This window comes from Paramormyrops kingsleyae, chromosome 4, assembly GCF_048594095.1.
Source record: "Paramormyrops kingsleyae isolate MSU_618 chromosome 4, PKINGS_0.4, whole genome shotgun sequence".
NCBI classification, from domain to species: Eukaryota; Metazoa; Chordata; class Actinopteri; order Osteoglossiformes; family Mormyridae; genus Paramormyrops; species Paramormyrops kingsleyae.
This window is the reverse complement of record NC_132800.1, coordinates 3502478-3574566: the sequence shown is the minus strand read 5'-3', so window position 1 is coordinate 3574566 and position 72089 is coordinate 3502478. Positions and strand designations below refer to the sequence as shown.

At 43.5% G+C, this 72089-nt stretch overlaps 1 protein-coding gene across 2 annotated transcripts; it reads left to right on the top strand.

Annotated features, from left to right (window-relative positions):
• Window positions 1-26316: 26316 nt before the first annotated feature.
• On the top strand, window positions 26317-66923 carry LOC111838736 (cadherin-10-like). 2 transcript variants are annotated; one of them, XM_023802000.2, is made up of 13 exons: window positions 26317-26504; window positions 36376-36496; window positions 36589-36945; window positions 46891-47185; window positions 54412-54531; window positions 56315-56482; window positions 57958-58145; window positions 59382-59635; window positions 62223-62359; window positions 62628-62749; window positions 63045-63153; window positions 63660-63911; window positions 65823-66923. In XM_023802000.2, the coding sequence occupies exons 3-13, from the start codon at window positions 36724-36726 to the stop codon at window positions 66311-66313; spliced, it is 2358 nt and encodes a 785-aa protein (XP_023657768.1). In that variant the 5' UTR covers window positions 26317-26504; window positions 36376-36496; window positions 36589-36723; the 3' UTR covers window positions 66314-66923. The 2 variants fall into 2 exon arrangements, with proteins under 2 accessions (XP_023657768.1, XP_023657767.1); XM_023801999.2 differs by lacking the exon at window positions 36376-36496.
• Window positions 66924-72089: the final 5166 nt, after the last annotated feature.

The window sequence follows — 72089 nt, the reverse complement described above, 5'->3', positions numbered from 1 at the left end:
GCACCGTGGCTGTCCGGGTCCCATCTGGAGAGTCCCGATGACAAACCTCAAATCAAATCATGTGAGTCTAACAGCAGGGATGATGCATGATCCCCAATCTCTGTCAGTCCATGGGTAACAGTCTCGCGTCTGGCAGGTACTACCTGGCCACAGCTGAATAGCAAAAATTGGGCAAACAGCAATAAAAAGAGCGTGCGTTCGAAGGAACAGAAAAAACAGACGCCCAGGAGTCAGAGGGTGCTTTTCTGATCGGATGCTAATCTGATCAGGCAGAAGTGAGGTCACCTTGCCTGAGGACCCCTTTTCTGCCTTGTTGTTCATTGGCTGTGGTGCTTACCCTCCAAACCCCTTCCTGTCAAACACAAACATACTCAAACACACGTATTCCTCAAGAGTTAAATTAAAAGGTCATTACTTACTCTTATTGCCCTGACAGGCGGTACTTGCTAGTCACAGCATGTCTTGCCTCTTCGGAGATCTTACTGTTGGACTCATCACGAGATCTGGCCTTTTATTTTTTTCCATAATTCAGACCCTGCCTCTTCAAAGGAGCATAAAAAGTGTTTCTGTTGCATTGAGGAGGCAAGAATTAGGTCATATAATTAAACCGTGTGAGGCATTAAGATTCAAGTGGCTTCAAAGCGCGTTACTGTAATCGCAATATAAGTGCTTCTCATCTCATTAATACAATTGCAGATGGGCCCTATGATAGAGTGGGTCAAGGATAATATAGGCTATTGGCATAACCTGTGTGTGTGTGTGTGTGTCTGCGTGATTATGCATGTGTGTGTATATATATATATATTAGTGCTGTCAAACGATTACAATTTTTAATCAGATTAATCACATGGTTTCTGTGGATTAATTTAGATTAATCACGATTAAATATCATTCATTTTTAATCTATATTAATCGCATTTCATTTTGCATGAGCAAACAGACTCAAGAAAAAAGGGAATATATGTGCACTTAATATGTTTATTGAACATCTTGAACACGAGTCGGATGCATTTCATCTGCCACAGAAGCACAATACCATGGACCCATACTGTATCAAAAAGCAAGATTTTTTGCTTAGCTGGACAACTTGTCGGATTTAAAGTACCTCAGTTTAAATGGTCTTTATCTTCATTCACTTACAATTAGCCTGAACTACCGTAAATCCGACAAATAATCCAACTAATCATGAAATCCAATTCTAGCCCGGTTAATTGCCATTGTTAGCAATATCAGTTAACACATTACGTGCAGTGCTTTATGTATAAAACTCCGTAGCAACACGTCCACAGAAAGGTTGGATGGTATAGTGTGTGTGACCGATTTAATGAGCCACAAATGAGAAGTAGTGCTTAAACAGTATAAAACTACTACTTTCCCTTCTGTTGATAAAGGGTGCAGCCATCTTGGATTCTGAACTCGGGATCCTCTCGGATCTCCGAGAAACGGGAGCGGACATGTCGTCACTTTCGGCCTCAAAACTCCGGAATCCGACTTGGAATACGAGTTCCGAGGGCAAATGGAACGCACCAAAACTGCCCGAAATGGGTTGATGATGGATTAATCCGTGTTAACCCGTTAATTTTGACAGCCCTAATATATACAAATTTCAATTTTGTACAGTATAGCATCTCCAACATCAGTCTGAAGGACAAAAACAGAACTCCTTAGGCACCACGAAGCTTCATTTACATTTCCATTCATGGAGTTTGTTATTCCCGAACCATACGCATGGAAAAGGACCCTGTCAGAGGAATTAGCTGTACAAACACCCACTGACGTGGCAGTGGGCCGAGACTGTGTGAGCAGAGAGGCCTGTTTTCATATTGTTAATACTCACTTTTTTGTTTTTTAGTAGATTTAATGAGGGGTTGCTTACCGCTGGTATTAACAGGCACACAGCCTAAGGACGGCAGGAAAGAGTCTAGGAGGAATTTATGAGGAATCCATCTCTTTATTAAAGTCATGTGGCTCGAATATAGCCAGCGATAGGAGCCGAAAATCACGTATCTATAATCAGTTGGGTTGAAAACGCCACGTCAGAGACATAGACTCCATTATCTCATGTTATTCTTTGAAGTCATTCCTTTTTTAAGAAGATCTCAAGCACCTGCTCCATGGGAATGATCACACAACGGCCCGTTCTTCAAGACAGTGGAGCCCATCCAGGTGATTAAGATGCTGGTGTTCTGCAGCTGAGCAGTAGTGACGGCACCTTCAGGGAAGCGTGGCTCCGCTTTTGTTTACCCGCTTGTCCAGGTCGTGGTGAACGTGGTCATTTTGCTCATAGCAAGGGACACAGTCATGCTCTTTCTGGGGCCAAAGTTGCCCCATTGTAAATATCACATTCAGGAATGTTCCGTGCCATGATCATCACCAAGATATGTGCTGATCACCTTCAAACCTGGGCCTCACAGCCACCCCCCTCCTTGCATGAGATAGTGGTGTTACCAGGATGCCATCTTGTGGCAGGGTATTTAGGTATGTTGGGCGTGCACCAGGGTTCAAATTGTGTCAGTGGTCTTGGGGGAGTGTGGGGGGTGGTGATGTTGGGTGGGCACTGCCCACCCTGCGTCCACCCATAGCCACGCCCGCGGTTTGAGATTGGATTGTCATGTTATTAATGCTAAAAAAATACCAGAGAGAACATTCCGGAACTCAGAATGGGGGCAGGGGTGCATCCTGATTGGCCCGTGGTAACACAGGTACCCCTCTTCAGTTCAGCTTTCTTTCTCATATGTGAGCTTTGCAGCTAGATACCCTATCTTTGCTTTAATCTACATTTTGTCAAATAGCTGAATGGTCTGAACACAGGCGCTGCTGTTCAGCTGATCATTACAGCTGACATTGACTCGACAGTCATTCTCCCACTTCAGTGTGACTCCACGTGCCACTTATGCCTCTCAAAGTCATTTTTATCCGCAGTTACTGAAAGCAAGAGACAAAAATAGGAAACTGCCGACAAAGTGTGTGTTCTTGTGTTGCCACGGCGAAAGTGAATTACTCTCTTTATATAATTATACATCTCATGTGGGCTGATCGTAACCTCGCTTTTATTAAATGCAGTTCCCTTTCATTTCAAAGGCGCATTTAAGGATGCCATTGAGAAGGACTAAACACAGAGAGAGAATTAACTGTGTATATTTTATCTCCATACACAAGGCTGATCAGGGAAGGTAACAGTGCCTCGTTTATATATGAAATATAAATGTGTCAGTCACTTAAAGCAAGAGCAGGACAAAGATGAAACTAAATGCTTATTGCTCAGCATCTGTCACTTACCTGGTTTGAAATCAATTGAATTGTATTAATTGAATGTCGTTTTCTTCCACAATTCACTCTGACTGTGAAAACCTCACGAGAAAAATACATCTTGCTTCCCCTACGTGTTAATGCACATATCAGATGCGCATATGAGCTATTATTTTGTCTGCCTATAGGGTACCATAGGGTACCAGCATAGAATACAACGGTAACCTCACAACAAAATGAATTTACTGGACCCTGACGGTAAAAAACTGCATTAAAAAAACTAAGCAAAACAAACAACTGCTAAATCTCTACATTCATATTCTTAACTACATACAGAACACATTTCACTCACTTCAGTCACACGCAGTAAGACGCTGGCACATGTCTTCTGCACCAGGATTATACCCATGGCAAGGAGGAATATAACACATTATTTTAAGAAACACCGTATCACTGGTCCTTAGCAAATTATACACTGCATATAACCCTTACCATTTCACAAAATGAGCAAATATTACATTTAAACAACTAAATAACATCTATACCTAATGCAAGACTTCCAGGCTAGCATATTACTCATCATTCCGACATGCATTATTCACTAATCAGTGAATCACTAGTCGGGAAGCACGATGGGAAGAGTAGGAATAAGGGGTTTATTAGAAGGATGACATGATCGGGAGCACGGAGAAACATCAGCGATCACAAGACTTTAATGACAAGACTGGGGAAAGACTAACTGGGAAGCACTAAAATACTTGATTGGACAAAACTAGAAACAGCTGATCGCACAAGGATTCCACACGAGGTTAACGAGGGGGCGTGGCACACAGCAGGAGCTGCACGATCGGGACGTAACACTAATATCTTAATAAACAAACTCATATGATTCCACCTGTATTTGTAAAAGATTCTTAAACTAATATTATACAGTTTTTTTAATGAAAAATACATACAGCTTACAAAGAAAATCCAAGAAGATTCAGCCGATTTCTATAAAACAGTGGCATCAGCTCTTTTGTGGTTCCACTGTTTACCTCATACATCCTGGATGTACTGCATTTTATGATTTCCTACTACAAAATGACATCACTGTATTTTTTGGGTTCTAAAAGGGGACATCAACTGCTATGGCCAGAGCACACAAATGCAACTACTAAAGGAGTTCAATACACGACTCGGTTACACATGCATAATACCTTCTGTTAGCTAGTCAGGTAAAACACTTAAAACGCAATTTACCTATTGCAGGAGAAGACGTCTCTTTGTCAGATTGGCATAGACTAAAAAGCCATGCCCCCTGCTGTCCATAGTAAAAACACCCAGTCAGGGGCATTTCTGTGGGCAAAAACAGCTAGCTAATGAGAGAGGTCACAGGAGGATCGTCAGTCTCGTTATGCCTGATGGGAATGCCACAAATGTAGTAGTAAGAAAAGGACTTCTCTGAACTCAACAAGTCTTGAAGTAATTCTGTGGTCAAAGGGGGTTCCTGCCTGGTACTACACAGAGATACCTAATAAATGTGCACAGAGTGTGAATAACTGTGTCTCTAATGAGGTGTTACGCTGAGCCGAGTCTCCGTCTCAGGAAGCACAGGGTTCGAGACAGAGATGCCCAGACAAGACGCCCGTCCATCAATGGGGTCTGCATTCATTCATACAGAGAGTAAAATCCACTCAAAGCAAGGATCAACAACGCTGACAGTAATGAAACTATATAAATTATATTTATTTACAACACATAATACAAACAAGTTCATGAGGAGAACTGGAAGTGACCTTCTGTTTGCATTTAACATATTACTGCTCTAAAACAGTGGTGAGATGACAGACATTAAATGCAGTGAGAATGATGCACTGGTCTTGCTTGGCACCGAGGAAGATCTGTTGTTTAAGAGCAGTACAGTATGGGACCCAGGCTGCAGCAAAACATGAGGTGTACAGGTGAGCTGTAAAGGAAAATGCAGCTGATTTACTGGTAATGTCATGTTCCTATTAACTGGAACAGACTTCTTGGCTCCCACGTTTAGTGAGTGAATCGGACCAAACTTATAGACAAGGCTAAAGCTGAATGATTGCTATCTGGATTTCCACCTGTGGGGAACAGGTCTCTTCTATTACCTATGGAAGCACAAGAAACTGTTTCCCCAAAGCTTCTTTCCTCCAGAAGCTCAGAAAGCTGCAACACTTGCCCTCTCATTTTTCCTGGTTGTCTTTTTCTCCTGCTTCCCTTTCCAAATTTCCCAACTGCCCCAGAGGACAGACGTCCCTGAACATGTGACAGGAAACAGGAAGCTGTAGGACAGGATATCAGGATGACAGGCTGTTCCCCAATGGGGTCCAGCATGGCCACTTTTTGGTGCCGTTCCTTTACACTCGACATCCTTCACGAGGGGCCAGCAGGATTCATGACAGGAGCTTGGCAGTCCCAGTCCGCTCCGGTGACTTCTGCTCCAGCTTGGCCTACACCATTCAGCTCAGCCGTGCCATTTCTAAGTGAGCTCTTGCCACCCTGCAGTGAAGCAGTTTCCGATGCTTCTGGAACATTCTGCATACCATCAAGCACGCTGTACCTGGGTACTGCCCGCAGCATGGTCGCCAGCCAAATATGACCAGGTGTAATATAAACGGATGACACTTCCGCCAAAAATTAAAGTCTTATTAAAAAGCTATTACCTCCAGCAGACAGGCACCTTCCCTCAGCATGCCTCCCCCCCCCCCCCCCGCCCCTGCCAGGGTGCAGCATCTCTTGATTTACCCAAAAGCCCTCCGAGGCCCCTGCTTCCAGACTGTGCTGCATCCAATGGAGCATCTGGTGGGCACACGGTACCAAATTCCCCTGCAGGCTGCCACGGAGACCAGGGAAGAGGGTTCCGATAGTGGGGGAGTTGGGGGCTGGGTCTTACCTCAATGCCAGCACCTATCTGCTTTTTCGGGGACCAGTTACGATCGAGCTCGAGAGGAGCAGAATCTTCACAGCATGAAGGCATGAGAAATGGTTAATATTTAACAATAACTGCAGACTGCCTCCCAAACCCATGCCACTTACCAAGGCGTCTGCCTCAGAGCTCCTGTGCTGATTATGTTCACCATCACCTCCACCTTCAGCCGTGCCCACGTGCCATGGGAGGTCTATCACCAGCCAGGAGAGGACGGCTGCAATCCCACGGGACCCCAAGCCAGAGATCCATAGCAGAGTCTGTACAGGAGTTCACCAGCTGGGAAAACTAATGACACATAGTGCAAAGTAAATCTCCTTCATAGTGAGCATTGTGCTTTTATGATATGCTGTGCTTGTGAATCGGAAGGTTGCCGGATCAAATCCCAGGGTTGGCACAGTGATATCACCATGGTCCTTATTCCCCAATGGCTCAATGGACTGACTGTCCCTGCTTTCTCCATTGTACGCTGCTTTGGATAAAAGCAACTGCCAAATAAATAATGCCATTCTTATCTTTAAATATTCATTTATTTATGCATTATCCCAATATTCTGTTTTTCAGAATTTTATATTTGTGTTCTGTGTACTTCTTTAATTTGTTTGCACTATATTTCCTTGCTTGCATCATGTGTACTGTCTTTGCACTTTGTTTGTTTAGGTATGTTTGTCTGTGGTCTACTTTCCCTCTGCTGTCTGCAGCAGAATTTCCTCCTGCGACCAATATAGTGCATCTTAGTTTTAAATGTAAATGTACAATGAGCGTACAAATGTAGATGGTTGCAATCTGTCCATTCATGACAGGGTGCTTAAGGTCTGACTAACCGTGGCTCAAGGTTGAGAGAAAATGTCGATGTGAATGAGGACATGGCTCTTACTAAAGTGAAAGACTTCTAAGAGAAAACCGGCAACATACACAGAGGCTAATGACTGAAAAATAATTTGGAAGAAGAAGTGTGACATCATGTTGGACCCCAGCCAGAAAAGTCGTCCAGGAACTCGCACTAGCCTCACAGTCTGTCTCCCGAGTCAACAGAGCAGCCGGGATGAAAACGAAGGTGCGCTGTTGTTCGACAGTCCATGACACGTCACGCGGAAAATAAGGCAACAAACACTGACAGCCCATGGCGACATGTGCAGGCCGCCCAGAGCAGGCAATACCCAAGACAGGCTCTCCGGTGTCACTGGTCCTCGAGGAGGTGGGCGGACTGCAGAACTTTACTTCTGGGCTCTACTACATATGCTTTGAATTTCTGTCATTTTCCCCCCTGAAAACGAGACTGAAGAAGACACCATAACAAGACATGGAAAGTTCAAGAATGGATGCAAAGCCTGCTTATGTAAAGCCTGGCTGTTGGTGGAACATCATACCACAGAGAGGCGATTGGATGACAGAAGGATGCCGCTACACACAGCTACTGTACAAGCATACATATACCTGCACACACGCGCACACACACACCCGGACTATGACATGTAGGACTATGACCCAGTAGGATATTAATATATCACTCCTGCACATTTTATTTAAAAACAGTATTTTTTCATGCATTTGAAATGCATGTCCCACTGGCACCTATTTTTTGAATATAGCTCACAGATAAATCTATGCAATTCTCAATTAAATTGCTGCTTTTTTCCCCACCACTGCCGATTAGACAGAAATTTATTATCTCAGAGATGAGTTGGTATTCTTGCTTTTGCAAAATCTCGTTGTTTTTATGTAAAATGACCTGATGTTCCTGGAAGATGGGGCCCGGAATTCATAAGTGATTCATTTCGGCTCGATTCACTGTGTTATTTTGACCGAGACGCCGTTTGTACACTGTTGACCGTCATGAAAATGACACGCAGATTACGGGCGTGACTCGGCACGAAAGAGGCGGCCCAGGCCACATGGCACGCTGGCAGATGGGATGCAAACCTCCCTCTTGCATTAGCCTCAGTCAGGCCTGACCGGTTGTGGGAATGTTAGTATGACGGTCTAAAGGCATCGGGACCTTCAGCATAAGTGTATCTAGGTGAGGGCAGAGCTTTGGAACTTAACGTCTCCGTTTTTTACACCTTTTTCACTTCCCAGAGAGAGGTGGACGCCATAAAAAACAGGGATGGATGTGTTTGTCAGCTGACATTGCTGGACGATGCCCAGACCAGAGCTTGATTGGGCTGTCATGATCATGAAATTTTAGTTGACGATTAATCGTCATACAAATAATTGCGATTCCCAATTTTATTGTTGTTTTCTGTTCATTTTATAACATTATTATAGAATTATCCTAATCATAGTTTAATAATATTCATACCTTATGAAGAGCTATTAATTAACATTGAAATTAGGAAAATATAAATAAAGACTGCATTTCTGTTTGCCTTTATAGCTTTGTTAACAAAAATTCTTTAGGGCAGATATGACATAAATAACAAATAGGAAGATAAATGCCTCGAGATAAACACCTGGTGTTGTGACTACCTGATCTGTACCACCTACCTGATCTGTACCACCTACCTGATCTGTACCTCCTACCTGATCTGTACCACCTACCTGATCTGTACCACCTACCTGATCTGTACCTCCTACCTGATCTGTACCTCCTACCTGATCTGTACCACCTACCTGATCTGTACCACCTACCTGATCTGTACCTCCTACCTGATCTGTACCACCTACCTGATCTGTACCTCCCATGTCTGTGTATTTTTGAGCATACGTACACTGCATCACATTATATGGGACTGTCCAGTCCGTTTACAACAAACCATATGGTCTACCTTTACAACAAACTAAGCCGGATAACTTGTCAGGTTTAAGGAAGTCTGGGCTTATTATGAGTGAACGAAGATGAAGTCCATTTAAACTCGAGTACCTTAAATCCTACGAGTTATCCGCCTAAGAAAGAAATCCAAATTCGTGAATGATTCCACTGACTTAAAAACAATCTTCACTCTGGTCGTCAATTTACAGTTTTTGGATCAACACTATTACCTACATATCCCATATCTAAAATGTTTATATTTCCATCAGTTATAACTGCTGCTATCCAGTGACATGGTATTTTGCTAAATTTATAGCTTTGGTTCACTCTGAACTGAAATATGAAGTTTGGTGTATTTTGTGTTTGTTTCAGCCATATTTATGTCACTGCAAATCAGTGGGATCAGAAAAAAATGGACAAAACAGCTTGCATTTCTGTCTGTCCCACTGGAATATTCCACTGACTTTGCTGCAGAATTAACAGTGGCAGTTGTCAGGGACACATACGATCACCCCACCATGACTGGGGAACCTAACGAGACCCATAAACACACACTAAGACACAAGTGCCAGTGTAATACATTAGTTTTATCACAAGCAGTCCTTAAAATGAAGCTGATGTCACGAAAAAAAATATGAATAGGATCAGACTGGTTCAGGAAAATGTGAAAAAGTGCTACAAATTTGGCACCGTCATTAAATATTCCGTGAAGCGCGATGCTGTACACGTGCAAATGTGTGAGGTAGAAATAGGGCAGGTGGGATGGATGGGGTCAGCAGAGAGCTATCGCCTGGTATAGTGAGATAATGAGATAATGCCTGGTAGAGGGACGTCTGAGCAGACACACAGACCAGAGCTCAGCGTGCGGGCTTAGAAACCACCCTGTATAGCGGCACAAGGATGCCTAAGCAGACACTCAAACCTGAGCTTGACATACCAGCTTAAAGACCTCCCCGATTTAGCAATCCAGGGACGTCCAAGTGGACGCACAGACTGGAACTGGGAGTTAGAGCTTAGAGACCTCCCAGTATAGCCGTCCATGCAGGGATGGCCGAGTGGATGCTCAGATCGGAGCTCAGCGTGCAACCTTAGAGAGCATACAGCTGAGCAGACAAACAGGCAGTGTGATTATACCTCCCTCTCTGGAGGAGTGCATTCTCACACCATCTCTCGCCTCCCCTTCTGTGCTCTCGCCCGCTCTGCCCCCTGGGGGCCATGCTGTACAGTGCGGCTAGCAGATACGCATACACACACTTTCTTCACATGTGTATCCATCTATCTCCTCTCGACTTTATTGTCCATCATAGATAGATTTATAACCCCTTTGCGCAAAAAAAAAAACAAAAAAAACGCCGTATTAACTCAAATAGTGGTCAGGACCTTTATTTACCATGTTGGCCTGAATTTTTTTTTTCTTGTTGGAAAAAGTGGTGTCATCTATTATTCTGGATCTAGTCTAAAAAGGTAACAGATGGCACCAAATACGATATTTTGTTTTCACTTACCGTAATTTAGATTTGCCGTAAGATTTCTTGTGTGAGCATCAGAGTGTGAAAGACTGATTGTCACGCTAGATGCGTGACAGTTAGCAGCCCTGGCAATGACTACATTTATGGTATGTTTTGCCTGTAGTTAATTTTTAAGGTGTGGTTTCTGGTTAACTTGTTATATATTCTCGTCAAATGATTTTTGTCTTTAAATAGGTAAAATTTGGTATTCCAAAAACCTTTTCTCTAAAAACAGTGGGCAAAAAGTGGAAGGGTTGTCTTATATTCATGCCAATACGGTACTGCAGAAATAACAGACCTTTATCTGAGGCAAGCTGTCTTAGAGGCAGACCTTTATTTCTAATTACCTCTGTTTCTGCATTACGCTGTTAATAAACATTCTATATATGAATGGATCATACACCACCAATGTGAGTTTGAACCCTGTAAAACATATTTGGTACAGTTATTGGAAATGTTTAAAATAAACGGTATAACAGTAGATCACAATGTTGCAAGGCCATCAGAATCATGATGAGGATGAGGGTGATGATAACGATGAAGAGGTATGTATATTATGTGACTAACTTGGTCTTGGATCTTGTTGCAATCCTGATCAGCCCACAGAACCTTTCAGTCTGTGGCTATGTGTGATATCCGGCAGGTTCCTTGTATTTTTTTACGGTTGTTTATAAGGGAGAACATTTTTCTGAATGTACAGCCCTCGGGGTACAATGACACAGTCATTCACAACCTGGGCTCAGAGCTGAGCGCAGCAACCTCTCTGAGCATGCCGGAGCTGTTACGTAGCTGGGCTGCAGGCTGTCGCGAGGACAGCTGCGTATCCATGAGCCTACGGTGACCTTGAGCTTCTCAAACCTCCGTTCCTTCAGTTAACGTCCAACGACATAAATAATCTGAAGTGTAAATCTCAAGATCGTACTGGGTAAAAGCCTCTATCAGGCAAAAATTTATGTAAATGATCTGAAAAACATCCCTAGGCATCAGACAGCATCTTCAGAGCAAATGAACTTGCCAACAAAGCTACCTTCTAATGGCTCCAGCATGGCAGGAGATCTTGGAAGAAAATGGATGGATGGATGGACAGAAATTCCAGTCATTTAGACAGTAAAATACATTTACATATTAACAGATATTTACAATAAAACAACAACAATTGTAATACACACTTTAAAATAACTATATACTTTATAAGAACGATGGGCCAATCCACATTTGTTATTCCGATTCGATTTCGATATACAACCGTCGATACCAATACAGATTCTGATACAAGAGCTCTTTTTACTTTAATATTTTAATCTATTAAATACATATAACATACAAATATTTATACTTTATATATTAACACAAATGAAAAAATGTACGCCAAAAAATCTTTAATAAGGGTACTAGAAACATACATAAGGTACTGCCACACCTTGTTTGTACGTCTTGTTTTAAGCGTTTCTGAGGTATTTAAAGTTCAATATAAATCTCTTCCAAGCAAAGATTCGCAAATGGTGAATGCTTAAAATGCCCCACCATTTTTCTCCCACTGGCAACAACGTCTCGTGTATCACAAGCTGTAGTGAGTGTGCAAAACAGCCCAAGCTAGCGACTCCCAAATCATCCATTGCTTTTGCATATTACTTGTGCTGCCTCACAGAATCGTGTGAACTTTGTTTAGTGGGATTTTCCACTACATGCTACTTCTTCTCCACAAGTTGTTGTTTCTAGCGTAATATACTTCCTGATTGCACAGATGTTTGTTAGTTTGCTTTGCAAGCATGTAAGTCACATTTATTATCGTCACACTCTTATCTTATGTTCTTACTCTCTTAGTATTGCAAAGGGTATACACATGACATCACAGCAGGCGGAAGTTACTGCACTAGCGCCCAATGAGTGGCAAAAAACTGAGTGGCAGGGCTAGTAGGCCTATTCAGCTTCAATGCCGCAAAAACGCATCTAAATGGGAGAGAGCTGTTGTGCAGTTGAGTGCACAAATCAAATTAACAAGAAATAGGAGCTCTCTGTTTACAAAATGCCAAAAACGAAATAAGTAAGTATCGGATGTGGATCGGTCACATATGGCTGATATACCATCTGTCTAATAGATGCGGATCTGTGCTGATACCGATCAAAATATGGAAGGGTCACCAACCTTTTTGAAACTGAGAGCTACTTCTGGGGTACTGAGCCATACGAAGGGCTACCAGTTTGAAATGCCCTCCTGAACTTATCTAAACTTCATACTGTATATAATAGACATGTTTTAAATGTTTTTTATAAATATATAGATATTGTCATTTTCAAATCTATACAGTGGTACCTCAGTTCTTGAACTCATTTTAACTCGAATTTCTTAAAAGTTGAACCAACCAGTACGGAAAAAAAAAGACCTAGTACTCGATCTGAATCTCAGAAGTCAAACCGTTAACGCAGACCTAACATAACTTGTACGCACCGGGAAATGAGTCACGCGGCACGTCTCTAAGCGGAAACAAAGGGTAACGCTTCAGTCTCAGCCTCGCATTCGTGCATGTTTACACTAGCTGAATACATATATTTAGACAGTAAAAACACATTTAGACAATGATAGACAGTAACAGTAATTATTATTATTATATAATAAAATACATTTTAAAATAAAGATTTCTTATTGATTATTTTAATATTAATAATAAACCATTAATACATTTAATTATAATAATATTGTTGTGCCCAGTGGGGATGGAGACAAAGGCGCAGACGTCAGGGTATCGGGGAATACGGGGTTTAATTACAGGTAAGGCAGGCAAAAGGCAGACGGACAATACAATGACTGGACTGGGGAAACAAACTGAAACGCGGACTAAATACAGAGGACTAATGATAACAACCAGAAACAGCTAATCACACGGGGATTCCACACAGGGTTAATGAGGGGGCGTGGCACACGGAAGGAGCGGACGATCGGGGCAGGACACATTGTTGGGATACATTTATTTTCTTACTTTAAAAATTACTGTTTTGATTAATGTGTTTAGATAGATGTGTTTAGTACAGTATATGCTCTTCTTGTTTTACCCGGTTCATTTTGTGTTTAAATGCTAAAAAAAAAATTTTTTGGTTCCGGGAACCAATTTATTGGTTTTCCATTATTTCTTATGGGGAAAATTCGATCATAACTCGAACTTTTTAGGATTCAATCCAGAGATCTGAACGGATTAAGTTCAAGTTATGAGGTACCACTGTATAAATGCAAATGTGACTAAAGAAGAATAGCAACAGGAAAATTACATTTTAGATGCTGCTCACTGGTGAGTTGTACTATTTTCAGAAAAGGTCCGCGGGCGACTCGTGGTCCTTGGGGGCATCCTGGTGCCCACGGCGCCATGCTGATGACCCCTGAAATATATGGGATCTGTGCGCCTCTACTTTGAAATTAATATAATTTCATTGTGTCACTGTATAGGATGGGGAAAGTGTTTTTAAACTGTTATCTTGTAATCTTGTAGTCAAGAACAACTTGTGTGTACCTAAGTGAATTTGCAGAGCCTAGGGATGTCAAAAGAACCTATACTTTGGTACCAAGTCAATGCCAAAATTCTGAAAACATGATGGTGCTCATTTCCCTACCGTGTCGTAGGTACCAGCACCGGACCAGACGCACGCCGCACATGCACTTACAAGTGTGCTGGTCTGCCGTTAAATGCCAAAAGAAGAAGAAAAACACCTAACAGCATGGAAACACACGTGCAGCTGCCGCACCAGCTCCGCCTCCACTTGTTGAAAAGAAGAAGTTCTTTGTATAGTGCCTTCATGCGTTCGATCATGAGGGAGTAATAATAGAGTCACAACAGATTTGCCAATCTGCAAATGCTGCCATCATATATTTCAGACCGAAGGAGGAAACATTCACAATTTAGCAAAACACCTCAAAGTTAGGCATCCATACCTATACAAAGAATTTAAGGTCAGTGCCAATTTATTTTAACATTATAATAAAACGTATCCAAAGTGTTATGCTTATTATTCTTATCCTGAAATACGTGTTACCAATATTTTTCTTTAAGACAGCGGTACAGCCAACTGTGTTCCGTATGACGTTTGCTAAACGTTAAGGCTACCATGTTCAGGCTAAGGTAATGTCACCATAGCTTTTAGTAATAGGTTTCCACCCTAACTGCTCAGTCTGTGTCATTTGTCATGCAAATATAAGGCTAGCAGTTTACATAAATATTGTCCGACTTATTGTCCGTTACCATGTCAGTACATTTAAACTGCTGCTTGCATTCTAAATATATAGGTGTGTATGTTTCTTACTGCACTGTGTGGGAGCCTCTGCTGTTTTCTTACAGTCACTGAGCTATACCTGATAACTGAAATACCATTTTTTCCTTCACAATATCTGCCAGAGGAGGATGTCAACCAGGACAAGAAGGAGTGCAGTCAGCTAATACATATACAACCAACCATATCAGAAACACAGAAAATGTAAGGTCTTTGTAACGTTCAAGTATATCGAATTGGGTAAGTGAGAATCATGGAATTTCACTGGTATTGGTACTGACTACTACATTTCTGGTATCATGACATCCTTACCAGTAACTACTAGGCAACATGTCATAGGCTCTGACATATGCAGTTAAAATAAATGTCATAAATCAACAAATTCATTCTCCTGTGTCCTTTGGTTGTATTTTAAAAAATTGTCAACCCCCCCTCCCCTGAACCCAGACAGCACCTACGCCCTCTATAAACCGAGGGAAAGCCTAATCTTTCCATAACTATCAACTTTATGGTTAGTAAACTTCAACACAAAAGGGGTAGGTCAGCAGTTTTGGATCACTGTTCGGTGCAATGTTGGTACAGCAGGAAAAAACTTAGATATGCAAACAACCACAATTAAGAGCAGCGGTAAACTAAAGGCAATGCATTTGTCGACACGTCTGAATAAAAAAACAGATGCTTACTTCCAAACTGCAGACAAATATGTAAATCAAATTAAATAAAACATAACATCATAAAAATCACAATGAACTAAATCCCATCTAAATCTCATATTCTGTACTAGATGGTATGATTACATATTGATACCTATAATCACCTCTGTTGCCATACAGTAATTCTGTTTTTAGTTCAATCTGAATTTCGTGGCAAAAAAATGCCCTGGGAAGACTAACTTGGAGAGATGGTTTCTGACTTGCTCTGGATCATTTAAAATGGGTTTGCAGATGTGTTACAAGTAACATAGCAAAGTTTGGTGTAAAACAGCCGACAGACAGTCTTGGTCTTATCAACTCCGAACCCGCCGATTATGACTGTTACCAGCCTTAGCCACAACCAGGGCTGTTGTAGACATAAAGCTCTACCGGGGTACAGGCCCCCAGTTACTCAAATCACACACTTATTTTTTTCTGAATGCCAGATGTATGAAATGTTCTACACAATGTGCTATTGAACTTCCATTGATTAGCCCACTATTCCTGCAGCTGCCATACCGATGTCAAAATACAAGAGTCAAATCAAAATCAAAATAATATCATTGGGATTAGTTACAAATTTACTTTAGTCGTGTTATAATCCCTCATTCCTGATTCTTGTTTCGCACGCCGATACGCGGATCACTGCATGCACGCTGCCATGCACAGACAGTATTGCGCGCTGCAGAATACAGACCCGGACCGCAAGTGTTAAGCTCACACAGGGACACTCGGGGAAGTTCACCAGAATCCGTTAATTTGGGAAAGCCAAATCGTGGTCCAAAGAACAAGCGGGGTCAAAACCGGGGATCAGTCCATGCTGTGTGTGTAAGCTAGAATCGGGATCCAAGAGGGCAGTCGGTAAGCCGAGAGCAGGTAGGTCAGGAGGCCAGGAAGTCAGTCCAGGGATGCAGATGGGAGACACGGCTGGGGAGAAACCACAAGGAAGGATCAGGAGTGGGTTGGACGGGAGTGGGACGGTTCTGGAGGTGCAGGAAGAGGAGGCAAGGAGAGTCGGGCAGTACGGAGCTGAAACGGGGACAGAGGATTAATTAGAACGCTTGGAAATTGCATACTTAATTGCTCGCAGCTGCTTTGCTTGCAGGTGTGACAACAAGTTGTGCACCTCACCTTGTGATCTGTGAGATTAAACTGCGTTTCTTTGACATTGTGGATTAGAAAAATATCAATTCTTTCTCCATTATTATTGTTGTATATTGACTGCTTAAATTTGTCCCTTGTGGGATGCTATACGCCTCTTCCTGTTGTTGGTTGCGTGCATTTTGCTAATGTGCTGTTTCCGGTGTTCCGAAATTTTTGATACATTAAAGAATAGCAACGATCCCCCATGTCACTCCATGTCTCCAGTCCGGTTCTTTATTAGTTGTAACCCCAGTGTGATAAACTGAGCGTATACAACAATTATCATTCTGAATTAACACACTGTCAAATATAAGGGCTTGTTAAAACTCAAAAGTGAGATTTTGCTGGGGCACATGCCCCACTAAAAGGGGTCTAGCAACCTCCATGTTCACAACCAACTCATGGCAACAATTAGGATGTTTTCCGTGTTATACATTTACTTGACAATTTGGGTTCAGTGCATGTCAATAAAGGTATTAATTCATTTCATTGTGCGTGCCCCAGCCCTAAGGGAACGGTATGCAGTAGACATTAACAGACTTTACTGTAGCATTACTTCTTATATTAGCTACACAGCAAAGTGGCCTGTTTCACCATTTTTATTACAAGCAAAAACATAACTTAGGAACAAGAATTTGTAACATACAGTATGCAGGCAATATGTATAGGTAATATTCGATAAATATTCTTGTGTGTTGGGAGTTTTCTGTGAAAACCGCAACCTTTCTTTATGCTTCCTTTCTAAGTCTGGATAAAAGTTTAACGTGGTCCCAACCGTCTAATTAAGAATTGCATTGCAGAATTCACATACTATTGTGTGGGTTTTAGGTGTGTGTGTTTTTAGGGCTTCATTTTGCAGATGAACACTTTGTGGTTTAGTTAGCCAAATTATATTACAGAACATCTGGCAGACCACTCCCAGACAGGCACTGCTGGTGCTGAAGTTGGGAACCAGCGAGAACCGGCCCGCATTTCCACTGACTTCAGAGCTCAGTACCAATTTTTATTGAGTGGAAAAATGTGACACTGGCTCCAAATTGGGGATTGGCACTGGAATGGCAGCAGTACCTTTGCAGTGGAAAAGAGGCCTGTGTGTGGGGAAGAGCAGAGTATGCAAGGTGGGAGTGTGGGTGGAATGGCGGAGCTGTTACTGTGGCCGGTTGGTCTAATAAACCAGTCCTCAATCCTACAACAGGTCGGTGAGGTGGTTGTTGAACTTTCACATACTCCGCACCCAGGTGACGAGCCTCTGGAAGTCAGGAGTGTGATAAATCTCCCCTGACCACCCCGAAGATAATCGTCATAATTTGAAGCAGGAATTTCAGTCGCATTAATGATGCAAATAAATAAATCAGACAATGAACAGGCATTTAGGTAATATAGTGATATCCCAGCTATCTGTTTTTTGTTCTAGCAATATTTACCGGAAAAAAATAAGGTATAAAAACGTTTAGTGTTCAGTTTTCCTGAAGTTCCCAGAACTTTATCCCACTGCTACAGCCACTACTGCACTTATAATATAAAATAACATTAACACTAATAATACAAAAACAAATGAATTTCATGGCAGAGAAGTGGATAGCACAGTTGGTTTACTTTTCTGCAGTCATGGGTCCAAGGCTGGATGGTGTGCTTGCAGTATACCCATATACAGTATAGCAGTTTTATAAAAATAGTAGTTTGATTATTGAACAATATTTTTCATCATTTGTTATATTAAAAGAAGATGTTCAGGTAATAATGCTACCATGCTAACATTAACAGAACCTTTGTTAAAATATGAAAATAAAATTCCATTAACATTATAGTAAGAACGTTCTCTGCCAACTTTTAGAAGATTAGAAGATTTAGAAGTTGTTGCTTTACGCCTGTAATGCTTCATATGAAAGGACAGGCACTCATAAAAGAAACATGGTACTACAACAAATTTCTCTATCCTGGGCCAAATGCAGATGTTGCTCAGCAAATTATTCCACTATTAAGATGCTCCCCCCCAATACATTAATGCATTAATGATAATCAGTTTAAAGCTAAATGCTGTTTCATCTCTTCAGGCACAGCCGCCGGTTGTAAATGACAGGCCCTCACGGGGGTGGTAAGTCTTCCTTTTTGCGAGAAGCCGGAATGTGTCTGCATGTGTTTTTTCCTCACCATTGAAGGCATTCCAGAACATTCCGGTATGATGAAAGGTGACATCTGAGATGATTGGCGCTGGGATTCACGGCGATAGAGAAGGGGCAGGAAGTGCTGACAGCTCATGGGGGGGTGTACCAGACGACTGTCCAGTATCATTATCTGCTTAGCAGGGTACCCTGTGAGCACACCCCCTCCCCCCATGACCCTACGGGATTCTTTCATCAAGGGGCCCCAGGGCCATTTGGCCGCAAGTCAGAGAGGGCCTGTCCACTGAGGGGGTGCTCTCTGGGGTTGTGAGGACACCTTGCTGCCAATAATAGGTTAAGAAATGTCATGACTCCCATCCCTACGGACACTCTCTGACCAGAAAGCCAGAATTCCCAATCAACATTTGCACTGGGTTCAGGGATTTTGTAAGGTGGGGGGGGGGGCATAAAAGGGGCCATAATTCATACAGAGGGGCAGACTTTATCATCAGTCAATGATATGTTTTGAATCGATGAGAAGCACTCCAGGACAATGATGGATCTGGGAGAGGGATGTCTTCCAGTATCCACTGAATTATGAGGACGACCATATTGATAATTGTTATGATTATTCACAGCTGGGGCTTTGACAGGGGCGGGGGGCAGCTATAAAGGAGGTCAGTGAGGCATGACATCCCATGTGGCACCTGGTGCAGTCCAAATGGAGTGGTACTTGTAATAGCTGTACTGTGAATAAACACACACACACACACACACACCAGTGATTGTACTCAGGTACAGTTTGGAATATATTAACATACAATAGACGGATGGATAGATAGAATTAATGGCTGGTGAACCCCAGAAGAGAGATTTGGGAACTGAAGGAGTGTTCATCTGACCATACAAGAAGATGTCAGTGACCTTTCGGAGACCAGGAGAAATTCTTGCTTGTTTTCATTGTGTTATTGTTAATTTGCATATGTTGAAATGTTCTAGGGTTAAATTGTGTTTTTTTTGTCTTGAGCACACATACATGTATATATGTGGAGTTTGGGTGATGTAGTTTCCCTGTGTGACTTTCAAGGTGAGTGTTGCTCATTGCCTTGTGAGAATCATGCTTCCCTTAAGGATCCCTGTGCTCCATGATCACGCTGCCTTCCTGGATGCTTTTGTTTTTGGGTGACTGCAATCTCTATTAGCATCGTAGCACATTGCTGGTGTGACTCATGCCACCTCGCACTTTCTCAGCTTCCTGTTGGCTGCAGCAAATGTAAATAGTTCTCCACAGATCATAATCACGGTGCCAGGTGAGCGATTATGTCAAGAACAGTTTGGAATGATGCCAGAGGACGTTAATTTTAATGTGGCCTTCCGGATCATTTTAACCATCAAGTAAGCATCCATAACACTAGGGCCAGTGACCACATGTATAAATCTGTCCCAACACGATCCAGTCAGCTTACTTTAACAATATATTTGCTCTACTTTTTTAACAAAAGTTTAGAAAAGTTACTCTACAGACTTATGATGCCTTTCGATGTGAATTTACTTTCCCTCTGTAATATTCTTAATGATCGACCACAGTCACACAAAGCTACCGTAAAGCCACTTTTTTCAGTTTCTCAACATATTCAACATATTTTTAAATGCCACGCATTTCAATCCCAGGGTTTTAGAGACACATCACCAATCAGAGCTGTAAGTGTGAGACAGAGCTGTTTCAGGCTTTTATGACCGAAATAATGCAAAAAGAAAAATAGCGTCTGTACAGTACCTATGCCAAAAAAGATTAACTAAAGTAGTGTCATACCTCCTCCAGTCCTACAGGGGGAGCCATAATTGCAGTCATCATGGCATCCTGGGTGACACACAACTGACCTGGAAGTTCAGTTGGCTAACGAGCTCCACTGGCTTTATATATAGCCCGGCTGCAGAGCTTGGGGCTTTTTTGGGGTTTTTCATACCTGTTGTCAAACCTTGTCTCTCTGGTTCATGGTTTTGACACTCAAACCTGAATGATTTTTCTGCTGTTACCCTTTGGGTCCCACGTATTATATTTCTTGGTACCTACAGCACTGCTCTGGGTGCCTTGTCCCAGTCCAGCGAAGCAAATCGAAAGCCTCCAGGCCATATTCTAATGCTGGGAAATAGATCACACCCCTTACAGTTTTGTCATAGGACTGCTTCTCATATCAGAATGTATGCAAATTCAGTATGTACTAAAAATTCTGTATTATAAGAAAAATCAGTGAAAGGCTAGGCAGGCCTAGAAAGAGTTTGGCTGGCTCTGACACATCCACTATGTGTCGGGAAGGTTTGTACTCTGGTCAAGGCAAACACAGAAACTCTCTGTCTACGTTGTGCCTATAACTTTAACATGCCAGGAACTCTCAGGCTGTAATTTTTAAGGGTTTCTTTTTCTTTTTTGAGGAGGAGGATGTGTTAATCAGGTCTACAGCTCTTGGGTACACGAGAATCTAAATTTTTATTGATTGACATTTTTTTTCCCCACCCACGAATATCAGAATACACCTACAGTACTTCAAAAGGGCCAGAAACACAGGGAGATATTTTTCTTTGGGAGATATTTAAACAACTGAACAGGGATCAAATGTAAAGGAAATGTTTTTCACGTTTAAATTTTTAATTTTTCATGAACGTGGACTGGAAAAAATTTCCAGAGGCAGGGGTGGAGCGATCTACGCTCTTTTCCAAGGTAATAGTGGAGCCCAAAGTTTAACATCATCAATTTAATTTTTAATGACGTCTGTAAAGTCTCCTGGGCTAATATTAATCAGCATGCAGAACATCAAACTCAAGCACATGTATGTTAACAATGTTTAAACATGTGGACTTTTCACCTGGAGGTTGTTGGTTCAAGTACTGGAATAGCAGTTTCTGTTGTGCTTTTTTGGAAGGCAATGAAGCACAAATGCCTCTAGTGAACTGTTCTGGTGGGCATTTTTTGGCACCTGGAGGACCTTCACACTAAAATGGATTTTTGTAGTGTTATAAACATCCAGAGTAACTAAAGTGGTATCATGTCTTCTCCAAGGGGAGCTGACATTGATGACATTGCAGATTCATATGCCCTGTTTCCATCATACCATGTTAATCTTTGACTTACAAGAATGTTTCCCCCTTGCGTGAAATGCATATCAACAAATATTTTCTGAAAGCACAAAATCACATAAGATGGACACACGTGACACATGAAAACAATTACAAAAAAAAACTCCATCCAGCCATATGAACTGTAAAACTAAATTGTGTCACAATGGATGAAAATGACACCATTATAAAGGTTGCTTGGCTGACAAGCTCAGAATCCTTGTTTTTTCTATAAAAAGGGAGAAATGAAACAATATTTACATACTTCTTGCTGCAAATGTTTCCTCTATTGTGATTTATGATACACCTGACAAAAGCTAATTACACAGCAGGCCAACACCAGCTTAACAGAGGGGCAAACATGCAGCAACGATGATGGTCACAGAAGCTCATTCCGAATGCAACGAGAGGAACCACAAATGGAGGCTGGAATGGGCCGGGCAGACTGTTTGATTTCACTAAGGATAATTGAATTTAAGATGTAGCGGACCACGGTCCAGGTCCACTAAGTGGTGGAGACAATGGACCGCAGGACCTGTGCAGAATAATGACAGATGGGTACAGCCACCGCACTTGTATAATGCCCATATGTTTGCTTATTATGGTTTCCATCAAGGTGTAATTCGCTCACTCATGCTAATGCGGCACCCCCCCAGACAGAACAAAATAGTATGTTCCGATTCATTAATCTCCCCCTGCACCATGGCATTGTGCAGCCTCGGGCTCTACTATCCTCCTGTATCTGCCACCATGAATGTACTCTCACCGCACCCTTGAATTTCACTTCTGTTTGTCTGGTGAGATAGGCCCCGCCCCCTCCCCCAAACCCATGAATTTCTATTATAAATCAACTGATTTTTCACCCAGATTCCACACCCCTGCCAGTCTGCTAAAACTGTGGATAAAACAACCCGTTAGCAGGCTACACAGGAAATGTGGAGCCTTTGAGGAGGGAGCTCAAAGCCCCCAGATGTAGGGCACAAGCAGCGGAGGCAGGGGGGGGGGGTTTCCTTCAGCGTGACACCCAGCCAGTCATGTGACATGGCGTCGGCAAACACTGGCTCTCCACAAGCATGCTGGCATCACACTAGACCCTGTGAGGGGACTGAGGTACAAATCTGGGGGGTTTTGGTATGTGGACAGCTCTGTCAGATCTCTGGGCTCTATGACGTACAACAACAGTAACGTCATCCAAGTGGTCAGAAATATAATGAGCATAAAACATGAAATAACCACTGTGGACTTTTGCTGGGTTAACATGACCATAGACATAGCAGTTGTTATAGAAAATGGATGGATGATCCATCAGATTCCTCTGATCTAATCAGAACCGAAACAAGGATGGTCTCCACTGTCCTGTACATGTGGTGTATTTGAATGTCACTAACAGTTAAAAAAAAATTAAATGTAATACATTCTGTTTGGTGGATGAAACTTCGAGACAGACTCAAGTGAGAGCAGTGTTTCCTTCAAGAACTTAAAAGTGATCTTCCTCCGGCTGGTTTGAAAGCAGGGCTGTCATCCTAGAGAGTTTAGTGACGTTTTTATACTGGAAAAAAGGAAACGGGCTCGTCACTCAGAACACACCTCCGCTCCTCGTGTGAGCGGGGAATCATACAGACACTTCTGGAATGTGTCCGGGAATCATGGAAGGTGTCCTGGGGTTTTCAGCCAGTCTCCCACCTGCCGATAAAAAAATCCTCATGACTTAAAACAAAGGCCTCAGATCTGGCAGCAATAGAATGTCAGTCCTACTGCTTGACAAGATGTGAGGATAAATTAATCATCAATATCCGATCAGATTTCATCTAAATCTGGAAATCTAGCAAGCCAGATTTTCCTGAAGAATTTTACTGCATGTTTTAGGGTGAGAGTCAAAATAAACAGAAACAACACTGTGGGCGAATATGATTTGGACTTGTGGAATGCTGATGCAACGAATTCAGTAAATCGTTCCTCTTATACTGTGGAAGAAAGACTTTTACATGTTACTCTCTCAAGGGCACATTGGTTTGGTTTCAGCATTGGTAGGGACCAAATCAGCCTCGAATCTCCCTCAACACACCCAGTACTCCTGCCATCCGTATCCAAATCTACGCCCTTGTTCGTGGTAAAACCATGCTGGTATCCTTAGTGTCCAACGCAAAATGTAAACAGGCCCTTCCATCGACTCATGGAAAAAATAACACGCCATGCAGATGAGCTCCACCACGGGGCAGCGTAACCAGAAACAGCACGACAAAATATACAGTACTGACATTTATAACGGAAGCCTGAAGAAGGTCACTGTTATCTTTTGGGAACTGAAGGTCAACCAAGACGTATTTCATTAGGCGAATGAATAAGTAAATATTAGCGCTAACGATTTGATTAGCATAGTGTCATTTATGCGTGATTTTTTTAATACTATTTGCTTAAATTTGTTTTTATTTAATTTAAACTTTATTCCACTCTGGAAACTCACGTGATACGTGTGGCAATGTCCCGGGAACATAAGGGAACATAAAATACAGTTCTTGCCCTGCCACCTCTTTCACTTCCTGTGAAGAATTATGGGTAATATTTTGGACTTCCTCTAAGGAAAACTTGAAGTGACAGAGAGAATTTTCAGGCAGAGGAAGCTTGCTCTTTTCAAATCGGAGCTCTTTTCCCAAAACGGCTTCCTTAAAAGAATGCAAGAATAAAAGTGTTTCATAAAAGCATGTAATAAAGTACGATGATTCACAGTGTTGTGACCAGCTGCTTCTCTTGACAGAAACTATACGACTAGATATACATACACAAATCACACATACTTAAATATATACAAACAGACACACACAAAAACATTGCTTAAAATGAATACCAAAGTAGGCGAATAAAACAAATATGGCCTTTTTTTACAGGATCCGTGTGAAACAGGGTGAAAAGCCCCTTGTCATACAATATTCATTGGGATCCATAATGCATTTGGTGAGAGATATTCCCTGCTGGTTATGGCTAATGGAGTCGGATGGGATCGAATCAAAGCGGGTCAGCGAATGCTTAAACAAAGTTCTGCGTGTGTGTGAGTGTCATGACGTGGGAAGGAACACACTCCCAAAGGTGTTCTGAAGACGATCCGTGCTCCCGGGCATGACGCCGGTGGCTGGGAGAGCGTCGGTGGTGAGCGCTAGCATTAATTAGCAATTAGTGTGGCATTTAGCGCACATACTGTTACTTGGCGGGGGTTTAACCAGCCAGGGCTCTCTTGTGCGTATTCTACTCACAATCCCTCATTCACCGGCTCTACCCGGAGGTCTCAGATCACCAGGGAGTGGCTGTATGGATGGTGACTATCACCCCGCTGATCCGTGCCAGACGCTACCATAGAAGGATGAGGGATGCCTCATCTGCTCCTGATCTGGAAACCTGTCTGCCCCACAAACCGGGAATGACCCGGGCCATATCTGTAACTACGGCGAGGCGTACCTACAGTATCCTCCAGGGAACACAGTAGCTGGGAGGAAAAACAGCGCGGAAATTAATAGTAGTTGGCGCAGTATTAGGACATGGTATCCTGGGCTGTCCCAGCAAGGTCATTAGCGTGTGAAAATCAGCTGCGGGCCCGGTGTAAGTCATGGAGGATGTGCAGCTAGGCTGCACAAACATATTGGGGATGTATTGACGCCCGAACGTGCAATAATTACTAGCTGTGGCAGCGTGGGTCTCCGTGTCTTGTTGTGTTGTTGCTCTTCTGTGGCTTAATTACTGATTTTCACTGGTATACTGAGGCGGACCCTCAGTGGCGGAAAGTTCAACTGACGAAAGCTGCCGGCGTGGTTAAATTATTCATGGCGTTAGCGCCCCAACGGTGCCCCCTAGCTGCCACACCGGGCCACTGCGCCGCTCCTGTAATCTGACTCTGCTTCTCCCACCTCTCCTCGGTGTACCTAAAAAGACTGGATTAACATGTTCAGTCCGCAGAGGGCCTCGCTACACACATGTGCCGCCCCCCCTCCCTCCCCCACTACCCTGCCTGGCCCTACACAGTGCAGTTTCTCCAGCCTCATACAACAGTCAATCTTTTGCTCTCTTTTTCTGTTTATCTCATCCTTTAACCATGACCCGGTGGCTGTTTTCTCTTTCAAGGCTTCATCCCTCCATTCTCATGGAAATTCCCTTCCTTTGCTCAGCTCATCCATCTCTCTCTCTTTTCCTTGTCGTCTGGGAGACCTGACATCCACAAAACCTCCATCGCCCCACAAATCCGACAACGGTAGCTTTTGGAGCCAGGGAGAGAGGGAGGGCTCCCCTCCTTTCTTCTCTTCTCTATTTCTCCCTGGTCCCTTCTTACTCTCTCTCTCCTTTTCTTTCCTTTCTTCCTCCTTCCTCCCCCTTCAATCGGGAACTTGTGAATGGTGGCCAATCAGGAGCTGCATACCCTTGGCTTCTGCCTCCCTGTCATCCTGAGCAAGGAGTGGGGAGAGAGGGTGGGGGGAGAGAGAGGGAGGGGAGAGAGAAGAGGAGAAAGAGAAGGAGCGAGGAAGAGAGAGAGAAAGCGAAATAGAGGGAGGGAATAAGAGAGCGAGAGGGAGGGAGAAACACCAATAAGGGGAGGGAGTGAGAGAGAGCGAGGGAGAGGAACAGCTGCAGTCTCACACAGCAGCACAGTCAGTCCCGGAGTGTGACCACAGACGGGAGGCATAGCGGAGCGTGCCGTGCAGGAGGACACGGGGCCAGCGCAGTAGCTGCCATGTTTCCAAACGGAGCATAGACTACAGGGGCACGGTAAGCTGACCGCCTTCTTCACTGCCATCCCTTCCCTCGTCTCCGTATATCCCAGAGGCAGAGGGTCCATCAGCAGCCTTGTGCTTATCACCATGCCGTGGGGGGAACGGGAACGCAACTTAGTTCCCGCAGTGGACTCAAGTTGCTTGCAAGGGGTACCGCAGACAGGGACTGGCGAACACCCCCCGCCCTGCTGGTTTGAAAAGGAAATGGATTACAGGATTTTTTTTTTTCTTGTTTTGGAGTTGTACTTTTGGCCGTGTTTAATGCAGCAGGGGGTGGGGGGAGCAGTCGGGAGGGGGTCCAGCTGCGGCTGGCAGCCGGGAGTAGCGGCTCGTGTTTTGGCTCGTGGCGCGCGCTGGGACTTTATTGTCGGAGGATGTACAGATTGTCGGGGGGGGGGGGGGGCAGATACCACAGGTGCAAGACTTGTCTGAGAGTTTGGGTTTTGTGGTGTGCGCATGTGGCTGGGTGAGCTGCCCCCCTTTGGCGTCCCCCCCCCCGCCTCCCAGGAGAGGGGTTGATCAAACAGGCGCATCACGCTCTCCAGAAATCCCCCCCACCCCCGGCCCCTCTGATAGGCCGGGAAAAGAATGTGAGTTAATCCTCATTTGCCCCATTCTGGCAGCTGGTTCTGCGGCAAATCTGTGGACCGTACCAGCTGGCTAACGATATGGTGATGACTAGGCACAGGGCCAGGGAGTTTGCACAGGCAGTTGCCATACTTCAAAAGTTTAATCTGACCTGGGAGTGTGGCCATGTATCTGTGAGGGACCACCGGGGGGGCACCGTGTGGTGTTAGGGTGGATTCTCGCGCCTTTTTTTTTGGAACATCCAAACGGATACCGGCGCTTGGGGGTGGGGGGTTGGATTGGGATGTGCCAGCGCTGGGGGGGTGCAGTCTGGAAACTCGTCTCGGGAAAATGCTGGTGGATGTCCTGCTTTTCTGGTTCTGAGCTTTGATGCTGCTCCCCGAACAGACTCTCCATCAAAATCCAAGGTCTGTGCTCGTTCTGACCCTTAGTGACACTTTTACAGCAAGCTCAGTACCCATAAATCCAGCTGAATCGCTTGGCAAAGTCGGGGAAACACACACACACACAGGGGTGTAATTATATCTTTGAGGGGACTCGCCACTCATTTCTATGAGGAAAACTTTTTATCCCAACATGACAACCTTAACCGCGACCCAGCTGTAACCTTAAACATAAGTAACCAAACAAAATACTAGACTTCTGGCATTTTTACTTTTTCGATTGCATTTCACAGATCTTTGTAGGATCCTGAAAAATGGCCCTCACAATGTCAAGAAACAGGTTTTTATCACACACACACACACAGAAAAAGAGAGAGAGAGAGAGAGAGAGGTTCTACTGTACCAGGCAAATTCACAGCTTGTACCTGGATGTAAAGTCTCCTCACTGACATTTAAGTAAAAAGTAAAACATGTATATTCCAAATCAGGGTCATAGCCAGGATTTTTAAAACACCGAGGGCAAACGTGTTAACCCCTCCTAGGTGTGCCCCGAAATGGATTGTAGTTAATGGAGTTGCAGAAAAAATACTGAGGACTTGACTTCGGTGTTACCAATGGTATGTGCATGTACAGTAGGCATGACCTGCATTATTCCTGTTATGACCTTGAAATTCCAAAAAACTGTTTTAATTCCTTATGTTTGCAGGAACACCGGGAATAATTGCACGGTGCCCAGAAGTCAGCCTATGTGTGATCGTGACTCTAAGCCGGTCTGTGAATGATTACGTTGATATGTTTTATTCAGTGACTCCCGAACCTGTGCCTTGCCCATGCACAGCTTCGCTGGGGACACACCTCTGCGTCTAAAGGTGGGGGCGATGACAACAGGCTTGTGATCCGTGTCGACGTCCCTGCATTACCCAGGCACCACATCAACACTGCCGACGCCGCGGGACGTGGCGTGCGCGGCGGCGTGCTGAGTGGAAAGCGACTTGTGCCGTTCGGAAGGTCTTGGGCTCCTCCTAGTGGCAGATCGTGGCTCCGCGTGCGCTCGCTCTGCAGCTGAGAACACAGCTGGGGACACCTCCTCTTCATAGAACTTCGAATTTAGCGATTGAACTTTTCTTTCAGTTAATCAGCCGCTTAATTAACGAGTCACCGTGGTTACAGCTTCACCTATAGGGTCCCGTCGGACGAACGAGGCACGCACGCACACGTTGTACACCCCCGTTCAGAATCGCCATCCCGTTCTGCACAACAAGTAATTAGCAGCTCCGCGGGTCTTCACTTTCGGGGTGTGGAGAATTAATGCCTATTCATGCTGGACGTCCCAGAGGGGGGTTCTTTTTCCAGAGCACCCTCTCGCTTACCTCTGACACCGTTTCATCGACCTGCTTGGCACGGACGCAGGGCTGACTCAGATCTTGTCACGTCGAGGTGCTAAATGGCCCGTGCGGGTGTTGATTCCCAGCACGCGACCCATCAGAGTATCTTCTAAATATAAAACTCATACCCTATATTATCACGTTTAATTTTTCATTCGAAACGCCCCTGAACGTCGACGTTGCAGCGCAGAAGAAATGTGTCAAATTCCCTCAGGCACTGAATTGAAATTAGCGGCGTTTAGCAGGTTTCAGATTTTGCTTATTATGTTTTGTTACCATGCCGGAAGATGACAGCTGTCACTGTGTTTTGATGGCAGGTCTCTCTTTCCAAATGGCTAGCTGTGTTGGCTGCCTCATTATGCCGTAACTACAGGTAATGGGGTTTATGGTAACGATCCCTAAGCATTTCGTCTTGTTTCCGTATGCAGTGTGAGCGGTTCCTAACAGTATATGTATATCGACTGGCAGCAGATTAATCATCTCAGGAATGTCATGGCTCTTGGCATTTATATCAAGTTTGACAAATGTTACCGGCAATCCATGTTACAGCAAGTTATTTAAAAAAAAAACACACGTTTATAGTGTGTCAGACCCATGTCCTGGAGTGGGGGAGGTGAGTTTTGGAGCAGCATTTATAATGTGGTAATGAAAAATCATGGAAAAAAATACCTAATAATAATTTAATGCAAACCAACAAAACTTCATTAATAAATGCATGAAATACATCTTTTTTTGTTTTAAATATCTGAGACACACACCACCATCGCCACCACTGCCTTCCTGTCAGATGCACTCTGCAGTTCATGGTCAGGTGACATACCTGTAGAGAGAACATACTTGATTAGTTGGAAATGTGAGCAGGTGAAGATATCCGGTGTTCAGTATCCTTAATAAGCCTTTTATCTTCTCCTGTGAAGCCCAGTGGCCCTGATTTAAAAATCTCAGGGAAGTAGGCTGTAGGCTGCAGGCAGGCAGATGGGAATCGCGCAGCATGGCGTTTGAACACCAGGGCGGCGCTCCGGGCCTCTCCCATGGTGTAGCTGACAGGATAGGGCAGGACTGCTACTGTATGTGCTAATAGTGAGGTACTGGCGAACTGGACCCACGTTTGTAACCTCCTGTAAGGCATGGGTGGATCTCTAACGGGGAGACAGGCTGGTCCCCCCCCCCCCCCCCATGGGCGTGGCCAGGTTTTGCAAGCTCTGATACCCCCAAAACGAACAAGAGTGCGCAAATATAGCTTAAAGAAATCAGTAATTTGGGAAATAGACAACGGTGAATCTGGACTGTTTCTTTTTCTGTTTTTTTCTTTCTTTCTTCTGAGTGTTTGTAGGAATTAAAGAAAGTCCCCGTGGACTAACACGCATCAGGGAACTCACATCACCAGTTAATAAGCAGCACATTATTTACATTAAAAAAAAAACCTGGGATTTGAACCGCTGACCTTTCGATCACAGACACAGTTTCATAACCTGCTGAGCATTATCGTAATTTGGGCTGTGAATTCTAAGTGCGGAATCGGATCATAATATTCAGATAGGGGTAATCGCTACAGACGGATCTTGATATCCCAGTGTGAGGCGATCAAAGAGGGCACCCGGCACCATTTCTGCGCTTCTGCTGCAAGTGGCTTTTTAAACATGACCCCTGCCCCACGTAGCCGTCCTTCTGACACTGATGTGACACAAAATTTTCACTGGAGTGGAAGGTTCCGGCATCCTACGGGGAGAAAATTAGGGCCGCGTCCGTGGCGAATGTGAAGATGCTAGGTTTCCCTCTCAACTACTGACCGGTGTATCGATGGATCCTGCAGGGGGCAGGGGTCAGTGGGGGGGCAATCAGAACTCAATTTTCACATAGGTTTTGCTTTGCCAGTGACACTCACAGTGACCTCGCGGGGCAGGTCTGGACTTCCCTGTGTGTCAGTCTAAGAAAATACAGGAGGCTGTCCTGTAAACGCGCAGATTAAATAAATAAACCCCTACATCCCACTGGTGGAACTGCCCTTAGAATAATTTGTTAGCCCGGTGACTCTGACCCATTTCTATTCTGACACGGGGCGGGAATCACCTATTGGTCCTAAACGATGATATTTCTCTTCTACAGAAGCCCTGTAACCCGGCTGCATCTTAAATTTTATTTCATGAACCCATTTCGGAAATAAAACAGAATAAACACTTTTGTCAGCCTAGCTGCTGATTTATTTAAAAGCAGTTTATTGATTTGATCCTTTTTCTGTTATTTAGGCATATATTTTATTGGCCTGTGTAACGATGTGGAATCCCACCCAGGGTGTCTCACCGCCTTTGGCCCTTTAGCACCTGAGATAGGCAGCAGACCCCTCCCATGACCCTCTACTGGATAAGCAGTTTGAAGACTCACAGAATATGTAATATACCAGAGCGATCCATTTTTGGTCTTAGGGCATGACAACAACGCTTCTCCGGGGGTTAAACCAGTAAACTTGGGATACAAAACCCACCCAATTTGCCCTTTTCAGAACTTCTCTTGGCTTATACCTGCTGTATATTAATCACTGTGCTCACAAAGTCACCTGACATTTCAGTTTAGCTGAACCCTTGAACTATCTGGTTACTGTTCCTTAAACACTGTGTTGCCGCTCTGGCCGTGAGTCCCGGATTAAAGAAGCTGGCTTGGATTTGTGGTTATCTTGTCCCTCTACCCTACGCCATGACGAAATCTGCAAGATGATCAGCATCCTTTGTGTCTCTCATACTCTTCCTTTCTTTATTTATTTAGGGTTAATCAATCTGCAGGGTTTTTGCCAGGCCCTGCATGACTGGGACTGTACAGGCCTGCTTCATTACATTAATATAATAATAATAATAATAATAATAATAATAATAATAATAATAATAATAATAATAATAATAATAAAGAACAGAGGCCAGTGATACAATGGATATGAGACAGGAGTTGGGGGGGCGGAGTGGTGCTCAGTGGATTAGGACGCCATGCCGGTTCAAATCCCAGGGCCACCAGAGTGATGTTACCATTGGGCACTTCAGCAAGGACCTTAACCCCCAATTATTACAGGGACTGTTTTACTTTCTCAGTTGTGTGTTGCTTTGGATAAAAGCATCTGCTTTGGTTCTCAGGGTTGTTCAGGGTATGTATGGAGATGGCTTGGGTATGGCATGATTCTCGATGATATTTGCAGTCAGGTTTCCATGAGCATGAGGTGGCAATGATTTCGTACTTGTCATTTCTGTACATGTTGAGGAGCCGTTTAACCATGGGCACAGCTGGATGCTTGTTTGTCAGCCAGGGTGCTTCTAGAAACCTCTCTTGGGAATGTGGCCACAGTTGCTTAGCACCTAACTCTTTGCATGGAGTTACGGCAAGGTGGACGGTCCAATTATTTCGCAATGGCCCTTCTGTGACCTTAAGGAGTTTGTTTGTGGTGTCGACAAAGCAGGCAGAGCTATTTATGAGTACTGCCTCAATTAAGGCACATTATACAACAGCCGGTGATAATGGTTCTGATAATTGGTCCGGGTAGCATTGAGAGAACTGTCTTTTTGGACAGTCTAGGGAATTGCGCACAAAACGATTGTATCATATGGAGTGTGTTTTTGCAGGGGATTGTTAAGGATCTGCCTGAAATTCTGTGTTTATGTGTAGGAATTGAACACAGATTTGGAGCAAGATGTGTGTGGGGTCTCAAAAATTTACCTGAATATAGGGGTTGGTGCAATTTGGTGGTTAGATTTATAGGTACTCTTCCAAGGTCACTCTTGGGACGTCAGTGGTGCTCTAACTCCTGGTGCAGAGATCTTTGGAAACATCTCTGGCTCCCCTTCTGTGCTGTACAAAGTTGGAATATTCAGTGTGTTATAAATTGCTAAAAACATCATCAATAGAACCGTTTTCAGTCATCGCACTTTTTTTTTTTTTTAAACCTGTTGTGCAGGGTTAAAGATGTCATAATTCATGTATTTTAAATAACTGTAAATTTATCATGTACTAATATGTGCTAATTTGTGTAAATATAATGGCACTAATGTGCGTCAATATAAAAATCAAATTTTAACATTTTAATGACACAAAAAAATGTATTTCATAATGTAATAGCTACTAAAGTAGCAGAATGGACAGCACTGTCGCCTCACACCTCGGGGTCGGTACGGAGCTTGCATTCTCTCCCCGAATCACAAAGTCTTCCTGACACAGTCCAAGAGCATGCGGTTAGGGTAATAGGTATGTGCAGATTACCCATAGAGGGAGGCTGTGTGCAAATGTAGCCTGTAACGGACTGGCATCCCATCCAGGATGATGCCTGGGATAAGCTCCAGGTTTACTGACACCCTGACTAGGATAATCAGTGGCAGGATGTATGTATTAAACTCCATTAAAGTTATCTACAGTATATCAGTGTTTCCCAATGCCGTCCTCGGGGACCCGCAGGCCGTCCGTGTTTTTGTTCCTGGGAGCTCGGAGGGAGCAAAAACACGGATCGGCCGTGAGTCCCCAAAGTTCAGATTGGGAAATACAGACGCTCCTCTACGAACTTTCAACTTACGAAGTTTCAGACATACGAACGAAGAGCACTGTAAGTCCAAATTATGTTCATTGGGCTCCCGTCTCCTGTCCGCCGCATAAATTTTTTCTCTCTGCACGCCAATTCCGGCTAGTACGACTTCTGCCCGCTACTCCCGCCGCGCAGCAGCGTAGCGTGCGTACTCCCAGCATACTAGTTCTATGTACTTGTGTATACCCTTAGAATGATGTTGAATAACGACTTACAAACATTTCAAATTACAAACAGCCGTTCGGAAACGTATCTCATTCGTAAATAGAGGAGTGTCTGTACTGATTTATATTATTAGCTAGTTGCCCAAAAGTTATTTTACTTCATGTCTGTTTTAAAAATAGAGCACAATGCCTGATGTAGCTGATTATTTCTCCTGGAGCAGCGTTGAATACCTTGAACCCTTTACACTCCTGCTGCCCCAAAACAGTATAAACATCAAACAAAGAGAGAAAAAAAAAGACCATCCATCAATAAATAGCGTCTGGATCCTGCTTCTTCAGAGCTCAAAGCCCTGTCACTCCTACCATTCGATGAAGGAACTGCTGTTGTGTTGGATATTCAGTCCAATTCGACAGAACTCAGCTACTTAAAGTTTCAATTACTTGACTGTTTTTATTTTTACGCTTGTTACGCACGAGCAGCATCACAGTCTTACCGTGTGCGGCCTGTTCCCGTGGTAACCCGAGCGTTATCCCCTGCTCTTTGATGTTAATTGATGCTCCCATCTGCAGGGTGACTGTCGGCTACCCCGCGGTATTCACTACACTAAGACGCTTAGCTGCCGACTCCAAAAACTGCAAGTGTTTTTTTTTTTTTTAACCTCAGAGCTTTATCTTAAACCCCCAGTGCACGATTCTGCTTCTATGGCACATTTTCGGTAGCTATACGGCTGCGGAAGGGCAACTGCCGTTTGTCTCGGGGTGAAAGAGAATAAAGCGGCGGGAAACGCATTTATCTGTCAGCCTGCGGATGCCGTGTTCAGCGAGGGAGGCTGTGTCTGCTGTTAAAGCCTCTGCAATGGAAACACTAGTGACACCATGGCTCGTTAGAGCCCTTTAATTATGAAAACAGCTGAAACAAGTGAAGGAATGAACGCCGTGGGTCAGAAACTCTGAGAGTCACGTGACTCTCCTGTCACACCTAGTTAGAATACCTTAGCTGTGGGCCCCGAGGTGACCAGAGGGACCAGTTGTATTCACTTCACCACCAGGTTTGAGCGTCAGGCTGGCATGTGATGAAACAGGCGGGTAAATGAGCTGTCATGGGTGACCACTACCCAGCTAGAAGCACAGGGATCAAAATGACACCCCAGGTTAACTCTGGGACTTCAATATTTTCCACCGATTCACCTCAGTGTCTAAATGTCATGAACGTAATTCTTGTAATGGTAGATATATTATTATATTACATAATATTCTGTTTTTCGAGGTTCTGAGTGTGTGTACTGTGTAGTTTTTGGTTTGCATTATGTGATTTGTGATTTGCAAAAGAGGACATTGTTACAGGCTCTGCGTTGAGGCAAAGGAAACCATGTATTTGGGGGAGAACTGAATTGGACCTTTGAATTCCACATTCCCGCTGTCGTGGTACCCTCAGGATGGAATCCACATCAGGTGGATGTGGGGGCTTTCGGTCCTCTTCCCGCAGTTCTCACCAATGCAATTTGAATTCTTTTTTTATTTTAATCTCCCCCAAATTCGCTGAGTGAATAATTCATGTTTTTTCTTTTTTGTATCTCGTTAAGCAAATTGGTTGATTAGCATTTATAGCGCGATGCTAATTTGCACCTCACCTCTCCAGATTCATCAGCCGAACTGTAATACTAATTTGTCCGAAGACACAAGTTGTTCCCATTGTCCATTCAAAGGAAAAGGACCCACGCTGACAGTGTAATTCCCCTATAACCCCCTTAGTCCCCCCCTTTGCAAATCTCATGCTCGTCTGCCTGGTCTCCCCAGAGATGCGTAATGAATGGCTGTCAGAACAGCACTGGCACTTTGGCCTTTAGACAAACCTTTCAGAAGACATGGCCCTTCGGAAAAAGGAGTAGAAAATTTATTGGGATTCACTTTGGAGGGCCCATAAATTATGCATACACTGCTGAATGACCTATTAAGAGGGGTCTTCCAGGATACAGGGGGCTTCAGCTGGGCACTGAGAAGACTCTTGTCAGTTTTGTCTGACTGGGGGTGGACCTACCGCCATCCCCATTGTTGTCATGGTCTGCTACTTTTCATTTTTTTTTAATTGTATATATATATTCTTTACTTTTACTTTCTGGTACATTTTGAACTGATGGGCACGCCATTGGTGAGGTGTGGATCGTTTGGTCTGGTACCTGCACAGACACACCATTCACTGTGCTCTCACTTCCCATGAAGCTCCAGGGCCTGATTGGTGCTAATCTAGCTCTCACAAGTGGAACAGCCAATGAGGTGAATTGCAGGCAAATCTATAGGTTCCACCTATAGATGTGCTCTGTGATCTAAATGTTTAACATGTATAACTGAATCAGCCATGCCAATCACCACACATTAACCAAATGATGTCCAATGCAAAGATGGGACAACAAATAGCAGAGATGAGGTGAACCATCAAAGATGGCCTGGGAAGTAGGTGTCTGGATTGTTTTGTGAGGGTGAGGGTAAGGCATCCATTGGAAGCTCAGCCTAGCCTACTCCTTGACAGCCATATGTGAGTAACGTGCTATTTGCCTCACTTGGATGTTGCTTTGGACAAAAGCATGTGATAAATATGTAAATGTATATATAAGTTTATATGATGGGGTGGTCATCTTGAACAGCAGTTTGTTTTTTTCTTCCAATTTAGCGATTTTGTCGTTGAATGATTTTTACCACCCGCTGTCTGCCTAAGTTGCATTCATCCTCAGGGACTTTGATGTATATGCATAACTAATATCCCATGCCTCATTATTCTTTACACATCTATTTTCAGTTGGTGGTCATAGAAATGCAAGAGCTACCTATAAAACAGCAGAAATCTGCAGACACTAGCAGCACACCAATACCACAAATAGGCAGAAAAGCAAACAAGATACGAGATACTTGATGACCACGTGAGTGTTAAGCACACAAGTGCCCCTGGACGTGCTAAGTGTTTGAGCCTGAAGAAGTGTCTCTTTCCAAAGCTGTGGCTTGATCTTCACAGGGGTCAAAGCGACGGTCAGACGGAGGAATAAAATGCAAGATCTCGCAACGCGGAACTTCAGCACAAATTCCACACAGAGACAACGTCCGCAGTAGCTCACTTACTAAGAAACTCTCGAAGAGCCGACCGAATACCATGGTGATTAATCACTTTCTGGTGATCCTGCTACTCTCCTTCCCCCACCTGATCTCCACGGTGCCTCTATCGAGTGGGAGTAACAGAAATGTGTTCAACAAGTTGGCCTCACCAGCGGAGAAAGAGGGGAAGGTGTTGCAACGCACCAAGAGAGGCTGGATGTGGAATCATTTCTTTCTCTTGGAGGAGTATGCAGGCTCAGACTTCCAATATGTCGGCAAGGTAAGACCATCAAGGGTTATAATTATTTTCCTGCGTTCACGTCTAACGGTATACTCACATTTCATTTACTTCTTAAATTTTGTATTTCTGTAAATTCCTATAAGGTCTTGTGTTTTTCATTGTTCCTGTAACTGTTTTACGCTGTGACTTTGTTGTTGTAAACTTATTGATGCTGCTGTTAGGTGTGAGCCAAACAGTTTTTGTGGTACCACTTTACAATAAGGCTCCCTTTTGCCGCTTGTAAATGGTAGCAACTCATTAATAAAAAGAAAACAGTGTTATAACTTGTTTAAAATGATCTATTAATAATTGATGAATTGTTATAACCTAATTAATAACCAGATTATAAGCCATTCATAAACTCCTTATATGGGTAGTCTTATTGTAAAGTGGCACCGTTTTTGCAATCATGCTATGACAATAACATATTCTGATTAATAAGCAAGGGGACAAATGAAGGGATAAACATTTCTTAGGGATGTCTGCAACTCTCCTTCAAATGGTGCCCTGAGCTGGCACCCCTGGCCCATTATTGATAGTTAAATCCCAGCGTTACAGATGGAAGCATAGCAATTCTTTTTTCCAAAACCTTCATCTGTTAGATCTTATGTGTAGATAAGAGTAAAGGATATTGAACGTTTCCCACTAGATGTCCCTGCGGCTGTTTCTGGGAATCCCACAGCTCTTATAAGCATTACCACAGTGAATCTTCTGTGTTGTGGCCTATTGATGTCAAAGTGAATGTAGCTAGAAAATAGGCGAGGAATTGTAGTGTAGGTGCTTATGAGTCAGACATGTGAACGGGTTGATCAAAACCAAAGGCAAAGCACAGTGACGTTTACCTTGGGTCTTGCTTTAGCCTGTTTGTTGGAGGAAGTATAGGATTGTCACAGAAAAGAGTTTCACAAGAATCTGTCCATATAGTACAGATCACTGGCAAACTGAAATGTCAGATGCAGTTATAAAAAAATATCTAGTGAAGCATCATGTTTCGCATCTTTTTCAAAAAGTCTGTAAATTAACTACATGACTGGAAGGCAGGAGCACAGTGGTGAGGTGGTTAGCACTGTTGCATCACACCTCTGGGACCCGGGTTCAAGTCTGTGCCATGGCTTCATGTTTACATTTTCTCCCTGTGTCATCATGGGGTTTCCTCTGGGTGCTCCAGTTTCCTCACACAGTCCAAAGACCTGCGAAGGTGAATTGGAGTTACCAAAGTGTCCGTTGGTGAGAATGGTGTGTGTGTGTCCCATCCTGGGTTATTACCTGCCGTGCGCCCATAGTTTTCAGGATGAGCTCTAGACCCTGCACAGGACCAGCAGGTATAGAAGATCGATGGATGGAATGCAGTTGTGAGTCTGTTGTGAGTCTGTCCCAGGACATACAGTATGAGACCCTCTTAAGTGAAAGGACAATAGAGGTCTTCGTGCTATATATGCATGGACAGAGGTAGAATTTATGACTAGATTGTGTCTTTAAAAGTGCAAAGACCCAGGCAGGAACACAGCAAAGGGACAGATCTCCTCCTGGGGTGGGGGTGGGGGGGGGTATTGAAATGACAGTGACAGCTGACAGCCAGTTTTCAGCGAGGAAGTTGACTTTCATCATAAGCTTCCAATTCGCGAGTAAACAAGTGAGTTATGCATGGGAAAATGCGCCTGGCTGCAGAGAATTGCAGTAAAAAGAAATATGTTTAACTAATATTAAGTTTAGATTTTAGAGAACAACAGCCTGTCTTGGAATCATAGAGCTTGAGGTAGGGCATGCATTGGACTGGGTGCCAGGTCGTATTTGTCTGTTTGTGTTTTGTTGCTGGATTATAAACTGAAATTAAGTTATGACTCCATGAGCTGTTGACCGTTAACCACCACGGCCATTGACAGCCATTCAGTTTAATCCACCCACTGTGAAAAATGAAACATGCTGAGTGCGTGTCTCCTCTGTGGGCCCGTGTTCAATCTCAGCCCAAATGAACCTGCCGAGATAGCATAGGGGGTCTTTGTGTTGCGCAAGGAAGGAGAGTATCGGTGCTGGACATCATCACATCTTGAGATTCCTCTTTGCTGTGTATCAAGACAGCCAGTCAAGGGTCATCTCCAGGAAAATTCAAAAGCTTGGGAAGAGACTTTGGAGACAGCGGGATAGGTTCTTAGCTTTCTCTGTGGAGGGATGAAATGGCAGAATTGGAGGTCTGACTATTGAACATTTTCTTCATGATGTAAAATAGCAAAGAACTAGAAGAGGTTCATTCCAATCTTCTGACCACTTATTCAGTTTAAGGTCATTCACCGAAGCCTGTTCTTAGGAGTAGAGCAGCAGACAGGGGTCTGTCTGAAATATGACCAATGAATTTAAAGCTTATTTTGTATCAAGTTATAACTGCTTTGACAATTTAAAATTTGAAACTAATTTACTTATATTCTCAATCATCTTAGCAATTATTTCTCATAATTAAAGATATAATAAACACTGAAATCTTGATATTTCTGCAAAAGATACGGATGTGGAAATACATATCTTAAATCTTTGACATAATCAAAAAAGCATAGCTTAGTGTGACAGACATTTTTCACCCCTGCTAATATGTACTAATCTAATCAAGAGTGAGTACGCATCTTGAAGATGTAACAAAATCAGACAAATTCAGATGCAAAGTTTAGCATAAAGTTCAGGAGTAACTGTCTATTGATGACAGACGTAAGCTTTATCTTTTTCTGATGTAAGGGAGGAATGAAGTGGGCCATTGCAAGTAGCAGTAAGTGGGATAGAGTTCAAGGTTCAGAGTCAAGTGAAGGTAGAAACAGGTTCTGCCCTTACTGAGAAGACAAGGCTGGTCCACAACTTTTACCAATAGCATCAGAAGAACGATGCAAAGTAATTACAGGATCTCTACATTTGGTCAAGACTAGAGTAATGGAAGGAAGCAGGCAGAGAGTCGGGGAGGTCATTTTAGTGCAGGGGACATAAAACTGTAGGGGGAGCTAGAGTGTTCATTGATAAATGAAGGGCTGACGTTCGACTGTGGTTCCCCAGGCCGCACGATGTTGCCGCATTGTGTCAAATTGTGGCACGAAAAATTAGCTGTGATGTAGGGCGGGCAGAGAAACTCAAGCAGGCCGACCAACTTACAGACCACTTGTATAATCCTGGCTCTGTATGGGATTACTTAAATAAAACATCTTGTTCAATAATTTGACAGAAGGTGTGGGACAGCTTTGCTCTGGATAAAAAGGGTCTGTCAGATAACTTAATTAACAGAATCTTAATATCTGAAATGGTCCAAAGATGGCTCTTATGAGATGAACATTTTAATATCCGTTTGTTTATACCCATCTTCCTCCAGGCGGGCGATATCTCACTGCAGTGCCATCTACTGAGATTCGCGCTTAACCGTGGCCGGAGGTGATTACCAAAAGGAGGGGAGAAGAGACTGATAACTCACCTGTCTAGTCCATTATAGTCCGTCAGCACCGATGTCTGCCTCCTACTGGGCAGATGGCAGATGATCGTTTTGACACTAGCTGCAAATCAGGCCAAGGTGAAAATGCACGCCCCGTCAGTTTCAGCTCCATGACCGGCAGGGAGTGCGGGCATCTCTGCCGTCTCGCTTACAGTGTGACAGACAGCGGGGAACCAGGGTGTGTCAACGGTCCCTCCCGGCCACAGAGGATGATAACGAATCACCCGAGTAAATGCTTTCTTAGCCAGTATCGGTGACTGCAGACTTCTGCAAAGCGTGATCTGCTTTTCTTTTCAATCCTAGCCCTGGAGGTGGCACAGGAAGAGAACAATACGGAAGTCAAGGCAGAGTAAAAAAAAAAAAAATGCAGTAGCGTTTTTGAGAGAAACCTTCAAAATAGCTACTCCACTCAGCCCTGATTTTTGTGCAAAAAAAGAAACAAAAAAAACCCAAATAATTGCTTTTCATCAGGGATTCACTGAGTTTTTATCCCCCAGCTGATTTTCCTTCATCTTTTATTTTATTTCTGCCTAGTGCAAAAAGACTGAAAATGGCATCATTGTGTTTGTATTAGTTTCAAATTCGGACAGATGGGGTTATTTTGTGCGAGGCCAGTTTTCTTTCTCGGAATCAACTAACTGCAGGGATGGAGAGCGAGGGACTGGCTGTCCAATCGGCATGCCGCTGCTACCCAGAGGGTGGTCCAGGCTCCAGGCGGTAGTTTACCTCTCCAAAAGACATTTATCAGCACGGAGTACCTTAGGTTCCAAGCTGGGCTCCTCAGGGTAGGATGGCGGAGGTATAGCCTGCATTGCAGTTTGTGATTCAGTAAGGTGTAGTATATACCATGGGGGAGGTTTGAAGAATTGTGACAGCACGACTTGAGTCTTCATCGTAAACAAGTAAAATTGCCCACTTAGATGGTGACATTATGGAAATGCTGCTGTTGACCCAAACCATTAGAAGTAAACAAGCCTCTTAATAAATGTGTCCAAGCAGCGTGGAACTGAGAGACTTTCAGCCATCTGTTTTTGAATAAGGAAGGAAGCGCGACGTGTACAGTACCGTCGGCTGGGCGCTGGGCAGCATGTCGGTGGGTGAACATGAACGTGCATGTGCTCTCGACGGCAAGGATGAAGCCAGGTACCCGTGAACCGCTTACCAATTAGGTTAACGGGAGGGAACCGTTAAAGCTCCTTCCCTACTGGGATGAAGCATTGCTGCTCACAAGTCAAGCCAAGTCGAGCTTTACTGTCATCCCAGCCATATACAAATACAAAAAAATCATAAAAACGTTCCTCCTGAATCCACAGTGCAACATTCATGACAGGAAAGACATGACAGTTATGGAATAATTGACATAAGGGGGAAAAAACCTGTACAATTATGTATAATTTAAGTGGCGGGGACCCAGAATGAAGACTACTACATAACATAACCTAACATAACGTAATGTAACATGACGTAACATAACGTAGCATAGCATGACGACGTGACATGACACGACACAATAAGACACGACATGACAACATAATATAACATTAGACAAAAACAGACACACTAGATAACACTGGGAAATTAGCTCATAGAAGTACTATCTCTGCTAGGAGGTGCAGCAAATGTAAACAGTATTCACCTCATTCTAAAGTTTCCAGACTATCTCTGCATTCAGTCCTACGATGCTTGTTCATTGGTTGGTTCTCCAGCATCACAGGTATGTAGGGTGATGCAAAGGAACCACATATATGTCCGTTCACAGAAATCAAACTGTAGTTATGCTCCAGAATGAAAAAGGCAGGAAGGGTTGTCATAATCACAGCCGTCTGATGTATGTATTTATCTGTCCATTTTTTAAAATTTATAAATCCCTGTAACATTTGTTGGCACTGGATGAATAGCACCCAAGTAAAATAGTTGTAGCTGTGCAGGCCAGAAGATTCTGGAAGCGGGTAGCAGGTGAGCACACAGGGTCTGAAGCTGCAGATAATAAATATTTTAAGAGCCGCACATTAAAACGTATAAAGGCTTCGACTGCGGTGCCGGCATGTAAATAGAGCATCTCGATGGAGAATTAAATCAATGGAAGGGGCGAGGCGGAAACATGGACATGGAGGAGAGGGCTGGACGAGACAGGGGGTGAGGGGGACGATAATTATTCCACTGGCGTCTTGGGCTCGATCTCTGTTTTGCTATCGCCGCTGTGCAGTGCCGAGCTGTACTCGCTAAAGACCTGACTGGAATTGCCAATGACACTGGCGCTCCTCTGCCTCTGTGAGTCTGCTCCGATGTCAGAGGCCATTTTTAAAACACAAATTCAAATGGTAACAAGCAGCAATTGCCGAATAAACATCAGTCCATTTTTTCCACCTCTGTAAAAAAACGCATCATTAATATGAATTTACATTCTTCTCACAAATAGTCCCCAATCCAGCTTCACCAAACCAATGTCATTCTTCATTTTTATGTACTTTCATTATCGAAAATAAAATAATTTAATGCATTTTTTTAATGAAATGTCATAAGTGTGTGATGACATTTTTACAAAGTAGGAGTCTGCCAGTACCTTTTCTGAAATCACACCCATAAATTTGTTATTGCATGAGTGGTAGAGAGTGCTTAGCCCAATCAGCAGGACAGATTATAATGTGTTATGACCAGATCTGTCACACACGTGTAGGGTGCTTTGGACCTCACACGGATCTTTCTGAGATATACCCGCTCAGAGGCATGGCCCAGACTTGTCGTGCGTGGCTCCGTTTTCTAAATGGAGGTACTGGAGAACATGCAGCAGTGAATATCGTTTTTCTGCTCGGGGTCATTGCTGTCAAGCTGAGCCATTGTTACCCTTCCTGATAACACTTAGCTACGGGAACCCGTTGAGAATGCATTGGCGGCTGATGCATTGCACACACTTCATTCTTGTAACGATTTTGCAGGGAGACTTGACATCAACAATAATAAGCCTACATTAGTGCCTCGCTTGATGTTCCCCTAGATAGGCGAGCAAGGCGGCTAATATATTAATTTCCTCAATTCCCAAAGAGGCGCCGAGAGTTGATCTGAATGACCACAGACGTTCATTTTGCATGAGTCACCGGTAATGATTGTAATTCTGCACCGGATTATTACGCTTTGAAATGTGTTTAAATGTGCTGCCAACACCCATGGGGTAGTCGGGTCAGTAATTAGGCCATGCATGCTTGCCAGAGGGCATCTCCTGAGCAGCAGGAATGGGGACGTGGGATGCTGTCGTCTAAACAGACGCTGCCTGGGAATAAAAAATGGGAGGAGAAGTCTCCGGAAGTGATCTGGACTGTTATATGTGCATCTGCTTTGTGGACTGAAATGCCACAAGAAAGCGCATCCAGTTCAGCAAATTTCAGGTTTTTGGTCTCAGCTGTTTTCTACAGTTTGGGGAAAACTGCTGTCTATAATGTTGACGATGCCACCGCTCACAAACGATAAATGAAAGATGGAGAGAAGAAGGATGGTGCTTGTCATTTCAAAGTCTACTGCATTTCTCTGGCTGAGGGTCTGGTGTTAAACGTTCCATCAGTCAATCGTTAAATTCATTCATCCGTTAAGGTCCTGATGCTCAGATGCAGTGATCCAAGTTTCAATGGGTCCATGGCTTTTCATGAACCATGAAAGTCACAAGGAGAGGGAAAGCATCCTTCTCTTTTCCATCTCCACCCACCTTTTTATTCATCTCCGCGGAGAGCTTTGGCGGAACTGCAGGTGTGACAACCTGATGTCTGAGGTGTCTTTGATAATCAGTAGGTCTCCTGGACCACATCACCTGTCTGCCAGCTAGCACACAGCGCCACCGAGTGAAGCGCAAGAACTCGGAGAAGAAAGGGAGAAGCATCACAATGAAAATCAATGAAAAAAGACAAAATGATCTCAGTGCTACCTAAACAGAAAATTATGGAAGATTATTCAGTTTATTTCTTGCCTATTTTAACAATTTCTTTTTTTAGCGGTTTTTGGAAAGAACTTCCTGGCCTTTAAGCTCAGATATGATTTAGCCTTATAGTTAATGCCACCGTCAGAACTCCTATACTGCTCTCTTTCATATCGTGTGCAACAGCTGCATATAAGCTTGTTAGCATAACGGATACTTTGAATCCTCAACAGAATACTGTAGCAGGAATAAACTAATTTGTTGTCTTAGTTGTTATGTCCTCTGTTCTCTGGGCAGGTATCCAGTGCTGCACTTTTGGATTTTTTAAAGGATACTGTTCTTACAATTTCAATTTTAGAAATTATCGCTGTTGTGATGATTAAGCGAAACAAAGATTCCGTTTTAAGTTAAAAGGAGCATTTTAAGCAGCATCACACTAGTTTTCATGCAAACATGGTAGCATGCTAACATGTAACATGCTAAAGTGCTAGTTAGCTCTACTACATGGAGAGGACTGTTTGCACACTGGCCATCTGGTTTTGCTAGAAAACCAACGTTGCGTCTACTGTCTACCTGAAGCACAACTAATCTTTCTGGTGATGTAAATTACTTTTTGTTCACTGCTCCTATCTAGGGACATTGCTGTAGGGAGGATATCAGCGTGAAATATACTGAACTTGATTAGCTCCAAATCTGGGTTGCCAGAGTTCTGGATCTGGGGGATGGGGCAGTCCTTTCTTGAGGAATTACATTCCTGGTAATCTCACGTGGAACCAGGGCACATTTTTTAACATGAAAAGATAAGCTGCACATCTAAATTGTGGGGGGAAATAAATAAATAACAAGACAGGAACACTTCTCACCCACGTATTCCTAAAGCCTATTAATCAGCAGCAGACAGGCCTTCGGGTTTTGAGGGATAAGCCAGGGAGGAATTCTGAAACAAAAGCATGAAAAGGTCACAGAGTGAGACACTACCCGTCCTATCCCCCTACTGGCATGGACATCCATGTCTCTTCTTTTCAGACCTGGTTTTTATTCGTGGATCTGACCGGTCGCTCCACTGTAGGTCACAAGAAGCATCCCGAATTATTTTCTGCACCAAAATGAATCTCAAACTTGAGACTGTAATGTAATGTTTTGCCGCAATATTATCAGCAGGAGGGTCAATGCTAAGATAAACACTCGGGATTCAAACGTGTAACACATTAGTGGAAATTTAACTAAGGTCAGCGAGTGTATTTTTACTCATACCTTTTACTTTTATCTAAAGAACCTGTCTCTTGTTAAGTTAATTTATTTTATTGGAACAATGCCATTTAAGCACCTTGCTCCAGGATACAACAAAAACCCTTTTCTGGGACTTAATGCAGCAAACTCTGGGTCATGACCCTTATTTTTAACCTGCAAGAGTGAATATATCCATCTGACTATCACATTTTCTTCAACGATAAGGTGACATCTGCTCACAATGGAACGCCGCCATCATAGCTATGGCAGAATGTATCAACGCCCCCTGTACTTTCTTCACCCTCGGCTTAACTGTGACCATGGTAGAGATGTTGCACCTGTGACACAATGTGATTGCAGCCCTCTGTGATGTGCAGGTATTTTCAAATTAAGCCCCCTTATCAAAAATGACCTGCTTACATCTGCCTTTATATGCCATCAAAGTCACCCCAAGGCGCTTCCCACAAAAGGCACCGAAGTACGGTTTGGCCTTGAAAGCGCAAATAATATTTTATGGACCATTTTTAGATGAGCTTTGATCCCTCACTCAATGCCCTAGACATTGAGTCACAAAGTTCACACACGATATAAAGTTTTAATCATAGCAGCCAGGGGTGATACTTTAGAAATATCTACGCAAGCGTAAAAATTTAGATTTGCACTCACCTCCACATGACTGAACGTGGACTGGCTGATCGGGGACTGGGGAGGGTCTGATTTCACACTGTGTGTCCGTCCATGTTGTGAGCTGTGTCGTCTTGTTTCAGCAACGACTTTCCCTAGACGACTCAATCAGTGTAAGAATTGGTGCAATCATTTTGAGTGCAAGACCGCCGGGTACACGCTCATGTTGCTAAGGAACAGGTGGAAAGTATTTTTCACAGAATATAATAATATACTTTTTTTTTTTTAGATGATCTCTCACATCGATTAAAGAATAGAGCATTTCTGTTAAGACTATGACATGGCAAAACAAACAGTGCTTTTCTTTAATTATGCACTTTCTTCTTTTTTTATCCAAAATAAGGTTATTTGCATTTTGTTAATGCAAGCTAGCAGAACGTGCATAATAAGCTTGTGGTGTTAATTAATTGATTCATTTTAATTATATTCTGTGTCAGACATAGCCGGTTAAACATGAGGTTTATGATTTTACACTGTAGCTAAAGAAACAGGTTAAGTACCGTATTAAAAAGACATGTCATATTATTTGAATCTATTCCACGCTTGTTTGTGCCTAATTCTCATTACATCTGGAAGAAAACTTTCAGTGTTTGCAGTCTGTTTTCTAATGTAACATTGGGCTGGAGTAAAAAGGACCGACCCTTAAAGTTTCTGGAATGTTCCGCAGCTTCACTCAGACCAGGACCGAGGCGACGGCACGGTGAAGTACGTCCTGAATGGCGATGGGGCCGGCTCCCTGTTCCTGATCGACGAGAACTCAGGGGACATCCATGCCACCAAGAGGCTGGACCGCGAGGAGAAGGCCTTCTACACGCTCCGTGCCCAGGCCGTGAGCAAGCGCACGGGCCGGCCGCTCGAACCCGAGTCTGAGTTCATCATCAAGATCCACGACATCAACGACAATGAGCCCAAGTTCGCCAAGGAGACGTACTTGGCCAGCGTCCCCGAGATGTCCGATGTCGGTGAGTGAGCTTGGTTCTGCCGGTCAATCATGCTGGTGGATTCTGACGCTTCTTGCATCCATCTGTTTGTAGGATAACCCTCTCAGGAATCGCATCTGCGTGTGGAGGCTGTATCTGAGGCTAAGCTCATATCTATGACTGTCATGTTTTATTGAAGGTGATGTTTGCCGGTTGGTGATGCAGATTAATTTCTCTGGGGGGGCCTTAAGCTGACTTGGCAAGGAGGCTACCCTAACCCAACATTTGAGCTATATTATCATGATTTGAAAGAGAAATGAGAGAATTTAAAATGAGGTAACATCAATAATCCACTAATTTGCACATGTGGTGGCGGCAGTGAAACTTACCGAGGGGCTGGTCCAGGAACCCTACCGATAGGTCCTTGTTGGAAGATTTTTTCTACTAGAGGGCTAATTTTGGTTGAGATTCAAACCTATAATTTTAGTACGTGGCTACATGTCTGGTAATGATATAAAAATTTAGTGAGCAGATTCTGGTGGTAAAATTTGTCGGGGTGGGTGATTTTGCCAAGGCCCCAGGCTAGCTTACGCATTATTTTGCCCCTAGTGGTGAGGTGGGTGAGCAGACATTGGCTCCACACAGACTCCATGTACCAGTCCGGTTGGTGGATTTAGGGCTGCTCTGTTTCGCCTCCGATTTTAATTCTACGAAACATAAAAAAGGAACTTCCCCATGCAGAGATTATGGCATTCAAAGGGCCTTCCCTTTGTAAAGCTTTCCAATTTGCAAAACGTATAGAGGGTCCAGCTCTGGCTGAGGGGGGGGGATTTAATTAATGGGCCCGTTGGTGTAATGGACGTTTTGTCTTATCTGGCAGAGCAGGGCTTCAGACACGAACACAATCACTCACATGCCACGCATCAAGCTGTCCGCGACGGTTTTTTTTCTCCCCTGAAACCTTGCGTCTTGCGCTTACAGCACGCAGGCTTCACGCATCCGCTTCCTTTAAAGCCGCGCCATTCGCAATCTGCTGCCAGAAAGCGCGGCAAACCTAGGGGCACAGAGCAGGAATGTACGAGACGATTTATAATGAGGACTGGCTTTTGGGATTACCTGGACTGATGGTATTATTGCTAATTGACAAACCACAAGTAAGACATGTTTGCATCACATACAGGAGTGAAGGTGGGGGAGGGGGGGCATAATTCATACAGAAGAGTCAGTCTTATTATTAGCCAATGGCATGTTCAGAATTGGTGAGGGATACGACCCTGTCACCATTCATGTGTGTCATATACAGTTATGTCTCTAAATTACTGTGCAATAGTATGTGGTTTTATTTCCAGGGTGTCCTTACAGTTTGTGATGGGCTCCTGACCCCCCCATGATGGATAAGTAGCAGGATGGATTTTTATTTAAAGTTCTTGTTTCACGTTTCGATATTTTCCTCCCTTAGAGAGCTTGCACGGTTAGATGTATGCTACAATAGGCTAACACGTTGCTCTTGTTTCTGTGGATGTGATGGGGGTCAGCAACTGACAGTTCCGTGACGGAGGGGAAGTTCGGTGTGTAGATTTCCCGGCCCGTCAGGAAGGCGCCGTGCATCCAAAACGACGGCCGGCGAGCCTGGATGCAGAATGTGCTCTTCAAAGTGCCGATCTGTAGCTTTTCCCACCCAGTTACGACCATGCGGGAATCTCACTCTGGCCGACAGATGTTTCGGATGTTCATTAGCGCGGCGTGGCAAAGCGCGGCGGCTGCCAGCACGGGTCTGCCGAGTGACAGGGATGGCGCTGGGCTCTGGCACACAAAATAAAAGTAAAAAACAAAACCCTCCCAGCCATCATCTGCTTTTAAAGACCACAAATCCAAGGGAAACAAAAATGATACTGTAAGCCAGTGCATTCACAGCTCACCTGCTGTACCAAGTACACCTCCGGCTTAAAAATAACTACTGTAGTCATTTAACTAGTACATCTACATAAATTTTCCCAGAGAGGAGGGAACGTGCTCTAACCTTCCAGTGTTGAGTGTTTGCCTGTGAGTGTGTGTTTAAATGGCTTTTGCTAAAGGAGAGAGATGAAGTGCACAAGTAGCACAACAGAAGCTAATGTAATTCTCTGTGAATGGGCAAATATAATAAATTACGAATATCACGTATAATCACCGTTTACCACAGACGCGAGGAGCTGGCCTGGTCGGTTCCGATATCAGATCTGACGCGATTGAATGTGTCGATAATCAGTTATACACCTATGCATCTTCACTTTCCTGTCCGTTTCTACCGGCTTGTGGTGAAATTTAATCAGACCCCGGGTTATGTAACTCTAAATTTATTCTGATTACTTTGCCTCCCTTACTTTACCAAGAAATATGTCTGTGGTTTAAAATTTAAATAATGAATCTAAGTGCACTAAAAAGGTCTTGTGCCCTCAGGGTTGTGGGTTCGATTCCCGCCGTGGCTCAGCATTAGTGTGTGTATCTGTGTGGGTGGAGCAAGCAATTATTGACTTGTTATAGGTTTTATTCTTTGTGCTCTGGTTCCCTCTCACCGTTACAAACTCACAGCTTGGGTGCCATTACATTGGGTGTGTCCGTATCGCTTCCAGAATATTCCCCATCTCATGTTCTGTACTTCCTGAAAAAAATTCTGAACCCAGTATCAGATGTAGTGCTTATGATTGTAAGCCTGTAATCAGGGGTGGGTTTGTGGCCCCACGCAAAAAGTCACTTGTGTCCCCTCCCTGCATTGATGGTCTGTGGCCAACAGGGGGCTCCCAAACCTAAGGGGCCTGCACAAATTTCTGTGGTTTAAGTGCTGGTATACATTTCTTCTACAAGTAATATATCATGATATAAGATCCCCCCAATCTCTTAGGGAATGTGTCCAATTAGAACCATTCTGCAAGAAATTTTAAACATCAGAAACAGAAAACAGCTGCTTATGTACTGACAAAAATAGACACAATCACGTAGCGGCCTCAGAAATTCCAGTTAGAACTGACAAACAATGAGTGTCTATATAAAGATAATTTAATCAGTGTGACTGGATTGATGTCAAATGGCAGATCATGTTATAATAGTTATGAATTCCCACAGGATACGTTCCAAGAAAACCATCTAGGAATCTGTTTGTGTTAGTGTGTGGACCTGTTATTTTGACATTGCCAGGGGCCATTTTTCAGGTCCCTACAATCCCCCCCCTCCCCCCCCATGATCAGTGAATGCAATCAAAAGCTAAATTTGCCCAAAGTCTCATATTGTGTGTGGTTACTTTTGGTCAAGGTTAGGGCTGGGTAGGGGTTAAGGTCATTATGTTGGGATTAGAGGTTTTTTTTCCCAGAATGGGGCTAAGGACCTGCAATTTGCAAGCGCTTCTACACATCTAAGGAATTCTAGGAAGCTGATGACTGAATCTAATCTTTACATACATATTGCGGAGTGTCAGAATTACATTAACAATGCAAACACGTCGGCATAAACCAGGCAGGATTAGAGGTGTCTACATGATCAAATACAGTACAAATTGCAAAACAATTATCCTGCATTCATGTCACCGATTTAAAAGTTTTGCCATTGTGGCCAAAGAAGATTAAGTTTCCGTTGAACATAATTAAGTTCCAGTGCTCCACCTTGCCTTTTTATTCTCCAGAAACTTCGGTAATTAATCTGTAGTTATCTCTGAATCTTCTGGTAAATTTATTCAAAAATAAGCACAAGGGTACCCTCTGGCTCACTGTATGTACATATTTAGGTGTACTTTCGTTTGTGCCTGAACTATGTTTTTATTTCGTGATTTTCTTTTTCGCCCTATTATATTATAAAATAAATAAATAAAGCGGCACAAAAGAATCAATCTTGCGCACGTATATGCGATTTCGCGGTTCAGGGGGTTTATTGTGCGCCGGAAAAACAGATATAGTGGCAGTCACGGCGCTTGCCTTGCTTGATGATGCCTGACGGGTGATCTATTGTGCGGGAATTCGGCGGATGCAGTGCTCTCTAGCGCTGTGTAAGTGTGTGACAATCTACATAATGTCCCTGCTCTGAAAAAACCCTTGTTTGTCAGTCTAAGCTTGTCATGTTTTCCCCTTTTTGCTTTTACTTATTTAATTTACATCGATTTTTTTTTTCTGTCACGCCAGCGTTTCATTTCCGAACCTCCTCTCGATTCCCAGGTACCGCGGCTTCCGAGATCCCGTCGGCCCGGAAACCGCCTCCTGTCCGTGGTGCGTAATTTCGCGTCAATCTCTTTTACTTCAGGCAGAATATAGGATGCCGACAGGCTCCCATCATATCTCGCATGAGCGAAATGGGAAGAAAGAAACGGGACTGCTTGCATTCTCGGTGGATTAAAGCTATTGCGCGTGACCTACGGCTGTCGTCAGTCCAATTTCAGGCCAGTATGGACTTGGGAAATCGGCGAGAGGGGCTCGGCGTAGAGAGTGGCTCGCGCGCGAGTGACACGTGAATTGCGCCAGGTGGCGTGTGTAGGTGGAGTCACTCCATCACGTCGCAAATCAGCAGCATATGGTAATTAGTTTGTTTGTGCCCGCACTGAATATTCAATTACGCATTCTGTTTTGTGGGGAATGCACGCCGGCTGTAATTTTGACCGCTTCTGATTTGCATTAGTTATTGCCGAGACGGAAACCTTGAGCTGTTGTCCTCAGCGTCAATGACATCCCCCCACCACACACACACACACACCCATCCGCCCCCACTCTGACACCCCACCCACCCTGGCTCCGCATCCTGATTAGCTGGCATCCCGTCCAGAAGGCCTCGACGTGAAAAGGAAGCAAATCATTATCAGGGGAGCCAGGTGTTTGACGCGTTGGAACGCATTAAAGGTTTCGTAGTGGGGCGAAGGTCTCACCCACATGCTTCATATGTACGCAACCTTAGGAAGGTGTTTCTTTTTAAATACGCAGCTTAATAATTCCAGTCTAATTTAAGCACTGAACCATACTGGCACACTAATGTATCCTGTAACCTGGAGTGAACTTTGCAACAGTTCGGTCATTTACTGTGGAAAGAAACAAGTGTTCCTATGCACTTCTTGTTGCGTGATGCTGTAAATAGCTTTGCTTTTTAGCAAGAAAAAAAAAATAGGCAATCATAATACATAAGCGTACCTGGCAGTGTTTCTTTTAGCTACTGATGGATTCAAACCGTTCCCTGCTAATATGCAAGTCCGGTGCAAAAATCCACATAAGGATAAAAATAGTGTTTGTAGCATCTGTTTAATCTGGATTGAAGACAAACACACACACCCCCATGGAGGAGGTGAAGAGGGGGGTGTCTGGAGGAGGCCCATTCCCAGGCTATTAGGGGAATATTCCGGGGCAAATAAGTGACAAAAAAAAAAAGCCAGAAGTGAGAGACCGTTGTGGATGGTGATAAGACGTGAGGCGATGCAGTTTGTTCCAGGGCCTGTCAGTGGAAAGCAATAGCTGGGGATTATAACGCGAAACACGGAGAGCTGCTGTTGGAACAGGTGACGCAGCGCTGCCGGACATGTCAGCGTGAGTCAAGGGTTTCCAGAAAGCCCTTAAACGTGGCGCTCCTTCACCTCCCACCGGCTACTGAAAAAGCTTAATATTTACCACTAGCAGAGGCAGCACACAGACGACTTAATGGTTTTGAGGCACACAAGTTTTTTTAATTAATAATAATAATAACAATAATAATAATAATAATAATAATAACAATAATAATAATAATAATAATAACAATAATAATAATAATAACAAGCTTTATTTATATATCACCTTTCATACACTCAAGGACACTTTACAATTCAACAAAAAGAACATATAACAAGTTACATACAAGAAGATGAGAAGAGATGAGTGACAGGAGCCTGAAATGGATAATAGATTTTTCCTCACGAAGACTAAGAGGAAGAGCCTTCCAAATTTTAGCTGCTATTACACTAAAAGCTCTGTCACCCATAGTTGATAAGCCGTGTTTAGGTACAGTGAGTAAGAAAGCGTGCGATGGCCTTAGGACGTGGGCTGGAGAGTGAGGAGGCAGAAGCTGACACAGATAATGAGGGGCTACAGCATGCAGGGCTTTAAAGGTGATGAGTGATTTATATATGATTCTTGAAGAAACTGGCAGTAGATCATAGCGGACGGGAGTGACGCGAGCAGATTTTTTAGCGTGTGTACGTAAGTAAACGAGCAGCAGAGTTCTGAACAAACTGCAGTCTATTTATATATTTAGTAGGGAGGCTATGAAATAATGCAATGCGATAATTCAGATGGGTGGTCTTCTTCTCAGAACATGCTGTCCACTGGTGTAGAGAGGATGACAGGCAGGTGGCCAGACTCGATAAGGGGAAACAGAAAACCGGTAGCACATTTAACCCTGATTCTCCGAGACGGTGTTTCTTTATACCTGTTTGAGGGGTCTTAGGGTCTCCTTCTATTTTATTGACTACAGGTACATATTAGAAGAAGAATATTTGCAACATTTCAGCTGTCTAATAATCCATTTTGTTATAATGGAAATAATTCATATTTATTATTATTTTCAAAATCTATTTCCATGTGACAGCCGTGACTTTACAGACATTTCACGATCAGCAGTTTTTTTGCAGGGAGCCAGTGATTTTATTTTCGCATAGCGCTGAGCAGGATTTTTAAAACCTTGATACTCCCTCATAACAAATTCTGTAAAACTTTTATAGCTAACAACGGACTTATTGAAGAACTCAGCCCAAGGTCAATGTCAGCACATTGAAGTTTGTTTAGTGTCTTAGTGTGGCCTGTCCCTTCTTTTCACAATGAAAGCATTGGATATCCAGAGGTTTGGGGAGGATAAAGGCAGAAAAGTATCTCAGCTACTTTGACTTTGTCTAAATGCCTTTCAGACCGCATGAGTCCCCAATGTTTTACGTCAAAAGGTAATAGCAAAAACTACAAATAGGGCAATATTTAATATCAAATTTGTACATACATAGTGATCTTTATATAATAACTGACCATTGTTCATTTATTTCAGTAACATTTGGAAGTAAAAAGTGGCATTTTTGATAAATCGTGGTCATAACTGTGAGTACTGTGTGCGGATTCTGGAGGTGCTGATTTCACAGACATCATGATGCACCGGTAAAAGCAGCTCACAGACAATCCCGTAATCTGTAATCTTTCCACACGTGCATATCGCTGACTCCAGCGGCTGCATAATGTGCATCTGAGCAGCGCCAGTTTGCCCCTAGATAATCCTCCTGTTATCAGCCTTCTCCTCTGTTGCAGGTACATTCGTGGTGCAGGTTACCGCCATGGATGCTGACGATGAGCAATACGGGAACAGCGCAAAGCTTGTTTACAGCATCCTCCAGGGACAGCCGTACTTCTCCATTGAGTCAGAAACAGGTACTTCCGTAAAACACACATCACGCCACAAATAATCCGGAACGTTCTAACTTCCGATATACTTGAGCAGCGTGTGTCAATCTGTATTTTTAACTTTGATAAAGGTTGAGGTATTGGAGGTATATAAACCCATATGTATGGGGTCCCCACTTACGGTATTGGGTGTTTTCCTGAGATAAGTTTCTCAGGCATGAGGGGAGATGAGTTGTGGTGAAGTCTGAAAATGTCAGACACGGAAGTATGCCATATAAAGAGTGCTGTTAAGGAAATGAATAATGCAGAATACATGTTAGCTTGCCAAGCATAAAAATGACAAAAAAGCAAAGCTGTACAGTAGCTCCCAAGGCACTGGAAAAGGATGGATACAAACACACACACACACACGCAAGTTGGTCTTCCTATCTAAATGCGGACCATCCATTCATTTCTATGGGATAAACCCTAATCCCAATCACAACACCCTTAACCTCTACCCATCCCTAACCTCAACCATAAGTAACCAACCCAAATACAAGACTTTTGGCATTTTTACTTTTTTGATTGCATTCACAGATTTTTATAAAACTGAGGTTATCCAAATGGGGACCTCAAAATATGTCCCCAAAAGTAGGGAAATTTCAGGCTTTACCACACTTTGGGGACAATTTGGTCCTTAAATGTGATCTATGCAAACACACACACACACTCACAGAGAGGTTTGTAATTATATTTTTGTGGGGGAAACTCTTATCACAACATGAAGAGCTTAACCCCTACCCAGCCCTAACCTTAACCATATGTAACCAAACTAAATACAAGATTTCTGGCATTTTTCATTTTTGGATTGCAGTAACAGATCTTTCTGGGGACCTGAAAAATGGTCCCCACGTCATCAAATTATGACATCGTGGGGGTCATTTGGTCCCCACAGTATAATATAAAGCACACACACACACACATAAATATATATATATATATAATGTATGTGTGTATATGAATATAATAAAGTCAATACTTTCAAGTTTATTGATTCTGAAAATCACATACAATATAAAACCTGATAGAGACTCCCAGAATGTAATTTCACACTAAGAGGAGGGGAGCAATTTCATTTCACAAACTCCATATCCCAACAGGTTGTACAGAGCCGGGTACGGATACGGACATGTAACAAGGCTTTGCCTCCCCTCATTTTCTTCCTGTTTTTGTTGTTTCAGAAGAAATACTCCAGATATGTTCTCTCAAAATACTACATGGAGAATAGCATGAGAAAGTATTTTATAAATACAACAATCTGAGTACTGCTTTGGATTTTAATACATTTACATTTTATTTATTTTGCAAATGCTTTTATCCATAGCAACACATATTTTTGAGAAAGCAGCGTCAGACAGTCCCTAGAGGAAATGGCAGTTAAGGGCTTTGCTCAGGAACCCAATGGTGACATCACTCTGCCAAGCCTGCGTTTTGAACTGGCAACCTTCTGCTATGAAAACGTGTCATTAATGTAGCTCACAGTTATGGCTAAGAGACTAGTTACATTCGCATGAAGCTGGGACCCTGAATAATCATGTTAATGCTAACACACATTTCAATGATAATGCTAATGTACATGTTAATGCTAATGCTAACGCTCATAGATCCCTCAGGGAGGCCTAGTCGACACTGATTCAGACAGCTGTCATGTGACCTTTCTCTGTCTACCATGCTAGTCTCTACACTCAAAGATCTCTAGAGAAACTCTGGGGCACTTAGCCAGCACTGATTCAGACAGGTGACCCTTCTGTGTCCATTCCTCGGCCAGGCATCATCCGGACGGCTCTATCCAACATGAACCGGGAGAACAGGGAGAAGTACCAGGTGGTGATCCAAGCTAAGGACATGGCAGGCCAGATGGGGGGGCTCTCTGGGACCACCACCATCAACATCACCCTCACGGACGTCAACGACAGCCCGCCGCGATTCGCACATAGTGAGTCATGGCCAGGGGGCCTGTAGCGTTAACCCCATCAGGATGGGCAGTTATAGGATTTCCTAGGGTGGGGGGGGCATAAAAGGGGCCATAATTCATACAGAAGAACCAACCTTATCACAAGTCACTCCGGGGGCCAATCAGCTTTCGGCTGGGGCCAGTGACCCCTGCACATCAGTAATTAATTTCTAATGCTAGTTTTATCTAAATGTTTTAAAGTGGTTTGCAGTAGCGTTTGTTGCTGTTTGTTGTACTGTTGATACCTGGAACAAAGGAAAAACATAGATTTCCAATCTATTATAGCACTGTTCACGACAGAGTCATCCCAGTCCACTTGTCAAGAGGGTGTTACAATCCATTACAACACCATCTATACAAAATGGTGCAAGATTTCAAAAGAACTGATGCATTTGTTCCGTGCAATTATCCCGGAGAAGGTGCGAGATAAAATAAAATAACTGATGTTGACAGGTAGTGAAAATAAAAACACTTTTAATTACAGAATGAAGAATGAGAGAAAAAAATGTAGTGAATATCTCTTGAGTCCAATAAGTGATTCTTCCCCATATTTTTGCACCCCCCATGCCCCCAGTATTGCACGGCATGTCTGATTGATAACAGGAGAGAGTTGCCGGACAGTTTCACACATGGCCGCCAGCAGTGATCGCTCTTAGGCCGAAATGCGAGTACCGCAATCTCTCATTTTCTCAAAAGACACCCGGAAAAAAAGGGAAACTTAATAAGCTTGACATTTACCTCACAGGTACGCCACGTTTGCAAGCAGGCGATGCAATACAGAGCATAAACACTTATATTCGTGTGGAATGACAGTATAATTTAGACCCTGGAGCAAATCCTCCATGTGTATCTATAAAATGAATGAAATCAGTCCTTAGAGAAGACGGGGGTCGCCGTGAAAGCTGAGTTACGGTTTCTGAAGGTGCCAGGGATGATAAACTGTCATTATTTCCGCTCAGAGTGGGAGAAGGCAGAGCCTGGCTCTTGGAGAAATGACAGGCTTCCTTTGAGGCAGAATCAGACAATTAATCTCCGAACCAAAACATGTGAATAGTGTCTCTTATAAGGTGTCCTGCTTTTTTATGGAAACCTCCCACTGGGTTTAAAGTACTAACGGTGCTGTCTGATTTTAAAATCCCCAGCAGGTTTTTCCTCTCATGCTTCTCTTGTTCACTACATAAAAGAACTGGATAAGAACACGGACATACATGACACATTAGCACGTCACACATTAGCATGTCATCATTTCATAGCCTGCCCTTATGATGCCTGGGAAACGTCACAGATGATTGCTGTGTTCGTTTTTCCAAAGGAAAACGAAAGCGGCAGTGGTGTATATTCGAGAGCACGTGCAATAGCTCAATGAAGCATGAAATTATTTTAAACAATAAACAAAGTAACCGTCAAGTTTTCCCAAAGGTTTGGAAAATAATCCCGCTGCTCGCTCATTTCTTAAGGTTCTTACCATCTGTCCGTTTTGGAATCGGTGGAGATCGGGTCAACGGTTGGACGGATAAAAGCTAACGATGCGGACATTGGGGAGAACGCGGAAATTCACTACAGCATCATGGATGGTGATGGGCAGGACATGTTCACCATCGTCACTGACCGAGTAACTCAGGAAGGCATCATCACCGTTAAGAAGGTAGAGTCCCATTATCATTCATGCGGCTCAAACACGCAACTTTTTTATTTCTTTTTACATAATAATTCTTCTGCAAATCTCTGCAGGGTGTTTTTGTAAGTGGGTCTTGCAGAATCCTATAAATCTCACCCATCATGCCCTTATCGTTTCATAAAGGCCCTTAATTCAGTACTCAGTAGGGGCTTCTTATATCTTGCTTGCTTTCATGTGGTTTTGAAATCAAGCTGTGTCCTTTTCCTGGTTCCCTCTGAAGTATGACAAAATGTTTAAACAGGATCAACGCATAGTCGTTTATGTAAAAACTGACAATTTATCAGCTTGCTTGACGTCAGTTACGTTAAGATTAAGTGATAGATACATTAAGATTACGATTAAAAAGTTTATTATCATATGTACGGTAAAACAGTCAGTCACACTATACAATGAAATTCTTACTCTGCATGCTCCGACTGAGCACAGTTGACACAGATCAAACATAAGACACAATATCAAACACCGAGTGCAATGTAAACGTATAAACATATAGTGCGTAGACAAATATGCATAAAATATACAGAGGTGGAGATGTCAGATTTTGTTTGACTATTGAGTACTCTGTGAGTTTTTATACTCAACTGGTTGGTTGGAACAAAATCTTGGTCTGGATTTGTACTCTCTGGACCTGAAATCACCACCTCTGAAAATATATCAATATGATACAAATGTAAAAAAAATGAATTCATCAAGTAGAAGTAGATCAGTTATGCAAAGTCTCCAGTATTGTTCAAAAAGTTAAAAATGACAGATTACTATCATTATCTAAGTGATCTGATGACTGTACATGTGTAGCGTCACCACGGACAGGCTCATAGTGATTACATGAGTAGGAAATCGAAGCGGTGCTTCGTTTATTCACTGTCGCAGTGAAACATTAATGTCAGCCACGGTTAGTGCCCCTAAATAGGTGTCAGGGGGATCGATGATGACGGTGAAGAGGGACAGCGTCAGCTGCTGTTGTAGAAGGTAGTGCGGATGTTTGCCGGTACGACTGTAAAGAGCCCTAGTTACTCTTGAGTGAGACAGCCAGCCTGAATGTCCACCCCCTATAGATAAATTCAAGCTGCTTAGGAGAAATGGGTTTTAGCTAAGCAAGGAAATAATAATAATGACAATAATAATACATAGCAAGTAGAATATGTGGCCATCAATCAACATTGATCCATCATGTTGGTTTTATTTTGTGCTTCTCGTGGCCAGCCACTGGACTATGAAAGCAAGAGGATATACACCTTGAAAGTGGAGGCCACCAACACCCATCTGGACCACCGGTTCCTGCACCTGGGTCCATTCAAGGACACGGCGACGGTGAAGGTGATGACACAGGACGTGGACGAGCCGCCGGTGTTCAGCAGGAACCCCTACATCATCGAGGTGCATGAGGATACAGCGGCAGGGAGCCTCATTGGGGGTGTGACAGCCTGGGACCCAGACTCGGCCAATCACCCAGTCAAGTGAGTTGTGTAGTTTAAAAGCCCTGCCTCTTGGTCCTTCATTAAGATTCATGTAGTACAGGGGTAGCCAATCTTATCCGCAAAGGGCCGGTGTGTATGCGGGTTTGCGCTGCAACTCCCTAATTAGATCACTAATTAGAGGACTGATTGGCTGAAAGAGTCCTCACACCTGGGTTTGAACAGCTGACCTACAGGTTATCCCAAAAACCTGCATACACAGCGGCCCTTTGCGGGTAAGATTGGCCATCCCTGATGTAGTATCTAGCCTGGCATTAGTCGTTAAGTCCCACGTCAGCACCTATGTTTGGTTTGAATTGCTCCAGGATAAAGGATCTTAGGTAGCTGGTTCTCATATCTCTGGGTTCAGCAGTGGTGTTTACTGCTGTTCAAACCACGTGAGGCCCCCCTACGTGGGGCCCCCTGTTGGCCACAAACAGTCACCACAATAAATATTAAATAAATAAGTTCCTTATTTAAAAGATGCTGGAACAGCCTGTTCTGTCGAGCAGCTGGCTAGCTGCAATCTTGTAACTTGCTAGTTATTTATTTAGTGTTTGAAACATGTAGGGACAAGGGGAGGTAGGGGAACTGGAAGTGACTTTCTGAGTGAGGCCCTGGGAACAACAAACCTGCCCCTGCTTTGGATGCTAAATTAACGATGGATGTAACAAAAACTGGTCTCCCCATGCTCAATGTGTATTATTGTAAGTTTGAATTGCTTTGGACACAGAATCCCTGCTGTGGAAATTAAACGCATCACGATGGAGGTACTTATACAGACTAAAAGTGCATAATAACCACTGAGGTTACTGTGAATGTCCCCCATTGCTAGTGGATTTATCTCAGTTTGTTGCAGAAAGCCAGGGAGTTATACATTCATAGGTCATATAACATCCCATTTCTGCGGTACCAAAAATACCACACCGGCAAACAATGATAAGAGTGGTTCTTTATTTTGAAGGTAAGCTCCTAGCTTGGACAGGCGCGGTAATGGCTTTTGTCTTAGTATTTATGAAGCCAGTTCATCACAGATTAAACTCAGAAAGTCATTTGCTATGATATAGTGGTGCGTTTCTTCGAATTCGCAAGTCTATTCCGACGGGATCTTAAAGAAGAATGGAAAATATCATTTATGAAAGTCAAAGGAAGAGCGACTCTGAGGAGTATGTCTGTTTCCTGGGGCTTTTTCATGTCAGCTTTTACTTGGAGCAGTTCCATCGACGCTATTACGAAGCTCTGAGCCTGGGAATTGTGAGATCGACCCGGCCAATCTCTCTAGCATGGCCCCGGTGAATCTGGATGACTCGGATGCACCAGGGCGCCCGATGTCGATCTCCGCTCCGGGATTAAGGTGGATTCCCCAGACTAAGACCACATGGTGTGTGTCTGTCGTGTAGACACCTGTTTTTTAACAGAAAGATATGGAGACATAAAGAAAAAGCCCAAAAGGACGTGGTGATGTTATCGCATGAGATTTTTCCAGAGGCGGACTTTGATGAAGGTGGTCCTGAGATAAATGAGAGGATTCGTACATCAGTGTAGGTCACAGCAGCCTGAGGGGGCTCGTTACATCCTCTGGGACCTCAACACGATGAGCTCTGCTCCAGCTTGACCCAACCCACCCAGCCGTCGACGCCGATGAGCCTCCGTTTCGCCGACCTGACACTTCTCATCTGGCGATTTAACGATCGCGCGTGCGTTGCTTTGCAAATTGTATCCAGCAGAGCATGCCCGGCGATTGTTTTAAATGTCAGAGGAATGCGTAAGCTGACATTGATAAATGGCTCAGAGAAATATGATGCATTCATTAATCTCTGACCAGACGGTAAACAGCACCATCAGTGTGAATAAAGTCATGTGTCTGCTTATATATCACACTGAGACAGTGCGACGGTAAACGACATTAAACAATGTCCGCGGTACACCGTCAGAAGTAACTGCTGGGGAAAATAATTAGCATACTGCCAGATATCAGATCCTGTTCTGTGTGGTTTATTATTCATGAGAGGAATGGTGATTGAAACCTGCAGGGGGCGGGATCGCCACGTTCTGCCAATCACCCGATGCAAACCAATAAGGAAATCGGTAGGAGGTTGATTCAAACCCACTAGTAATTCAAAGCAATCAATCACTGCCACTACGGCTTCTAGAGATTTCTTTCTCTTGTCACTGGTTTCTAAATCTGTTGCCAGCAAATATGATCAATTGTCACATCCACGTGTGTCTTGACAATACCGAATGGTACTTCAGGGCTCCTGTGGAAAATGTCATTTCATAAATCACTCAGTGGTTTATATTTGTATGATTATTTCCGTATATGCTATGTGGATTTTCCATAAGTAATGTACTGTAAGTTCTAATACCAAGCTTTTCTCATTTGGAACCAGTAGAAGCCAGATCATTTGTAGAATTATTGTAATAAATAATGCAGCAGGTGTAGAAGTATGTAATCATTCTCCTGGACAGCCAACCAAACAGCCTGTCATTTCAATAGTCATGACCATTTATGTACAGGGACCTCAGTTATATTACCGATACCACTGCATGAGCATTGTCAGATTTTCAGGAAGTCAATTGTCGTTGGCAGGTACTCCATCGACCGGCACACTGATCTGGACCGGCTCTTTAATATCGAATCTAGCAATGGGACTATCACAACGTTACTGGCCCTGGACAGAGAAATGTCAAAGTGGCACAACATTTCAGTCGTGGCCACGGAAATAAGTGAGTGTCCTCTCATTTTTCCTTCCTGTTAACAGATGACCATCATGGTGTGGTTAAACAGTTCTGTATCGTGATACACCCTGTAAAAAAGCAAACATATTCATCCCGCTCTTCATTAATCCATCAAGCACTCCGTATCCAAGTCGCCTGAAGGTCGAATGCCGCCCTGGTAACCGAGCTGTCGATCGAGGCATTATCCTTGAGATATGCCTTGAATGCCTGAATGCGATTCTGTTTCAATCAGTAATGGCGTCCCATCCTCCTCCAGATAATCCCCGTCAGACCACTCGAGTTCCCGTCTTCATTAAGGTCCTGGACGTCAATGACAATGCTCCGGAGTTCGCCATGTTTTATGAAACCTTTGTGTGCGAAAACGTCAAAGCAGGTCAGGTAAGGAATCCACTAAGGACTCTTGTGTTTTTTTCCCCAAACATCCCACTCCCTGTGCTCGTAAATATACACTACATCGTGCATTCCCTCCATCAGCGCCCGCTGCACTAATTATGGAGCTGCGATTCATTCAGTCCTCTGGTGACGTGATGAGACTATCATCGTCAGAGCGATGAAGCATGTCGATTTGGCCGAGCCGTTCTTCGCTCTTGTTTTCAGATCAGATTTTGATTTGTACAATTAGCATAGGAACCGCCGCGCAGATTTGAGAGCTGTGTAATTCCTCCCCGAGCAGCTGATACAGACAATAAGCGCCGTGGACACCGATGAACCTCTCATTGGGCACAAGTTCGCCTTCAGCCTGAGTTCCACCAATCCCAACTTCACGATTTTTGACAACGAAGGTGAGCACACCTGTATACGTTTGCTATTTGTTTGTTCTTTTTCAAGAATCTCGGAGGATGATGAATGTAGAAAGACAGGACCGCACAGCTGGCTCAAGTCATGAGAAGCGTAGATGCATTGTCTAGGTCAGATATAATGCAAAACTAAAGTAGTATAGTCTGGGAGTACTGACAGTAAACAGGACAGGTGAAATATATTAACATTGTACGTATTCTATATATATATATATATATATATATGATCATAGTCTCATTATTATTTATTTTGTTACTGTTCAATGAAAAATGCGGATGACCTCTTTCTGACTATTGCGACTTTCCAGTGAACGGAATACTCCACCTTCACTCCTGCCTACTGATAGTGTTTGACATGTAATTGGCCAATGAGTTGTTTTATAAAGTCATATATTTAACTAGTATTTATGTTTTTCCCAGTTAATGACAAGAATCGTAATGCGCCTGTTACGTACCAGCAGGGGTCCCTGATGCATATATTCTTCCCCCAGATAACACAGCCCGTATCCTGACCAGACGGGGTGGATTCAGTCGGAGAGAGACCAGTGTCTACCTGCTGCCAGTCGTCATCTCGGACAACGATTACCCAATCCAGAGCAGCACGAGCACTCTGACCATTGGCGTGTGTGCATGTGACAGCCGGGGAAACATGCAGTCATGCAGCACGGAGGCGCTGCTGCGCTCAGCCGGGCTCAGCACGGGCGCCCTGGTGGCCATCTTGCTCTGTGTCATCATCCTCCTCAGTGAGTCTCCCTTGTCAGTCTCATCTTGCCCTCCACTCCTGCTGAGTTTCACTCGCTCTCCTCCACAAGCGGCTAAAACATGTGTGGGTGCGTTGCGAGACCGGAACTGTGCTCTGAATCCATGTTGACACCAGGCGTATAGATCTCCTACCTTCTCGAACCCCAGGTTCAGGTTTGGAGGACTTCCACTTCGAAGCTTCCCACGTTCCACTCCAGAGTTCTGAATGATGCAAAATGGAATCCTGCCTGGCAGTAATTCTCCATAGAGGAATATCTCAAATGAAACATTTCCTAAAAGGCAATTATGACTCAATCCCCCATTTAGGATCATCTCAAGTAATGAATTTGCTAAAAAGTAAAAGCAGTTGTGACTCATTTTCTGTTTAGGAACAATTCAGGTTATGATGACTCAGTGTAGCCTTTGCAGCAACGCTGCATGGTGGCTGGCTACTGGGGCAGACACCACACCATACCAGCTCACCAGAGTGCCGTCTCTTAAAGGCTCTTAAGGGGAATCCAAGCTCAGCAATGACTGATTACAGGAGCGGGCTTTTTGTGGCAGGTGGTCTGAAGACAGAGGGGGGGGATTGCCTCCATGACCCCTCCCCCCACCAAGGTGCTCCCGCTAGCAGGCAGATTCCTCAGACCTAACATTTCACAGCCTGTTTGCACATCGTTGGATCTGCCGTTCTCAGGGGCCCTAGCGGGAAAGCTGATTGGCCACCAGAGTTTCCCATTGCCCGTCACTCCCCGATTCAAAACATTTCATTGGCTAATGATAAGGTCGGCCTCACTGCATGAATTACGGCCATCTGTCACACGGTGGTAGTCGACTCCTGGTGGTGGGCTGCGGCATTTGTGTAGGGTATTTCACGGACCATGAGCACACAGAAGCCTGAGCCAAGCCCTTCCTCCTCTTCATTTCACACACTGGTGCCTGGCTATACCTGCGACCCATATCTATACTGACATCTTCAGCCCACCGCTGCAGCTGCCCTGCCTGTGGATAGCTTATTGACAGCCCCCCTCCAGCCCCTTGTAAAGATCCCCCCCCCCCCCCCCCCCATCAACAGGAGATTCATAGCGACGGGCCGTTCTCCTCGAGTGATCCGATCTGTGTTATCGCTGGTGTGTGCGGGCGTCGGCATATGCGGCGGTTAACAGTGTCCACCGCTCCTGTGAAAATATCGCCAGGGCTGCTCATCAGTCTGTGGCGGCCCTGCCTGCCCCAGGCACCCCTGAAGAATCGTCCAATTCCGCCGTATCCAGCAGCGACAAAAGGCAGCCGGGGCGTAACCACGGCACCCGTCCCTCTTGCCTCCGGTTAGAAAGGCAGACACACTGATTTCTAAGGAAGGCTCCCCGGCTCGCTCGACCTTGTAATTAACACCTGAGTGGATAGCCGTGGATCCTTCTAGAAGCCGTGGACAGGGGAAAACAAGCATTCAGAAATATGGGCGGGGAGCATCTGTGGTCTGTCACAAAACAATACAATGTTATAAAAGATGGAAAGTAAATAGAAAGCTGTTTTATCACAAGTGCAAGGTTTGAATGGCTTGAATGCCTGTCTGAATTGAAACGCTGTTTCAGTGCGGACGTGCTGTGATAAAAATATGGAGCAAGCCTCTCGGCTTATACTGTACTTTAAAATTCATGAGCTGGCTGGCTGGGAAATGAATTTATCAGTAATAGCAGATTAGTCTTTCCTCCATGAATTTGCAATGCTCCTAAATGCAGTACTGTGTGTTTTTAAAATATGGACTCCAGCATCTTTTCCCCAGCGCGACGTGTCAATGAAGATGCTGTTGTGCGCCTTGATGAATTTCATCCCCAGGCCTCTAGGGGGCGCTGTGGGTGCTTTAGGAAAATGCAAGTGGGACGGCCCCCTAACTACTGCCCTGTGTCCCCCAGTGATCGTGGTCCTGTTCGCCGCCCTGAGGAGGCAGAAGAAGAAGGAGCCGCTGATCATCTCCAAGGAAGACGTGCGAGACAACGTGGTGAGCTACAACGACGAGGGCGGCGGCGAGGAGGACACACAGGCCTTCGACATCGGCACGCTGCGCAACCCCGAGGTGATGGAAGCTAACAAGCACCGTAGGGACATCATCCCTGAAATGCTGTTCCCCTTCCGCCGGACGTCGCCCATCAAGGACAACGCGGATGTGCGTGACTTCATCGGCGCAAGGCTGCAGGACAACGACGCCGACCCCACGGCGCCGCCCTATGACTCGCTGGCCACGTACGCCTACGAGGGCAACGGCTCCCTCGCCGAATCGCTCAGCTCGCTGGAGTCCGCCGCTACGGAGGGCGACCAGGAATATGATTATCTTAGCAGCTGGGGACCACAGTTTAAAAAGCTAGCAGACATGTATATGGGAAAGGACAGTGACAATGATACTTAGCTACAAGCAGATTTAAGTAAGTTCCGTTCAACCTATCCCTACAAAAAAAAAAAGGATAAAATGGATAGATGGTAGGGGCATCTCTTTTTACTTAATAGAAACCGTGGAGACTTGTACTATCCTGGCAGGATCACGTTTTTTCACATGAGGGTTTTTTACATAATCGCATTTTTTGTGTTTTTCTTTTATTTAAGCAGTAAAATTGCCTTCAGATTTTAGGGTTGTCTGTGGTGTGGAAAATGTGTTTTGTAACCGAGAAGGGCAAAGGTGGTCTTGTACACTATCAGTGTTTGTTTATGGAGAAAACGATTAAAAAAGGAAAAAAAAAAAAAACAGACCCACACTTTGAGAAACTGGACTTACTATAGATAAATGTATAAAACGTTTTAATATGGGAGACATACGTTATTCATAAAGCGATGTTCATGTGGACAGTGGATAATTTTAATTGTCAATCTCTTGGTCCATTTCATCACATAGATGTAAATTGTAATAAGGTGTAAGTTATAGACTAATTGTCATACACTGAATTCATGTTGTTTGGATGCCTAGTCATATTGTTTTATATTTATATTTTTATATTTATTTTTAATAAAAAAATCTGAACATATTTTGTTGTTCTTGTTCTTAATTAGGCTATACTTTGCTTCCAATATCTGCATAGAGAGTTTAACGTCAGAGGTAAAATGCTAGTTTACCAAGGTAACTGACCTGAAAAAAGAAAAGTATTTATTACTCAATGAACCAGAGGAGGCTGTGTTAGTAATGTGGCTATTAAATAAATTAGTATGTCAATATCAATTGGGATTTAAACAATTAATGTCTTGAAGGAAAATCAAGACATGCTGCAGGCTTACCTCCTTGCTGACCTGATGCATTTTATGTGCTGAAATATTGAATATCACTTCCTATTCATACACAACCATTTCCACAAAACAGCTGCTAAACATCTTTATAGCCCCTGAGTACTGCACATAAGTACACAATAAGATGCGTAAAAAGGAATCCATTTATGGTATTTCACTATTGTAAGTGACTTCTTGCGAGCTAGACTTTCCATATTTTGCTGACTTGAGCAAACAGAACTCAATTTTACTGCTATAAACTTTACGCCCACATTACCCTTTGTGTAAAGAAATGTTTGACTTTTCTCTGAACTATCCTGGTCCCCAATGAGTTTTCATTTGTAGCTTTCAATTCTTGAATCAGTACCTCCGGAAAAATGGCCTCCATAGGTGACGTTAACTTCACGGCTACACTGTTCCACATAGCCAGAATACATTTACTTCCCTGTACCGTAACATTTGCTCAAGACTGATGCAAAGTGGCAGCGTTAACCCATCGACAGAGTCATATCAGCCTTTCAAGAGGTGCCATTAGCTTTTGTTGTTCTTCGGTCGACGAATCAGAAAGCTGCATCGAACCTCTTTGACGTGCAGTGAATTGTAGCTAATATTTTACCTGTCATATTGTTTACCACTTCATCTTGTATATGAAGTCCCTGGCAAGCTTCGCAGAGATGAAAGCACCTCTTTTAAATTACCGCCAATAGAGAAAACCCGATGTCCATGATTTTATTCATTTGCGTGATGTATTAAAAAAAAAAAATGTGGGGCAAATTAATCAACACTATTGTTTGGAGGGTTCTCAAGTCATCACTCAGAATACCCCCCATTTTAATTATGGTACAGCCTGAGGCCACAGGGTTTAGGAAGCCAATGAATAAGGTATTTTGGGAAGAATGTTAGACATTGTTGCGGCAACCAGGGTCACTGCATAGTAACTCTAGCAGACTAATTTATGGTGTTGAAATTCATTGTGAATCCCATGCCCTAAATGTGTGTGCTTCTGGAATGCTTGGACACACTTTAATTTTATTCGCACCACATTTAACCCAGAGACATTTCCCGGGTGCCCACTTCAATAAGGTGGTTAGTCATTCGGGTTATATAGATTTGAATGCATTCTGTTCGGTTTGCATGGGGTTGCCAGGCCAATGGATCAGATTTCAGATGAAATTGCAGAGAAATGTAGTCACTGACCATGGTGTCCGTGGCATTTCAGCTGACGAGGAAATCAGGTCTCACCACTGTCTTCGTGAAAAGCAAAATTAGCCAGATGGAGGTGCTGATATCCTGGGTGTGTCCTGTGTGGCGAATGCGATCAGCCTCAAACAGATAAAGCAGCATCCCTTCCGCTCACTGGCACGTCCCCGTGGGATGTGAGTCTGTTTTCCATTTGAAACAGATCTTCTTACAGTTGAGCACACAGAACATTGTCTTTTCTGTTGTACCATTTTGTATTCTACATGTAAGATGAAGCTGCAAATCTTTAAATGTTATGAAACAAAAAAAAAAAGAACTAAAAGTTCACAGTTCTTTGCAAACTGATTCAAGGTTACAGAGAATCCATCGTTAATTCCCAACAGGTGCAAATCAGAGAAAATTACTCTGATAAACAACAGGATAAGGGAGCAATGTCTTCACGCCTTCATAAAGCGTTTGAAAAATTCTGACATGTTGGCAAACAGAATGGTAAACATGAGAAACTCCAGCTGACAAATAATTGCTTCAATAAAGCAGGTAATAAGCCTTCAGTACACAAACCTGAAGTAGATCTCACTAAATATTTTTAAATTTTAAAACATTACAGCTTTTCTTAACTTTGACCTCTTTGGGTGCTTGGGTCCTGTGATTGGTTGGTGCCCGGTCCTGTAATTGCTTGGTGTCCGGTCCTGGGTTGTTCACTGCCTTGCACCCATAACCTCCAACCCCCCCTCAACTCTGAACAGGACAAGCGGTTACAGAAAATGGGTTGATGGATGGATATTGTGCAATAAATTCAATTTCATCAGCATGTCTTAGATGCAGTTCTTTTTAAGTAAAAATCTTGAATGAAGCTCTGGTGTTTCCAATCACAGATGGTGGCTTTGAAGAGTTTTCTCATACGTTACATAATTCCTGCTGTTGTGGTGAATGACTTCCAGTTTTATAAACTGTATCCTTGAAAATCCCCTTGGCTTACCATCAAACCCGTTACTATGTGCCTGTGTCAAGTTCGATGTCAGTTAGAGTTGGAAATGTCTCTCACAATGGAGACAGATTCCATTAGAAACAATTGTCACAACAAGAAAACGGATGTCCCTGCGACACCCAACAAGGATAAAAGGATGGAAGATGATGTATAGCTGTACTGTATATATTATATACTCTATATAAACAAAAGTATTGGGACATACCTCTTAATCATCAAATTCAGGTGTTTCATTCAGGCCCATTGCCACAGATGTAAAAAATCAAAAGAATGAATTGTGAAAGAATGAGTCGTTCAGTGAATTCAAGAGTGGTACTGTCAGTATAAGCCCCCTTGTGTGAAAAAGTTTGTGAAAGATATCCCATGGTCAATTGTAAGTGATATTATTGCAAAGCGGAAGCATTTACTGTAGGAACAATAGGAACTCAGTCAAGAAGTGTCATGCTGGAACAGAAAATGGCCTTCCCTAAGCTGTTCCCACAAAGTTGGAAGCATAGAATTGTCCAAAATGTGACAAGAATTCCCTTCACTGGATCTAAGGGGCCCTAGTGCAACCCCTGAAAAACAACAGTGCACAAAGCAAGGTCCATAAAGACATGGTTGGGTGAGTTTGGTGTGGAAGAACTTGACTGACCTGCGCAGAGCCCTGACCTCAACCCCATCGAACACCTTTGGGATGAACTAGAATGGAGATTGCGAGGCAGGCCTTCACATCCAACATCAGTGCCTGACCTCATAAATGCCACAGATACACTCCAAAATCTTATGGACAGCCTTCCCAGAAGAGTAGTAGCTATTATAACTGCCTCGACAACTCCATATTGATACCTATGGATTTAGAATGGGATGTCATAAACACCCCGGTAGGTCTAATGGTCATGTGTCCATACAGTGTATATATAAAAACAGAAGGATGATGATGATGATGATGATAGACAATAATAATAATAGCAATAAAAATTCGATAAAGAAAATATTCTGGCAATTTATTCAGGTATGTATGGATACATGTATGTATGTATGTAGGTATGTACATATGTATGTATGTTGCCCCAGAAAAAGATGCTTTTGTGTGAAATCTAATCAGGCATGAGTGGAGTGAAGCTACCAGGGTCCCGTCCTTGGCGGCCTGGCCATACTGGAAATGAAACAGTCAGCCAAAGCTGGCTAATTCTTAAGGGAAGGGAGCCACAGAGTAATTTCCTAGCGGCCGAACCTCATGTCTGCAAAACGTCGTAATCCCATGAATGGGTAAAAAAAATTCAAATAAACAGTTCACCTCTGCATCCGTGTAGGCAGGGGAGGGCGGCAGTGCGATTTACTGTTTAACATTTTAACATTTGCCTGCACTGACAGAATTTGTTGGTCAATACTAAATCCTAGCATAAGGAACACTGGTTACTGTTTTTTACTTTTTTGCAATAGCTTTTCCAGTGAGAGGTATTTTCATTCCTGGCTCATTTTTTTCCCGGCTCCGTTATTGATTTGCCAATGTAGTGCACGAATAGGATATTTATTTAAATCCTAGAGGACACAGGCTGCTTTATTTTAGAAGAAATCTGATGTAAGGTGACACCTGGGCTAAACCATCAATATGCTTTCTGTGCCCATGAATTATGGAGTAACATTTTTAGACAGGAAGGCGCCGCATAACACGGACAGAAACCAGAAATTGACGTGTAACGGTTAAAGCAGCTGCGGCCCTGTGCCTGCATTAACTTTGTGATTCCGGGGGCGTCGAGTGTCCTCTGTCTGTGAAATGGCCCGATAAATGGCTCTGGGGCCGTGAACATGTGTCATTTCTCCTGCTCGGGTTCCTTTGAATGATTGATGGTTTGATGGTTGTCTAATAGCCTTCTATGATGGTGACTAACAGATACAGTGTGGTACAGTATACAGACATTACACTGAGACTGACATCAATGGGTACTAGAGAACAATAACATGGAAGAGAAACAAGCAACCACATTGTCTGTTTGACATGAAGAGGGTTTAGATCACAGATATTGATCCCTACAAGGCATGGGCCAGACATTTGACCTGTTAATTCCTACAATACATAAACCAGACTTTTGTCCTGTAAACTTCTGTCCTGTAAACCAGCGATTTCCAGTTCTCTCAAAATACACACCGACTTTCCAAGCTAAGCCTGTGAATCATGTATGTATATATATGGTTTATTTCAGAGGCTGTAGATGCTGTACCCTTTTCATTAAACCACAAGCTGACTGTCTCCGACTTTCCTAGAGATGAAGCCTGCTTCCCATTTCCTTAACCACTCTCCTGAGTACGGTCATGCTGTCCTATTATATTTCAGTTGATAGAGGCACCATCTTAGTATTTCATCATCAGACAGAAACATGCCTAGTCAGGATCGTCAGGATAATCAATGCCTCCTGACCCCCAAAACCTCCTCTTCCTTCTACCAACATTCAGAACCTGAAGAAAAAGACTTCACCAGCAATCTTCTGGGATATTGCAGCCAGCAATTTGCTGACACAGCAACGAGTCGGTGAAATTGCATGCAAGCCAGCCTAAGAAATTCAGATGTTCAGAAGCTGGAACTGCTCACAATAGTCATAGATTGTAACAACCCATTGGCACGTGATTGTTTTAGATTTTTGAGCGCTCCGGCATGCATAAGTAGCTTCGGGTCAGTACCATCTGTGCATATAAATTCAGTACACATATTTCACGCAAACACTAAGTCGAAATGCTCAATAGGACTTCATAACCCCAGAAA

Coding starts and splice junctions, on each gene's coding strand:
- LOC111838736 (XM_023801999.2), top strand. CDS start 36,724: ATGGTGATTAATCACTTTCTGGTGATCCTGCTACTCTCCTTCCCCCAC. Junction 62,360..62,627: donor AGTCGTGGCCACGGAAATAA/GTGAGTGTCCTC, acceptor ATCCTCCTCCAG/ATAATCCCCGTCAGACCACT. Junction 63,912..65,822: donor CTGTGTCATCATCCTCCTCA/GTGAGTCTCCCT, acceptor TGTGTCCCCCAG/TGATCGTGGTCCTGTTCGCC.